The 72089-nt window shown below is 34.1% G+C and overlaps 1 protein-coding gene across 4 annotated transcripts; it reads left to right on the top strand.

Annotated features, from left to right (window-relative positions):
- The first annotated feature begins 5512 nt into the window (after positions 1-5512).
- abd-A (abdominal A) lies at positions 5513-52539 on the top strand. Of its 4 annotated transcripts, none has more exons than XM_076120047.1 (3): positions 5513-6597; positions 13612-13659; positions 48051-52539. In XM_076120047.1, the coding sequence occupies exons 1-3, from the start codon at positions 5997-5999 to the stop codon at positions 48446-48448; spliced, it is 1047 nt and encodes a 348-aa protein (XP_075976162.1). In that variant the 5' UTR covers positions 5513-5996; the 3' UTR covers positions 48449-52539. The 4 variants fall into 4 exon arrangements, with proteins under 4 accessions (XP_075976162.1, XP_075976164.1, XP_075976163.1 ...); XM_076120049.1 differs by having other exon boundaries at positions 13627-13659; XM_076120048.1 differs by having other exon boundaries at positions 5519-6597; positions 13627-13671.
- Positions 52540-72089: the final 19550 nt, after the last annotated feature.

The following is a 72089-nucleotide window of genomic DNA, read 5'->3' on the forward strand; positions in this document are numbered from 1 at the left end:
CCTATTAACGACTGGAGCATTTCACCCACACCCCGGAATTTGGCTTTAACTATGAAAAACCTTTTGCCTTTTGCCATGTACAAGTAAATAACATTATTGATTACAACAGCAATTCGTAGTTTCTAAGGATTAGTGCCAAGTGTCGTTCTCTGGTGCCTGCCTATCCCCATATGAAATAGGCGTGATTTAGTATTTATGTCTTTACGTATTCGTATTAACAAAAATAAAGACTTACTATTTTTTTATTTTTCTAGGACGTCAGCTAGTTAAGATCAATGATCATTGTTATCAATTATGAAAAAAATAAAATTCCTATAAATATCTTGTACCATCACAATTTTTTTCTAGACTTACCAAACAAATAATCCAACGAGAACTCCGTGGAACATCCACACAAAACCAACGATGCTGCGATGGGAGCCCTCGTTCTTTTTCTTGTAGCAAATTTCGCAACAATCTCACTTATTATGCCACACAAATTTCTGCTCCCCGCCCAACTCCAGACGTGAAATTAAAATTTCCTACTTACCCCCCTTTTTGTATACGATACGAGCCGAATAGCTAAATAAATATTGCTACTTAAGAACCTTTAGTACGCCGACTACGTTATCTTTTTATGAATATTTGTACTTATTAGTTTCGACTTGAGATATTCTTGGTGGCTTTGAGATGCTCTCCCTTCTCTTTATAGAAGAGTAATTTTATGTCGATTATTTATGAATTCAATGACTACATAAACATCACACATAAACTCATTAAAAAACACGAAAATTATGAGCAGACAAACGAATAAAATAGTTGTATGATTTTTTTCGATCTAGCTAGCAAGCTATAATTAAACTGTTTAGCTATCGACAGAGCCTAAGTGACCACTAACCTCCCAAAAACAAAACTAATCTAAACCTATATAGCCCCTTAAAAATTTTCATTAACATAAAACGTTATCATTTAGAATAGAGAATCAGCGATACAACAACAGTAATACCAACAATGAGCAAATGACAAAACCTTATTACATAGTAAGAGTGGTTAAAAGATACTGTGTGCTTTGAGGAAAACGAAGGCTGCCCATTCTTGTAGTCGATAGACCTTCTACTAATTTCCCAGAAAGCGTGGCTTACTCACTTTTAACCTACTTATTAAGAACTTGCATTTACATTAATTATGCAACTTGATCGTTTATATCGTTCCTTCTACACTTCTTCTTCTACTTCTTCATACACAGAAGGAATAACTGATGTGTCACTTTAATCTATACTTATATTAAATCTGTAGAGAGGTAAATTGCATATATTGTATTAGTTCTGTATATTACATAAATTTAAAAAATCTTTATTTAGACTAATTATTTCAAAATTTTATATTTATTTTATTACTGTAATCCGATTTTATTTATAATCTTGATACAATCAAATATTGGACAGTAAAAGTTATTAATTTAAAATATTTTTTTTTTCAAACGCCTTAGAGCTTGTATATAAATGTTTTAAGTAAGATTTCTACTTACTATTATAATAATAAAGCTAGCTTGATAGTGTTAGGAAATCTTTCCACAAGCATATTTTTCTAGTACAAGTCGAAAAGATCATATTTCCACTCTTTCAAGAATAGCAGTTTTAAAATTCTCTACCTGTCATCAGTTGCAAAAAATATAATTTTCGAGCAGGTCACGCTTCATTATGTTAGACATGGGATCAAATGATAAATGTTATATAATATACAGGTATGACAGGTGTATTATTAGTGATGGTCAAAACCTGATGGATTCTTTACCTTCTCCCCTTGATATATACCGAGATATGGGACGCTATTGTGCCATGAAAATCACACGACCAAAAAACATGTAGAGATGATTTATTGGAGAACGAACTACGAGTAGAAATGAAAAATATTTCTGTAGACTATTGAACTATAATATTATATTTAGACATTAAAACTAGTATCTGCTGTTTGAGGACTGATCTCGTTTATTTTTTATTTATTTATGAAATTATTGTGTTTATTCGTTAGTAAATTTAATTTTTACTTGTTTCAGGTGAATTTGGCTGCCTTCTGGGTGAGTGTTTTATCTCATTAGATGATATAATTATCTAAAGCTTCGGTAATAATCACCTGGATGCAAGAAAGGTCACCACACTTGATCTATACTGACAGAAAGCATGACGTGTATTTGGTACTTTTGCCTAATTTACTAGACCGTGTTTAACAAAAACTGATAACTGTATAAAAACCTGAAGCAAAACATGGGTGAATTTAATAATGTTCGTCTAAAAATTACAAGGAAAGCTCATATTAATATTTATACGCATACAGATGCATTCCTACTCTCATTTTAACCCATGTCATATGTTTACTTACGAGACATCAAAAAACGAAATCCCTGTTAAAATACGTTCCACGCAACCATAATATAAACAGAGACACAGTTGATAGTTTTGACAACTCGGCAACTCGGACTGAAATCCTGCTCATAAAATCATTGGACATACGAAATTCGCACTTTAATGTAACTCGTAAAGTGTCATAAACAAATGACCTGCAGAAAGAAGCAAGTGCGGTCAAGAAGAAATATGTACCACTGGAACGCGTAAAAAACTGATAGCCGTTTAACATAAAACATGGAAGACAATTACACGTAACATCGTAAGTGGTGCATTTGTCACATTGATGGCTGTTTCATTGAGACAAAGCAAGTTTATATCGAATTTAAAAGCGTTGGATCTATAAACTGGTCGTTAAATCTCGCTGCGATAGTTGTAAATTTTCCAAAGACTCGAAACACTTTTACGATGGACGGTTGCCCCGCCCACCGGCGACTTTGCGGCTTGCAAGATAGTGGTTCCCGTACATCGATACCACTATAAAATGAGGGGTGATTGCTCTACGCTCGTGCGTTCCTTTTAGGGAACTCGGCTTATTGGAACATAGCCCATATAAGTGCGAATTTCGACCACTTGGAACCCGGTCTGTGTAAGTGCGAATTTCGAAGGTTTCGAACATGTTCCATTAACAATTTTGTAGGTAGTAGGTACTATAAGAACATGTCTTGTTTTTTTTCCAGTTGTGCCTACTAAGAATAAAAAAATCTGGTTATGTTAATATAATGTTGATACTTAGCAATATGTTTACTAGATTTTTATCAGTTTTATATTTGTATAAAAAGTTCTGAATATAACTTAAGATATTGTATTTCCTTTTAAGTCGCCTATAGCAATTATAAGTAGGAAATTATACTTTACTGTCACCTTAAATCCTGTTTTTATCTGTGTATAAAATAATGTGCCAATTATTTGTTTTGTATTTCACAAAATATAGTGTCAAGTATTTATACTTATTATTATCAAAAAATATAGCGAAACGATACTATAAACTTATTTTTATTTCCTGTATTTATTTTACTGTGTTGATTTTAATGCAAAATATTTAATAAAAGATGGCTTTTTATTCTAGCGTTATTGATATACCTTTCTATAATAAATATTATGAACGAAAGTATGTTTTTTCTTATTGAACTCTTGTTTAGAAATAAGCTCTACCTGGACCTATATTCTACAAGCAAAGACACATTTTTATACTAAAAATTGTACAAAAACTTTTCAATATATACCTACCTATTCTAATAGGAAACATTTCCCATTGGTAAGTATAAATTTGGCTCTACGTAGAGTCTTATTAGAATTGGCGATATGTAAGCCGAGCTTTATACGGAGATCTCATTTAAAATGTGTGACTTTTATGTAGTTGCTATACCTATTATAAACTGGTAGAGTTAACTCTACAATATTCATATTATGTATGAGTAATCACGTAACAATACTAAAAATAACTATGTCATACTAGCAATGACAAACAAATAAATCTAACTAGTTATAAAACGTATGAAATATTGTTCATTATGAACAGGTCATTCCACAAATAAATTAACGAGTTTTTTACTATTTACTACTAACAAAGCTCTACCTAATTTGGCAAGAGAAAAAGTCACTAAAAATATTCAAAATCCAACAAAATTTAATTCAGTGTGTATTTTTAAAAAACTGTTTTCCACCTCTACTGTTTGGTAGAGTTTAAACTAAATTCATTTTGCAGAATGCCTTCACAAAATGTTTTCAGTGGTAATAAACATTTTTATAAAAATAAAAAAGAATTTAACAACTTGTTTCATTTCGAACAAGTGATGTTATTATAATGATTGCCCGTTTTCTTACATGTTATACGAATTGTATGGAAAGTTTGAGCAAACTAGAAATGGCTGTCTATCTCCCATACACCCATCAAAGAAATTGCGACCATGAATCTTTTTTTATTTATTGTCTTTTTGCAATATTTATACGCTTCATACGCTCTTCATATTTGAAATATTATTCATGGCCTTTTAAAATATGGTCCAGTCGTCGTTTACAAGTCTACGTACTAGAATAGTTTTTATTTCAAACAAGCGATTCAGAAACAATATCTAGCCGCCATAACAAATTATCTGCGCAAAATTTAACGGTCTATCGAGTTTTCTCGTAAGGAGCGGTACATTAAACTTCCATTAACCTCATTAAAAATCAATAAAAAAAATGATCATATCACGAAATAAACGGCTTTAACTGGCCATATCATGCATTCCATACGTTTACGGCGAAAACATCACAATAACAACATAAAACCTATACTTATGCAATGTTCTACTGCCTCACAGTCGTACCACCGACCTGATAAAGCTGAAAAGGCAACTTAAGCCTATAAAAACCATGCACTAAACACGCTTACATTCAAAAGTGTAACAAATAAATAAACTTCTCAGGCAATAAACGGTTTTATTTTAATAGTCGTAAAGTTTGTTATTGCACATGTGCTCGGTGTTGTTACGACCTGTGAGTATGAATGAAACGTGCGACAGAGAAAGGGACATTCAAACAAACGAGATGGATAGTACTCGTCCGTCCACGTGGTCGGTATAACGCAATTTGGAGCAATTCTTGTTTTAAATATTTTTATTTTATAGGTCGATAATAATCATTTCTTTGTTTGTTTTATATATTAACCTAATTTTTTATTGCAATGCAGTTTTGTTTAAGCCTTTCCTGTGAAATTAACTTAATATTTTTTCTTCGACCATTTATACAAACTCTGTTATACTTAGGTTTATGGAATAAATGTAAAAAATACCAACCGATGTCGTTCATTTTTAACACAACAGACAAATGTAAATTTAACTATCAGTTAAGATTAATTCAGAATTAAGATTTGCTGTTATGTAAACTATTTTTAAAATGACGTCATTAATAAAATATTACTTGAGCAAACTTCAACTTCCTAATGTATTAATTTAAAGGATATCATGTAAAACGGAAAATATTTCAAGGCTAGATAACTTCATAAAATTATGAAATATTTTGTCTTTCTACGGTCGTTGCAATAAGCATTATCGTTAAGATTTTCAATAAATATTACAAAATTCACTGTAAGATTTTATTAAGTTCAAAATAATTACGAAAAAATTCTTCTGAATATTAAAAGTAATGTTGCAATTCTGTTTAAAACCATTCAATTTGACAGCTAGAAGTGCCGGAATGGTTTGTGATTGGCGGTGAATGTTCTGCACCGGATCACTATTGGTGTAGACGAGGAAGGCGCGGGGGTGCGCGGGGCCCGGCGCCATTACGAACAATGGCCGTCGGAATGGTCGTTAGCGAATAGCTTTTATCTCTTTCTAATATAAGCCACGCAGGTAGGAATTAATGAGACAGAGAGGGTTCCGCGGGGTCGCCTTCGTTTATCGCTGCGTCTCGCTCGCACGCACGTGGCGCGTTTCGCCGTCTCGAGCGCGGCGCGCGGCAGCGGTAACGCTCGCCACGACGGGGAATTCGGAGTCGTAGAGCCTCATACGCGGGTCATAAACGATCCGCGGCCATAGTAGAGGTGCACGCGCGAGAATCGATCCGAATCGCCGGCGATAAACGCATCTCCCGCGAGGCGATCGTCGCGCGCCGCGTCGCCGCCGAGCGATGAGTTCCAAGTTCATCATCGATAGCATGCTCCCGAAGTACCACCAGCAGTTCCACCACCAGAATTTGTTCGCGGGTGCTGGGGCGTCGCCTATAGAGGCGTCGCTGTCATCTTCGCTGTCGTCGTCTCTGTCGACGTCGCTGTCGAGTTCGCTGTCAGGCGGACTGGGAGCGGCAGCGCTGGGGGCAGGCTCGCCGGGCGCCGGCAGCCCGCAGCGATCATCGTCCTCGTCCTCGGCATCGCCGGGAGCTCCGGCGAGGATGTATCCTTACGTGTCGCACCACCAGCAGTTCGGGGGCTCGGTGCCGTTCTCTGCCGGTGGCGGGCTCTCTGCGGCTGACGACAAGAGTTGCCGATACCCCACGGCTGTGGGAGCTGATCCAATGGTGAATTACGCACTCGGCCAGCACAACGGTGGAGCGGCCGTGTCTGCCGCCTCAGCCAGCATGGCGGCCGCGGCTCAGTTCTACCACCAGGCTGCGGCCTCTGCGGCCTCTGCTGCTTCCGCCGCCACCGTGGACGCCATGGGAGCGGCTTGCTCGCAGCCATCAGCTCAGCCTCTCCCTGACATACCGCGGTACCCCTGGATGTCCATCACTGGTAAATGTTTTACTCCTTCACTGCATGGTTTGAGTTTACGATGTTGCCGCCATTATTTTTGTCTGAAAAAAATAGTTCAAATTGGATTTTGTTTGCTTATAAAAAGGTACATTAAAGAGCATCTTTAAATATATAGATAAAAAGTGCTATATGATCGTTATGTGCTTAGTACCTTAGTACATTTTATGTGGCATTTTTGTTATCGTTTTTGTGTAGAGATGTTTTTTGTTTTTAATTTCTCTGTGTACAGTCTACCTAGTCTTATTTTTTACCCTTATATACTTTGACGACATGAAAGATTATTCGCTTATGAAAAAAATACTTAGTCGAAACGAAATAATTTGTTTAATATTCAATAATAATTAACCGAATAGCTGCTTAAAAAAATAAGCAGATAAAAATGACACCGGAGGAAAATAAAATTAAATATTCTAATAAGAATTGCATTATTCACCTATTTATTACAGATTACAGTCATTCTAATACGACTCTATCACATAACAATAAAATATTTCATACAGTGCAATATAAATGCAATAAAATCGGCCATTATTACTTTTATTGTCGATGAATCATTACGATTATAAAATAACAATTTGGGGAAAAAGCGAATACTTTTAATAGGTTTATGTGCAATTAGTTTACTTGGAAAATTAATATAAATAAGTAAATTAGGAAGTTATAAGGGTGTTTTTGTTATAAACAGGTAATAAAACAATGAGTAGAGGTCGTAAATGTTAGCGTCGGGTGTGTTCGCGCGTATTCGGCCGTCGCTCGGCCCGCCCCGTCCGCCGACGGAGCAAGACCCGCCCATGTTATGTTAAACAACTATCAAACTAATCACATAAACTACCTTTATATACAATAAAATTTTAAACACATTCAGAAGCTTAAAAATTTAATAAATCTTCTCATATTAATATAATAAAACTAAATTTATAAATAATCCCAATTAACTGCTTTTTTAATGACACCAATCAATCAATTATTTGAAATCGGATTAAATAAGTGTCAATTTAAATTAAATTTTAGAAATTAATGTCAAGCAAAACTTCTTAAATAATTTAATTATTTTACAGTTAGGTTATTGACAATTTTAAATAATAAATAACATAAAATATATTATAAAATCCCAAAAGAAATAAATTAAGAAGCTATCAATTAATTACAAAACACAAAATATAACAGAACCCGAAATAAACATAATATTTCTTTTTCAAACATTAAAAATATCAAATTTACGATTTTGAAAATTTCTAATAAATTAAAAACAAATTAAATCACTAGAACGGGGTCAATATGGTGTACATTTGGGTCAATTTTGATTTTTAAATGTGTGCGTCTGTGAGGTCCACTTAGTACTCAAAAAAGGCGAACCATTATATAGCTAAAGTGCCTGTTCGTTTTGCATACAATAGTACAATTCTTTTTATTGAACCGTTTATTAGCTAGTGTACTCTTCCGTATTACAAGACGCTCTATCGGAACACGCTATAAAATATCCCATTAAAATATTTATTTGTAACTTAACAATTATTAAATTGCACGATAGTTTTATTATTTATTACAATAATAAGACTTTTCTTGTAACTACTTATTATTTAATAAAATTATTATAATTATAACTCAAATAAATATATCTGAAATATATTTATTTAAATAAACAAATTAAGTATAATTAACAAGGGTAAAATAAACATTCGTATTGAATTAAAAATATCCGCTGAATATAAGACTCTAGTACTCACATAAACAATTAGTATATAACAAAAAAAACTCACTTTATCTACCAAAGCAGCTACATTAAAGTAGTAAATATAGTTAAATGTATCTTATATAGGCTCAACAAAACTTTCAATACGGATAATAAAAACCTATCGTTAGTAGCCTATAATTATAACATAAACGCATAAAAATCATTAAAATTACAATACATAAATAATATATATTATAAATGAATATATAGTCACTTTTTACGCTATATATTCAACATAACTTAAAGCGAACTAACCAAGCATTATAAATGCAGGTAAATAACGACAATAATACACAAAAGCTATAAAAAAAATAACTGCTTTAGCACCAATAAATAATTCTAACGTTATTTTATAACGTTACAAGAAACGTTATAGCGCATTTCAATCGCTTTATAGCAGTTATTATTTAAACAATGGATTTAGTTAACAAACGTTGCAATAAGTCAATTATTATTCAATAAAAACGCTTCTTTGTAAAGAGAGCCTACTAATTAACAATTATATTCAGCTCCATAGCTACTTAGCACTTAATTAGTGTCAAATCGTAATTATACCACGAAAAAATGTACCGTATAACTCGGTCAAGTGCGAAAGTATTTTTATACTGAAGGTTCTGTTCTGATTTACTTGGAGATGTAAACAAAATTTTGTTATTTATTGCACAGATTTACGTTTGATATATCAAATAATGTATTATTTATTCGTTGGAATAAAATATATAATAACATTCTTATGAAATTTCACAAAAATGACAATTATTCAATAAATTAATGAGATTTAATAACTTTTAAGATGCCTAAAAATTATATTATCAAGATAAATATGTGTTAAAGACGTAATAAACTTATTTTATCCATGTTGAAGTAAATAATAATGATCTTAATGAATATTTAATGTACTATGTAATAAATAATAATAAAAAAATCAAAAATCTACCCATTAATTATCTATGTAGACACAAATAAATAATAAAAATACCTAATAATATAAAAGGTACAAAACTCAGAAACAGACATATTAATTAATACATTAATTATAATTCCTAATGAATGTCACATTGACATAATAATATTATTTCGTACCAAACGGAAAATATTTTTTTATGTAAAAATAACTCCCTTTTCCGTCGTTATATACATAATCACTATCATCATCATCATTGGCCTGTGTCCATCTATTGCTATAATCACTATATAATATATCTAATAGCAATATAAAAATAAGTCACCACGCGCCGCGCCGCCTCTTTTTGTCTGTCTGCTATAAACTCGAAATCTACTGAATAGATTTTCATGAGATTTGTACCATTAGATAGAGCAATTACGGATAAAAGTCTCAATGTATAATTTGTTAAGGTTTTGTGTAAAATAATTGATTTAAAACCAACGGTCGGGCAGCTAGTACATAATATACCTAATACATAAATTCCATCGTCCTATTTATGGAACATCAATTACCTAATTCATATCCATGAGCCTATTAATATGTATTTATTGTCGGTTTTATTATAGAAAAACATATAACGACCTTTATTTAATGCAGAATTGACTGTATATAAATCAATAAGGTACATCAGTCTACATTTTATATGCCTTTGTATCACCTATTTACATAATTTTGTTGGCTGGTTTTGAACTATGTAGATGATGGCGTGAAACCGTTTAAGGCTTTTCAGATGTTCACAAAAATGTAGGCTTATTTGATTATATGAAGGTTATTTATTAGGTAAAGTTAGGTTAGTGTTTATTAGGGAAGAGTTTTAGTAGGTATATAAAGGTTTTAGAATTCCCAGATCTTATAAAATACAATATACACTTTAAGGATAATTTGTTATATGGTAGTAGGTACTATTACAATGTAAATGTAAAGGTACAATGCAAGAAAAAATAAGTACAATACACGAACATATCTTCATTTTTCTTGCTCTATAATTTTTGTTAATATTGAGATTATAGATTAAAATTTACATAGCGTTGGTGAAGTCAAAATCACTCCTAAAATGATATTCGTATAGGTATTTTCAATGTTAAGCTTTTGGAAAAACCAGAGTGCTAAGATAAAATTATAGTAAATAACCAATTTAATTAAATATAATATGTGTATTCAAAATATTTACTAAGTAATGGATGTCTATATACTCATTACATGCTATCTATAATAAATATGACCCACATGATTCAAAATGATAATTCAAAACTATAACAAACAATTTAAACATAATAATAAGTCTTAAAAGCGAGAGATAAGTGCGGCGCAATCATATTTAGAACCGAATCGATGCTCTTGGCACAATTCATTGACGCATAGGTACCGTCGTCATGCAAAAAAAAGCTCATCAAAGCCGCAATGTACAGTCATAACAGCATCGTACATCAGCAAAATTATATAAAATAGCCTATAATCATCTTGTTTTTGTTTAGGAATGGACTATTTTCGTGATTTGTCGGCAATGTTGGCGTATAAAAATGTCTGGACTGATGTAGGTGAAAATTTGTCTCAGCGATACAAAAATAGCGCGGCAGGTGCTTGGACGCGCGCGCATACAAAATTAAAATGGCGGATTTGTCAGTAGCCGACAGTTATTCGTCGTAACGCCCAACATTCTACAACAATTTGACAGTGTTACAGCGTTATACGTTCAAACACTACTCTCGTGATAGTTTGAATGAACTTTACTGTGATTCAATGTTTTACTAAGTATATTTCTTTACGGTCGTTTTACTATTAAAATAAATGCATCGATAAAATAACTTGTAAGGTTTTTGTTTTGATTTAAAACGCAAAAGATAATTTGAGACTACTTTCAATGTAGATTTAATACGATTAGATAGGTATCTACATTTTAGGAACATAAGCAGCTATCTACTTAACTTTTAATTAGAAATACATAAAGAAATAATAATTAATTTAGTTATTTAAACCTAACAAGATCCTAATTAAACTTTTAAACAATATCATTCAAAATAAATCTGCAAATAAAACAACACAATTTCATAGTAAAAGTCATTATAAAGTGTAGTCACAACTCGTGCTTGACAGTAAACATTGTGTACCGCGGAAAAGAAGAGCACCAGTCACATGTGTGCAGCGCTCAGAGCGCATGCGCCGAACAAATATGGCCGGCCACCGCAGCCAATCGCAGCCCGCCGTGTGCAATCGGAACCCACATGCCATCAAAAGCCCTTTATACTATTGATTGCTATTTGTAGCACGTTATTAATTAAATCGTTTAAGCTGCATTGTTTACATTAACTACTATTACAAAATTACACAACATATTTAGTCTCAAAAACAATAGGATAATTAAAATTTCCAAAATTAAAAGTATTCTAATTCACTTACGCACATATTTACGGCCTCTACTCTTGCAGCGTCTCCAAAAAAACAATAAAATACTCTTAACTTGAAAAATAACATCATTATCTTTCCTGAATGAAATGTGGGACTGATACAGAACTCTTAACCTTTTCCATTTTAGGGTTACACCGCCTTTCGAAAGTTTCGACGGTCGATTTTTTTAAATTCCCGATTGCCGACCGAAAGCCTGTTGTTATCAGCTCGAATGAATTGTGAATTTTCGAGTATCAATATGTCGCGTACCATTCGTATAATCGAATTTTTTTATGCACTCGCCGTGTAATTAACGATTGCACTCAATCGAGACAATTTAAATGTTTCCGATCGGTAAAACTCGTTAAATTTAAACGTTGCTAAAGAACCGGAGTAGCTCAACATGCGTTCTTAATTGGACGTAAATTTATTTGTGAGTCATTATATTTGCGATGTTGATAGCTATGAGAGTTTTTTAATAGAATGTTTTTTGTCTACTGCTTTTTTTCTTCAGATTCTCAGTCACCAATAACTCTTTTTGTTTTGATTAAATGCCAGAAAATTTTAATAAGTCTGATCAGTCGCGGGTTTCGCCTGCCTTTAAACAGGCGAATGTAAATAATTATAGGCTAAATAGAATACTTTAGGTAATATAATCTATCTAAGTATTCTCAGAACTGAAATGAATATGATTCTTTTTATCGAATAAAAATTAAATTAATTTGTACTCAAAGCAAAAGCTTATTAACCTTGGTGAATAAATATCACAGTTTATATTCAATTCTCGGTTTGCTTCCGTTCTCGCGAGCCTATAATGATTTTTTTCGTACATTAACACGTTTTATTCTGTAATAATGTACTTTTATTTTATATTTCGGCGAGATATAATTGACATTTTCAATTGTAAATTACATTTTGCTGTGAATAATGAGTGTTAAAAATGGTTTTGCTCGTTTGAACTTAGATAACGGAATATAAACATTTTTTAGATAAGTTTCGTAGGTATTATAATTTAAAACATTTTTTTAAGCATCAAATTTTATTTAATAGTATAAAAATTCAAGCGTGAAATTATTTATTATTATATGTTCATCTCTTAGACTATATAATAGAATTTTATACAATTTTGTGCCGTCAGCTCCCGAACTACACCGATTACAATGTTAACTAGCATTGTTGATCGTAGAACACAGTAAAAACCAAATAATAGTTTTAATTGATAAAACGCAATTAAAAATGTTTTACTCGCAATTTAGATTCACGATAAAATGTAATTAATTGTTGATTGTTCTACCGTAGTTAGTTTCACATGTGCCGTGCCCATGGAAACTACTTTGTAATACATTTTACGACTGTAGTCAATCTATCGAATTTTATTATTATTTACACTAATTAAAAGTAACAGTCGGTGTTAATTCAGTCACGCCTTATTTAATCTCCCGTTATTTTCCTAAGAGTACCTATTTTGCCCAGATTTATTCCACTTTTGCACTATAGTATTATACTAATATAACTCCCGTTTCTATTCAAATTACGCACAGTTGTGTACTTTCAGGTTTTCGACGCAAATATTATCATTTTGCTCGAAATGTGGAAACAAACGTTCCTATTACGGGGAACTTGAGAGCTGTTACCGTTTTGGCTCTATTTTATTTACTGTCTAATTCAAAATATTATTATAATAAGTACATTATGTACGCTGTTGTATCCTAATTTATACATTCTTATACTACATTGGTATCTTTTTATAAACGTGTATATTTCGCTTCTCAACAATATTTTAAGACCGATTTACAATTATTTTTCATTCATTTAAAATTCTGTACACATTGTATTTACTTATTGTTTTTTTTTTTATATTTGTAGGCTTTACATGTTGTGCATGCTACTGGCCGAAACAAAGAACTTTCAATACGATTGATAATAGATTTTCCATTTCCAGATTGGATGAGCCCCTTCGACCGGGTGGTCTGCGGTGAGTTCAATGGTATTTATCGTTTCAAATTTATTTTCTTTTAGTTTTAAGTATATTTAGTTTAAGGAATCTTAACACACGCGACTAAACAACGCTCCTAATGGCACGGTATTCTTAATTTTGTAACTAAAATATTTAATGGGCTTAATGGCGGAACTTTTTAAATCAATAGTAAATAACACGCCATTAATGCAGAATATTTGAAATTAGCTTTGTGAAAATTAGCCATTTAAAACTATCAGTGAAAAAATGTTTCGACTAAAAGGCATTTGAAATAACATTGTTGAAGGTTTTTGGATTTGAATGTTTTAACGAAAGTGGGTCGAGTGGTAGACATAACATTATGAGAATAGTTTTTAAACATTCGACCATACAAGGCATTATTTCACTAAAAAGAAAACAGTAGCTAAAAGTTGTTATAAATAGTCGCAGAGTTTCCTTAAGCGTTCGGTCGCGTGTGTGAAGCTTTTGATTGAAAAATCCTTCAAAGGCTGTCGTAAACTTATTTTGCAATTATTCATTTAAAATCGCTTTGTGGAATTATTGCAATCAACTAACCTTTTTGATTAAAAACAAGAATGTTGTACTCTTTTTATTTTGTATTGAAGGTTTTAAAGTTGAATGACTGTTTCAATCTTAAGTTATTTTTTTACTTTTTGAAGACTAAAATATCTTTTAGTTAACATCAAAGAGGTAAAGAATAACCCGAAAATGCTACCTGTCTTTTGTATCACGTATCACGTTTTATTGCGACGTTTTTGTGCAAAATTTCTCTTCGACATTGTTGTACTTTTTACTATTGTACATCACAACTATTGCAAATCTTATTGTTCTTTCGCAAAAAAGTGACGAAAAGGGTTTAAAAGGTCCGTAACAAACAAACTTTCCCCGAGAACAAAAAGCTAAATAGTGGGTCAATTTTATGCAACCGAACATTAAGGTAACAAAAATGGTCAAGGACTCTCAATTTTAGATGAGGCTGTTCCGTATAGATAAGATGGATTTACCAATACTTCTTTGGCCGTTTCTTACCATATTTATGGCAAGCGCGTTCTTTGAACTAAAAACATTGTAGACACCCAGCAAAATATAAATCCTGTGTCTTCATTCTATGACTGCAATATTAATATATTTTACAACACGGAATGCTGGTCCTTCAAACGCGCTCATCTCAAAGAGCGTGTTTGTAAACGATTTACATTTTTGCTTACGGAGTAACAACACTACAATAGTTTACGTACCTCAGTATATCTGTAAGTTTATGTTAGACGTACTGCAATTCTAACGCTGCCGCCGTGCTGAACCATAAAAATTGATGCCGACAGACAAGCTACTTTCACCAATTTGTGCGAATTTATCAGAAAAAACTAAACAAAGGGTTCACGGCAATAGGGTTGTGCAAATTCTCGTTTTTGTTGTAAACAGAGATCCTTTGTGCTTACAAGATGTTTACAAATAAGGTATAAGTCAAAGGGTTTTAAATCACAGCGTCGAAAGCTTTTAAAACAAGCTTAGAAAGGGGTCCATTGTTTTGTTGGCACGCCCGCAAATTGCTTTATTACGGACCGTTTGCGGCTGTTGTGCGAAAGTCGATATCGCCAAATTCGTAGTCAAAACATCGTTTGTTATCATACGGTGTTCACAGAGCAGCAGAAAGGGCCGACTCTGCACTCGCCTCAATAAACATATCCGTATGACGTTTGCTCGCGTTTATCTTGCATGCATGGCGGAATATTATATTCCGTTTTATACATAAATCTATCACTTAAGAAATTCACTTACACGTTTTTATTCAGCTGTGAAAGTACGCCTTTAACATTTTTATCATCGGTAGGTAATACACAAACAGTATACCAACGCTTAAAAATGGATAATCATAACACTTTGGGAGTATATAAAACGGAATTTTATAGTGCCATAACAATTAAGGCTTAATCACTGTCAATCGTAACTTCACCGTTATAAAGTGATTGACGCTAGTGCTGTAAAAAAAGTTTGTCCGCGAACAATAACTGTTGAGAATTGACCATAAAGTGGCGACCTTGTGGCAATAAAAATTTAACGAGCCAAGCCCGTGGCGTAGTGTAGTACAAACACATTGTCAGATTCAGAACGTGACTGTCATAGAAACAGCTGGTGCCACATCTGTGTGCCGCCCAGACACACACCGAATAGCGTTTATAACTCATTAAAAAACTAAAGAGTTAGGGAAACACACGATTGATTTATGCACGCCATTTTATATCTTCTTCACGTAAACCCGTTTGGTAAAACCAATCGAAGATTTATTGTTTTAGTTTTTCTAATATTTGATTTAGAATCAACGTTGCATATTATATTTTAATGTCTTAACTTTTATAGCTTATTAATTACGTCTGAGGTAATTGAATACGATCGTTATAGATACGAATATTGAAATAAGCAGTGAACATTTATAGTCTGGAGGCGCCGGAGTATTTTAGACGGAAATTAATTTCCATAATGGTCTATTTGACCACCGCGTCGCGTTGTCGTGTTGAGAATTGCGAATGCGTAGATGCACGTCGCAAGGCTCGCCAAATAATTTAACCCTGTCCATGCATATTGTAGATATCAGAGCCTTATACTGCTTATCTCTGAGTTTACTCTACTGTACTGATATTTTAAGGTATGCTTTTTAACCTTTAACTAGTGACGTGTAGTCTCACAGGCGTCGCGTGTTTGGTAAATTCTCAGAATTGACAACTTCCCCCAGCTTGCCGCGACCCCGCGTCTCAGTAGCTTTTGTTTTAGTGCCAAAACGACCAAAGAAGGGAGAAGACGTGCCGTCGGTTATTAAACAACTTCGTAATTTCAATTATAAAATTGACTGTAGCCTGTGAGGCTACATGTCCTTAGTTGTCATACAAATATATTTTCGATTATTTCGATTATTCTACCGCATAGTGGACTTGAGCGGCGTGAATGCTCATATATTATATAATATGCATCAGCCCAAGAATATAGATAGAGGACATTTTTTAAAGTCATTAGCCCGTTCGCTAGTGCTACCCCCAAATGCAAAGACGTGTTGTGTGCAAGCTGTTACCAAGGGAGTTACGCCTTGTGATGAAACGAGTTCTGGCTGACGATATGGTTGAAGATGTCCAAAGTCCTGAAACCAGTCAAGGCAAACGAAGGGCATGCAGTATTTGTCCGCCTAATCTTCACAGAATGACTGTGTACACATGTGTCGGGTGTTGCAATCCCGTATGTTTGCAATGTTCTCGCCCCTTGTGTAAAAATTGCCAATGATTTATGCCAAATAGAGTATGTGTCAGAATTTTTATGTTTTGTTTTCAGAAGTAGCTTTTATGTTTTTTTTATTTTTATATTGTTTAAGTTTTCATAAAAGAAGTAAAATATGTCATATAATTTATGTAAGGTCTACTAAAATGTTAAAATAACGATCTCATGTCAATTAAGGCTGAAAAGTACAAGTAAATGTTTATTATTATTTGTGTTTAAAGTAATTATATAAACTGATTGAATTCATTTATATTTGTTTTATTACATTCCAACAAATAAATATCAACTCAGTCTTAATCATTAGAATGCAATTTTATGCCAAAATTTAACTTTAAAAGTAGTAGCCTGTGAGACTACACGTCCCTTATAGTGTAATCAATTTGTCACGTCCCTAGTTAAAGGTTAATGTTAAGATGTCTTATTTTGTACTTTACTTACTCGCGGTTCTTAAAAAGATATAAGGCATCGTTATTAAGCCGTGTAATAAATTACATGTTTGTACGCACGACTTATTTATCTTTTGGACTGCATTATTACGCATCTGGTTTGTTTGTTAAAGTAATTTAAGGCGTACACTGTTAAGTAGCATTTGTAAGAAAAACACGAAACTTAGTACAAACATTTACTTAGAAACATTGACCTTTTGATTATCACAACACACTGAACAAATTCTAATCTAACAAAAATGTTAGTAGCAAAGAATCGGATACAGTAAAATGAATTCAAGTTCGCAATGAATAATGTCAATGCCAGACACGGGCAACATGTCGTCGCTTACTCACAGTACCGAATGCCTATTCATTTAACACAAGACAATTGTGCCTATGCGCATTACGTCCTCAAGGCTGTTTCTGTTGTGTATGTTCTACATTACGCAACTGACTATTTTCGGTACTTCACATAGAGTTCAACAACCTCTATTTAAAGTTATATAAGCACCATCAACTACTTATTAACGCTGCATAGGGCTATTTCGCCTAATTTAAAAGCTTGTTAATGTGTTGATAAATGCTAATGTTGGTTTTTGATGGTGATTATAAAAGTGGGTCTATAGTGAAGGTGACGCTTCAAATATTTTTGATGGTTTCCATTTTTGTAGGTATATGATTTTTATGTCTATATGAGCCCACGCGGTGAATTAATAAACTACCTTTTTACTAATTACGAAGTTAACTGATAATAAAAAACACAGTAATATAATCTAAGCGTTAATTAATGCTGTTTTACATTTTAATCGTATATGTATGAAATATATATTTATAAGGTTCAGATAATTGGCGCAATAAATAGATTGAAAGTCCATACGTTGTTATATTATAAAGAAAGATGTTTGTTTAAAGCTTCCTGCAATTATCCAGTGAGCTACTTTATTCAGAAAATATAATAGTATCTAAGATTTAAGACACGATACAGCTTCCGCATTAAAGTCAATAACGTAAGTTCAGTCTCTACATAAATAATTTATATTCGATCTTGATAGATTTTAGTTTTAGACAGAGTAAAAACTTTGAATGACTTGATAAAATAGTTTTTTGAGTAGTTTTTTTAGTCAAAGGCAAGTTTGAAAAACAATTCTATTTATTAATATAAGTAGCGACAACCATAAAGACAGAATAATTCGAATAATAAAACACGAAGCCATAAATTCCTACAATAATTGCTAATTTATTAAATATATGAATATTCAACCGGAAAAAAACGTTTTAACTAATGGTTATAACCACAGTTGATAATAATATTGTGAAATCGAAATTCTGGTCGATTCAACATTGTTTTTGGTATATTTTTCACATAAATCTTTAGTTTGTGGGTCACCATTAAAGTTCCTGTTAAAAGATGTGTTGTATAAACAAACTATTATGAACGAAGATTGTAATGAATGCTTTGATTGTTATGAAATGGATATCAAAGGCAAAGTTGTTTAAGGAAATAATTTATCTTACGCAGATATCTTGCGTACGAGCGTATGTTTACTATAGTACTTTTCTATCGCACAGAAAATCTGTGGTGTAAAATTCTTAGGTCAATCACGGGTTCTAATAAACATTTGTATCTTAGTCTTTGAAAGCAGGCGTTATATTTGTATATCTTCTATCGCGGTATCCTTTAATCCTACCAAAAACTATATAGGTAGTGCATCAAAATAAGTATCTTAAAGTTGCCTTAGTCTTAGGAACAGTGTATAACATCCTTGCACGTTCAATAATGGTTAAAATGCACTATGCTAAGCCAGACATCGTAAACCTTTCCACAGAACACACATATCAATAGCATGACTACTTTACCATCAATTGCGAATATAAAACCCTTCGTTTATAATAATTCTATGGTATAATGTCGCCATTCGATTAGGTGATCCGTATGTACGTATCGTCACTCTCTCCCGAGCGACGTGCGACGATTTTTAAAGGATAACCGTCTGACTCTTTACCTACATAACGATAATATACTGTCTGTAATATTACTTGGAAAGAACAAAGAATCAGTTCTAGGTATTCACGGCGGCGTGGACGCTGTGACACATATATTTGTTTTGAGTTAGGACTATGCCACATTAATGATAAAAGTACCGGCGATTTTGCGACTGTTTTGAACGTCTATATTTTGGCAGTATTTGGCCGAACTATTGAGAAGCTCTATCATATCTCGGTACTACTACTAGATTCACTGATTTTAAAGCAGCTTAATTTAAAATCACGCATTTATAAGCGTTAATTGAGTCCGGGAGTGGCATTACCTGCCTAAAATCGTGCGTTTTAAAAACAACATCGATGTTACAGCATATAAAAGAATCATCGCCGTGACTGCAACGTGTATGTGTACCAATTGAAACGCCCGGACGTGACATTGAACTATCGAAGAGCTCGTAAATAGTCAACGTTAAACGTATCGAGTGTGCTACGGTCTTTACAGTGACTGTCTTGAATCACTTCATTCAACGTTTCAAAGCTCACAGCATCGATTTCACACTATAAAACATCGTAGAATACTAACTTTTTCTAGCTATAAAAACAAACAAACATTTTTTATTACACTTTATGAATGAAACTCGTTTTCCTAAATTATATAAACATTGGCGCACCGAATGTACTTGGCCTCTGCTACAAGATTTCAACAGCTTCTGGGAAACAAAACTAATGATTTTATTAATACTGCAAACTTACCACGTACTGTCGCAGGTTTTCGGTTCTTACCGGTTTCTTGGAAATTTATTTTTTTATAACATTTTGTGGAAAATGAAAATATTAAGTGTCTTTTTGCAACTGTAAGTCGCGAGTTGCATAAAAATGTCACAGGTGTTACAAGAGACGTGAGGTAAATTTGACATATAAATTAATAAAAAAATGTTTCGTTAAAATTATTGCCAACTTTCAAATCGTGTTTCACAGACTTCTTTGTGTCTCTGAATGTTACTATAGGAAATATATTAGAATTCATATATATTTACATAAATTATGCAACAAAAATATAGACACCAAAGTCTACGCTACAAACAAATCGTCTATCGCAATAACCTTGCTTTCCTATTTTGCATTAAATGCGGTTTTACTTCCTCTCTACGCTATTAACTTCACACGTTAAAAACATCGTGATGAACATATTTACTCAAAAGTGTTGAGGCTTTAAAATAACACTTTTTTCTGTTTTGCAATTTTAATCTGTATCCTGTTGGCATAAAACTGAAATTTTATTGCGGATCAGATGTGTTGTGTGAATTAAATTTATTGCGCTGGAGTTGTTTTATAGGCAAAGAAGATTGTACCTTCGCTTATTTCTTGTCTCGAGTATTGTTGATTGATTGACTGAGATTTCGATCAATGAATGGTATTTTCTTGCAATTTATATTATCACTACGTATATAAAACAACCACCGCGTCACTGTGTCTATGTTTAACTATAAAATATTGAAAAGGATTTTATTGAGTTTTCACTTTTTGTGTGGGAAATTACGATTGATTAAGATGCCACAGGCCTCGAGCTCTTGTAAAAAAAGTCCTAGGAAATAGCAAGATTATTATAATTAAAACCTTCATAGACTTTGGTTCATGGGAAAAGGGGGTGATTTTTGCATGTTTGTTTGTATGAAGATGTTTTTAGGTGGTTATAAATGTCTTTCACATTTTATTGCAGCAAAATAGTTTATAGTTGCAGCACAAAGTTCCACAAGGCCTTGGTTCTAGATTGACAATATTAACTACACGATCGACGTTGTTCATACTATACTAGTTAGAATCAGTTTGCACTCACACTGTTCGGTTCAGATCGGCTAAACTTATTTAACCTTAGGGACAAGGCAAGAAATACTCAAGTATCAACACTATCTCGTCGCGTTATAATAATCAGTATCACGATAGCACTGTTTTGATACTTTCAAGTGTTTGAGCTATCGACGTTAGACTATTGACGTAGCTTTATATTTAATTAAAATAAATAGTTCTTCTAAATACAATTGATAATATATAATTAAACAGTCTATTGTTATAGTTGGCTCAATAGTGGTTAATACTTGTTCTTGTAATTGAGATATTTTTTTTCAATTTTCGTCGAATAGATAGACTCTACGACACAAATATTAAAAGCACAAGTCATTTGACTTAACTATATCTTCTAAAGCTACTTTCTACTCTTTTCTAATATTCACGTTTAGAAAGAGATGCAACATATTCTGGTTAACATAGAAGCAAGTGCCGTTATGTAAATCGCGTAGGGTCTGCAAGTGATGCATTCAAATCGTGATGTGTATCCACGACTGTTCGCTAGTTATTTATCTAGCGGCCCCCCACGAGCCGCCAGCGATACTTGGGTAGACTGCGTTAATCTGTTTACCATTCACACAGTTGACAGAGACTAGGTGGATGTTCCTTATTTAATGGATATGGCATATCGAAATAGAGCAAATTTTAGCGCACAAGCCGAGAGATTTGATGATTGATTTTATCTTCTCCAAATAAATTTCGAGTAGCTTAACGAGTAGATTTTTTTCTGATTATTTCATAGCCGTAACGACACTTTAGCTTTCAAATAGTAAAATAATAGGTATTAATTAAAAGTCCAACTTACGTGTATTAAATTTTATGTGTTCTAATATAGATAAAAAATATATCTCTCTGTTCCTGAAGTAACACAGTAAAGAACTGTATTCGTCAAAATGTTAGAATGTTTCAGCCAAAGATATTTCCAGTTGTAATAATTTTCAATGATTCTCTTAACTAAATACATTTGCAGTATACATTAAACCTTTGGAGCATCTATAATGAATAGGCAATACAGATCTTAATTAATCCAACATTGTAAGAAACATGATTCGATATGCCGCCTCTACATTGAAATTAATAAGTAGATTTAGGTTATACCGCTGTCCTATAAACTTATCTGATTTATATTTCGCTACAGTAAAATATTGGCGACTACGGTTCATAAACACGCGCCATCCATCTTTCTTTTAATATAACGATTTCTAGTCCAGTCACACACCGATTTATGAAATGCAAACACTATAAATCGTGTTCGCGTATTGTCATGTAAATATGCCCATTTTGTTCATTCATACATCGATATTCTCTACTATAGTTTAATTGGAAACTGTATTTAATTAATATGTATCGATTGTACGCAATGAATAATGAATACCAACGTTCCCATGTTCCTTGTACGATACATTGCCAAGATTACGTCGACGTTCCTAATAGATGAATGACTCTACTCTGAGGAAATGAAATTATATGACGTGATATGAATCACATCGACGGAGTTTCTAAGCAAAAATGGTTATAAATACGACATTAAAATTCGCAAAATCCTACTTTGTTGAATATTTAATTCAATTCACAAGTTACTTCAACAAGGACAGGGTAAAAAACTCTAGTTATTAGGTACTTCTCTTACATATTCAAGAAGTATTTTTTCTTGGTAATCCATTACTCGGTAGAATTAATAGCGCTGCGTAGCGATTACTGATTAACTTAGGATTTCATGTTTATTATGAAAGAGCTAATTTTTATTCCGCAACATGGGGTTACAATGTTCGCCGCGCCAGTTAGGCGCAGTATATACGTTATACAGCGTGTTATTAGTACATAGCGCACAAAGACGTGACTCAATAGCTACAAGAATGTGAGCGGAGGCATTGTTCAACAGTCCGTCGAACTTTCTGAAAGCTGCTTGCTCCGTTTATGCCAACTACGTTATGCTAATATTGATACGATGTCGTCTGCCAGTTCGCTGCTGCAAATTTATTTTATTCGTCTGCTATGACTCGAAATTTAGGTACCAACTAATGCTAATGTTACTTTCTAGACAGTTTATTGGATATTTCAAATTTGACGCTGTCATTAGTTCGAACGTATGATGCTGCGAATAAATTGCTAACTCTATTTATGCTACTACTGACGAAATATGTTGGTTTAGGATCCGTTAGAGTAAACCCCGAGAGTTTGATCTGACCTTTGGTGTAATACAAAAAGGGACTAAGTCGAGAGTCCACATGGCTGCGACGAAGTATGGACGTAACGCGTCTGCTTCGGCCGATAACGCGGCGTTTCGTAACGCTATAGGCGTCGATTACCCTCAAAGGGATTAAACGGAATGCGTACAATTTATATCTCTATTAACGTTGAGTATTGTTTACACACGTCTGACCGCGGCCTCGGAGGCCAAACGCAGACGCTTGTGAAAACATTTGCTTCGAGATTAAAGGTAGACCTGCCCACCAGCACCGACTAACGTAGAGCTTCCACGGGCCGCCGAAATTGTTACGCGATGTACCAGCGAGGAGGTCAGTGTATAATGGTCACGTTTAAGTTTGTTTACAGCGGGCTCAGCGTTTCCGACCAGTTTGCATAACTCGGGGGTAGTCTCAATAAAAACAAATTGGCTCGCTGACCAGAGTTGCGCATTACACACGTACGAGGAAGCGGGGCGACATGCCCGGAGGTGATTTACTGACATTTCATGCCACTAAGCTTGTACGGTTATGGAAAATAGATGTAAACTACGATAAAGCTCCCAAACATTTCTTTATAAACGATTTCAGTGGTTTATTTTATGGGAATGAGTCGATAATAGACATAAAATACAAAGTCTTCAACACACGCACATTTTGTTCAAACACGTATTTATCCAATTCCGAGCTATATAAGTCATCCATATTAAAAGCTATTTACAATCTAATAATGTACATACATAACTAATACCTAGTTAATTAAATAATGTCTACATTCATTTGATAATTGTAATTTGATAAGTATAATGGGTAATTAAACACGTCGTGATATCTCGAGGGATCAAAATTCCATATCAACAGGGAACAGTAAATAAGGTGTAGAAAGAAACAGAAGGTAATGTTACCTACAGGCAGTTAGGCGAGCGCGACACTCTTGCGCATTAATCTGGGAGATACAATCGCGGTCACAGCGCGCTCCGTAAATCTCAGATACGGATCTTGATATATGGAGGGGGAGAGTGGGGGTACGTTTCACCTTTGTGAGGTCTTTGCGGAATGGGGCGACACCTCGATACGGGTTCGGCATTGTTCGGATCGTATCGTATTAGGTACCTCGTTTCTTTACGACTCGGACAAACGAAACCATGGAGCGGTATCCTCGATTTTAACGTTACTAAGTACTTTTTTAGATAAAAAAGGAAATATAAAATATATTTCCTTTTTAAAACACGCATTAAGTAATCTTTGTCTTAAATTTTAAATGTCCATTATCCATTACAATAAATATGTAACAACATTAAGCTCTAACGAAAAAGGAAATGTACGATGATCGTCTTTCATCGGGAATTCCCTTTTGGAAACTGTAGGCGTTATGACCTGGCCTGATATATTACGTGTAATATAAACTCAGAATCTAAAAAAACATCACATTATTATTGCCCGAAAGCAACATAAATCTACTAAAGCTCGGTAGTCGATAGTGGATATGCCACTAGATTCATTCACTTATGAAATACACCATAGCTGTCTCACACATTATTTTTACTTCGCTCCTATGCTATAAATAAACAACTTTTTTTTGTTTTCATGTTACGTCCTCCTAGAAAGCCCAATAAAAATTAATGCGAACATTTTGTTGAGATTTATGTGAAAAGTTTAGTAAAATCAAACAGATGCGTTGATATGCATGTTAAAGTATTATGAAACTATATACAACAACTTTTATGACGTTTTCACACCGTCAAATAGTCCACTTGCTCGTTACATATAACAAATGACGTCATAATTAACTAGATTTCGTGTGACCCAGAAATTTACATTCCCGCACAAACTAAAGAAGGAATTGGACATTTTGTTTTTTGTTTTGTAAGAGAAATGACTTTGCGTTTGTCCTGGCTGGAGAGTCAGCAACATTGGCTCGCTACGGCCAATTACGGTGACATTTAAAGTAATTTAATCGTCGCTAATAAGAAATTAAAATGTGATTTTATGGTAGAGAAGCTTAATTGTAAGACGTGGGGATTTTTGACGCGATTGCCTTTTAAGGTCGGCCGACTGCGGTCAGCCCTTTACTTGAATTAATAATTAAAACAATTTAATGACTTTATCTAGGCATATGGCATCTGCACCGTCATTCTCATGTTACTTTCATGTTGCGAACATGAATTATGGATTTAATCTAGGCCTTACTCGTATTGCCTATAGTTTATGGAAATGAGTCTCGGAAAACTGTAATCAAGAATTGTTAATTACAGCGGTTACCCACCCACGACTTGTAACTTATACCTATTATAATTATGTACTCGATATTATTTATAGAAAGAAAAAATTATTGAGTCTGGGCGGGTGAGAACTTAACGTATATTTATATGTATGGAGGCCATTATACATATAACTTGTAATACATAAGTTTATGTTGGCAGTTAACATAAGTTTCCGGTAGACTTAACTTGGATACTTTGAGAGATAACTTTATGTTGTTTTTTCTTCTGTTGAGAAAGAATATCTTCTCTCTTTGAATGTAGAGATAAAGCTGTTTCGTAAGATACGAACGAGTTAAACGAATATAATTGAAGTCAGCGTATTTCGCGAAATCTTTTCGCTCTAGTTTTGCTTGCATAAGATGAATTTACGTCAATATGTATACAGAAAAGAAGAAAAATCTATGAGATGTGTATGTGGGGTGTGGTTACACAAACATACAACGTATTTTCATCAAGAGCAGTCAAACATGATACGCGTGTTGCAGCTCAATCGTTCGGTATAAATAGTAATGCTTACATCTGTAATCTTAAAATACGCTCTGTTTGATAATCGATAATGTAAACGATTTTATACATCAATGGGGCATGCCTTAGCGTATGAGTTGCCAGCCCTTTGGCGTAATTACGACGATATATCTATATTTTTAATAATGCGGCTGTTTAGCAAGTTTCTTAGTATTCACCGACCGGATACTGAGTTGCGATAAATTCCTTGTTTACATTACGATATGTATATATGTTATGGAGGACAAGATTTCAATGAGTCCGTAGATAAAAACTACTTCGTTGTGGGGGAGAACGGTCCAGGGGGAAATTAGAATAACCCTTGCATCGCTCATGATGTACGAGGTGTCGAATCTGAAATTGTAATTTGACAATAAAATCCTTGCAATTGATATAATTTTATACAGCCGTTAGCATTCGAGTGGTGTTGTGTAATGTATGTCGGAGGGATGCGAAGGGGCATCCGTGGGGTTTAGGGGATCAGGGGACAGGCGCAGGGTGCGTCTGACATTGAAGAAGTGCCAATAACAGAGGTATAAATAGCGGGGGCCGGCGGCGGAGGGCGTTACTTCGCTACGAGATCAGAATATTTTGTTAGTACGCTCCGTATAGTGTCCTAAACAACGGATTACAATGCGGGAAGGCGACTACTGAACGATAGCGATCTCTATCTACTTGATAAATTGTAAAGTTGATACAAATTTATGTGTTTTACGTGTTACTTGACACTTAATTTAAAACATTTACGTATGAATACTTAACATTTAAACGAGCGGTAAGCTTTATAATTGTTTCTGTTTCACACGAAGGTACTTGTTTTAAACCCGTCCGTGATACCTACTTGTTTTGTTTTACAACTACATTTACAAAAAACAACCGTGTTAAGGTTTTCGAAACATTTCGTCACTTTATAAATAAAATTAAAATGTTTTTATTTGAGTTGTGAGAACTTGAAACGAGCGTAACGTTGACAGAAGCTTTGTGGTTCATAATTTAGTGCGCACTTATAATTCCTAGAAGGGTTTCGGCTCTACCTGAGCCTATATTACACCTACATACATTTTGCCGGTTATGTTAGGTCTCATCTTATGTACTAAACGTATGTAAATGAGGGTGAACCAATAAACAACCTAGCTTATACATTTACTGAAGAACACATAGCACAATATTCTCTAAAATTATGTGAATTACTCTGTTGATACAGGATACCCATACTTATCAACTTAAGCATGTTGTTTGTAGCGTCTCCTTAAATCATTCGGATTATTCAATTCAATAGTTCACAATATTCGGAGCAGGTTTTTGTAAACATTATTTGTTCCCGTGTAGGTCAGCTACAGATGCTAGTTCAAGGTGGCATTAGCCCCAAAAAAGTCATAATAAAACTCATAAATTCTCCCCTAAAAATTGGTCACCCTCGAAGTAGACAAAAATGACCAGAATAAATTGGAATGGTAGTGGCAGCCGATAAAACATTCAGTTTATGGGGTGTCATATTTACATTCGGGAAGATATCGACGTGGGAATACAGATAAGTACTTATTTTCGTGAAGGCAGTCCTCACAATATGTTACTATTCTTCTCCGTATAAAGGTTTGTTTGAGTAATATAAATCTCCTAATACAAACAAGATAAAGTGGGCTCGGGGATAAAAAGACCACATTAGGTACGCGCTGGTTGAAGTTTTACCGAGCGAGATGTTCATAGTAGGTACATTTACCTTTTCATTCATTACTTACGGAAGCAGTAAGGGCTGTATGGAGCCTGTTAATCCAATCACGGTAGCACTCCAATTAAACAAAGCCCTCTGGCTTGTGCTAATCGATTGCCAATAAATTGGGATTCGAGCGCTGAACGCATAATTTCTTGCACCCTGCGGCTGTAACGTGATGTAACCTTAGGGTGTAAATGCATGGAAATGCTGTGGATTATGGTCCCCCGCCTGCGAACAGATAACATATAATCGCATTAGGAATTAGCTTTTTGGCAGGTTGTGTGGTCCCTTTGGAAAGAGATTCCTATCATTGTAATATGTGACGAGGATGTTTACAAAGTAATGTGGAACGAGCTGCTGCTATCAACCGTCAAAACGAAGCATCTGTGTAAATCAAAATAAAAATCTGAATACAGTTACTGATGAATAAACTGGGCGTGATTTAAGGCTCTGTGCAAAATTCTAACAGAAAAATAGCTTATACAAGTGATTCTGCCATTAAACATAACAAAATACTACAAACACAGGAGCTATGTATCCCTCTAAAAATAAAATATATTAGGTCCGTTACGCACCTACATCTCGTTAAAGCCCCATGCGAACGCGTGTAATCTCCAGCCATATTTATACGAAAAACGCGCGAAACACCCCTTAAATGGTAGCTCAAGATTAGTCGGCGCCATTCCAACACGTTACGTGAATAGCGATGCTACCAAATAAAATGTTTAGGGTCATTTTGACCGACAACGAGCGCGGCTAGCTCACCCAAATGCCAATAGGTCTATTTTACCCCCACGTCCAAGGGGAGCTATACGGCCATCATAAATTGTCCGCCGCAAATTTGCAATCCTATCTTTTTTGGCCCGGTGAGGGAGGTCCGACATTAACATAACTGTATGTTGGGTAATTCCACGTGTAGCTTTATGAACATAACAGCTTACCCCGGCGCGTATGTGTGCTCCAAACTCTCCGTTAAGGGCCTTATATCACGACGCCGTAATGTAAGTAAAGGTGCGCCTTAAATAACTCCAGAAATTTGAATTTCTCTATCATTTTTGCATATTTTGGCCATACAATAAATAAAAGTAGATAACCTGGAGGAATCTTAAGCAGTTCTTCGGTCGAGGGGCTCACTTATATACCTGAGAACATAGCCAAGTAGATATCCATTAAGAAGATCCCAAAACACATTTTCATTCATATTAATGCGTTGATTTAGAACCCAGAATTTTACAAAGAAGAATTTTAATGAAAGTTCATGAATCTGGATTAATTTTTAATTATAATTGCGGCATTGCAAATGGCGGGCGGGAGTCGCTAGAATGCGTGAGAGGCTCGATTTAATCACTCGTCTTATAACGAGGGGTGGGGCCGAGGGGGGAAATATTAAGCGCGTTCTTGAGTTATTAAAGCCCCTTAATTGCGCTTAGATATTTTCTGGTTCATTAAATACTTAAGATTTATACTGAGATACTTGAATGAACGAGATAAGTAGCGTGACGGGAATGAGGTATCTTATGGGGTGATTAATATCAACGGCGAGCAGCCTTCTGTATTATCTGAGCTTTCCATCGACTTTAATGTGAGCTGAGAAAAATGTTTACATAGAATTACTTTATTTATTCTGTCGTGTTGTTGAGATGTAAACGTCTCATCTCTAGTCCTAACTTCGGTACTGAAAGTATAACGTAGGTGAATTATTTTACACGATGAGCTAAGTACTAATAAAGGCTTAAATTATAGCCTATTATAATTAACTGTGTAAACGCAGTGACTGTTTAACACAGTAATACAAACACGAAACTGGCCCTTTTAAGCGGCAACATGCGTGGAACGTGGCCCTATCATAGTTTACAAGCACATAAGGGAGGGCTCCGTCGTTGAGCGCTTAAGGGCGCATTACACCCTTGGAATAGCGACTCCGTAATTAAAACGCTTTAAACTGACAATTACGAAGTACCTATGAAAATAACACGGTAGCCTCGACGAGCCTTTCAACGACTTAGAGATGCTGAAATAATTGCAATGAAATTTCATCGCAGCGAAACCGCCTAGCAAGGAATCCTTATAGCGATAGACGCAATGGAAGTAATGAAAGATAATGGCTCCTAAGTTTTCAGTTATTGGTATATTAAATGAAATTGGTTCCCACCAGTATTTGAAAGCTTTCGTTTATTCGTAACACGTTAACAATAGTGACTTACGCATGGATAAACGTAAATGTGTAGAGCTGTAGGCGCTGTAGCGTATGACAATCGCGCCGATTAAATTTCGACTGTATTTGATAGACATTAAGATTCGTATTACATTGGTTTATGGACTCGTGAGATCATATCGATTCTTTGTTTGTCTAGATTTAAAGCTTGCGTACAAAGCTGTCACGATATTTCTTACGTATTTGTATAGTATCTATGCTCTTATTATTATTCTTTAGTATTTTGATGTCTTTTAATGATTAGGTATATCTTCTATATTTCTTTGGAGTTACTAAATGTATCTGTTGTATCCTCATCTTGATCTATCTATTGTTTTCATTGAAATTGCATAAATCTTCTTAATTTACGGGTTCTATAGATAAGAGGATTATACTCTCCCTTAATTAAAAACAGTAGATATCTACCATTGCGCATCTATGCCTCCATATATCGCCCGCATTAAGTTTCAATTAAAACAATTTATGCGCCCAGCACGCACATTGTTCCGACGTTGAAAATTGTATCGCCATAAATTATACAGTTGAATTAATAAGTGTACAATAGAGGAACTAACGAGCTCCGTCGGCGTCGACCGCCTGTGTTGCATACGAGCAAATTAAATTTGCATGTTTGCAACCCCATAACACCCCTTCGCCCCGCCCTGTCCGTGCGGGAGTTATTAGCAACAGCCGCCATTTTTGGCCAGTCTGACCGTGGGGTGAACCACTGGGGGATAATGCGGTTTGCAAGCAATTTGTTTTCGGATTTAGTTTTGTAATTGGGAGAGTTTTACACTCGCGTATTCGGGCATCAACGCGTATCAAATAGGTACATAAACGTATTTCACTACTCGATATTATAATATATTATTCTGTTATTATGCCAAAATAGTGTATAAACGTCCGTCCCCATTTCTGATCACTTGGTAACTCGAGACACAAGCAGATAAAATAGTACCTCCTTCACTCAAAGAGAGGAGCTATTAAATAGTCGTATTCCGCAACACTATCAGACGAAACAACAATTTTTGCAGAGATAAAAGCAGTCGTTTTTGTGCGAAAGCTCTCTACCTAGACGTTTGGTACATTAGGGGGTCTATTCTAAAAAACATTTGCGCTTCTCGCCACGGGAGGGGCGGAGCTCAAATTATAAAATGTAACAGCATTTCTCCCTTTGTTTTTTAAAGGTATCGTACCTATCTGATGGGGCGCGAGCATCCATGCGGTATTCAAATTTGGTAGCTCGGCAGGGGTAAACTAATTCGTTTTAAATTACGTTACGATATTGCGTTTCGACTTAAAATATAGCTGATATAAATAAGAAGGAGAGGGTTCGAATAAAATATTAGAAGGCACTCAGGTTCGCGTAATTAGATTACCTATTAGATACGCACTCGCATATCGCAATTGCTGCCAGAATACATGAAAGTAAATTTATTTATAAATATATTCTCATGAATCGCAATATCTATACGTAATTTTAAATTTATTGAGCATCGATATTTATGTGTGTGTGCGTACGTTTATAACGAGATACTTACCAACAATAATTAGTCAATTAACATTTTAATAATGTGTTGTAATTGTATGTAATAAAGAAATTGTTATTGTTAGCTGATTACAAAGAAGCCGAGTTACGCAATATAAAACAATGATGCAGTTAGATAATAAAACTTTATGATATGAATAATTTTGTTTACGTTTCCTTTTTAACGTTTCGTTTAACATATATGGGTTGGTTCGGTAACTGGAATCTTACTGTAACGTTACTTCAAATAATATATTAGGGTCTAATGCGGCTATTATCATTCATCTTGAGGGAGCTCTTGTATATCTGTTTTGAAAGACTTGAAATAAAAAGATATGGCTTTAAAATGAACGTAATACTAATAGCATGTAATAAACTCGTTGTTTGCTATCAGCCAACAAACATTTCTCTTTCTTGTTGAAAGGTAAAACTGACGCGCGGAGACACTTTGTAAGACATGATCCAAAATCGGGACTTTAGAATTCCAAGTTATCCACCCACCTCCATAATTTATAACCGCGAGAGTGGAGCCCTGTTATCACAACACGTTCGCACTGATATTTATTAGACAGGTGCATATTTTATTAGCTTTCGAGCATAAAACAACACATAAAAACTATCAGTCTGACGCTCACCGAACGAGTCCGGAACACAAATCTTATTCGCTATAAACGAGACGAAACGAAACGCGAACGTTAATAAAGATATAATAATAAATATTCGGAGAAAAACCTTTCGGGATTCGAATTAAACTAAGGGTAGGAAAATTGCGAGAGTCCCCAAGGAGGAGGAGCGACAGCTGCGAGCCTAATGTCCTTTCTATTTATCTGTGATCGGGGAAACGCTGTATAGATATATACTACGTCATAACAGTAAAATATGTGATATCCCCGATACGAACCGACGACGCCCGCGCGCGGTCCAAATTCGACAGATGTGTCGATATAAAATAGAAGCGATTAATAACGTAATCGACGCCCTTCTCTATGACAACCTAAGACGAGTGGTCTCTTAGAAATCGTGCCAATTTTGAGCCAACTGACTACTAAATATTCATTGAAACATATCCGGTGCAGATGATTTACAGTCAATAAAAACTATTCGGCAAACAAAAAGGAATTAATACGACATGATCGTCTATTCGCACTGATATTGCGTAAGTCGCGATGACAATCTCTGTTTTATGGTGTAGACCTCGTAAATGTCTATTAATATGAATGGGCTCCAATTACTTTTACGATTCGCGTTTTGTCGAGAGACGTTCTAAAAAACTTTACGATCCTGTGCGCCCCTGGTCTGTTTGACTTTATGTCTAGCCGGGGGTGTGAGGCCATTCAGATCGGATCGAAGCGTGGACAATCGGCGTAGACGGCAGATGGCGCACGGAGAGCATCACCTGTCCCGGCGCGAGCCTTGACTTTGAGAGCTGTGCCTATAAGCAGATCTGTTAATCGCTACCAAGTGTCGTCAAACGGATCGTTTACCTCTCCGATCTGCCGTCAAATTTTGGCGTAGACATTGACATTAACGCTGGGAAACTTCAAAGACGCTTCCGTTATTTCACCGCACATACTGAATGAATGAGCGGATATCAGTAGATATTCAGAGCATATGAATGGTTCATTTATGTATGTTTCTCAAACGCGACGATGAAGCAATTACGATGCAACATGCGCCCTGTGAAGTGGCGAACGATTTTATTACAATTTAAATTTCATGTTTATTTACTTCTTTGAATTATTTTATAAGCTTTGTAATTTGCTTTAAATGCTTGACTTCTTTCTTGAATAAATACCTTGTAAAATGAATATGTAATTCATTTAAGGTGCGAAACTTATCGCGTGTGCTGTTTCACGTTGTGAGTCATAACTGTTGAATTATAAAGGACATTAGACTCGGATATGAGTTTTCAAACGCATAAGACAAACAAAAGCAACATCGGAACATTTGAAAAGTACAATGATGGCCATTGAATGAATTGAAATGCGTCAAATTCAATGGGTATAGGCCAATAACGTAGTGCCAACTTCCTCTAGCTGGTGTGTGCCAGCGTGCCGGGCCGGGACGTCTATCACATCATATGACCCGCTGAATGCGTCTTATTACACTTTTATCGGTCGTATCAGTCATAAAATGCTAATGAACGAGCGTTTCGGACCAAACATCCGAGCGAGAGATTCAAATGACGGTATAAAACGTAACCCGAAGTCGACACTTCGTTGGAAACGTAATCGTAATCGGTCTATGCGCTTTCAAAACAACGCGTAACACGAGCGTCTGTATGGCCGCCGAGATACCACACGATGTTTTTAAAAGCTCTTTTATTGTGCGACCGATATACCTAATACAATAACGTACGCTCGGACTGTGCTCTCGTATTCTGTGCTCAGTTATGTCAACGATAAAAACGATGTTCGCTCGGAAAAATGTCACTCGATCAGGCGCTACCTACATGCGTCACAATGATTCATAACGTCTTTCGGATTTTAACAACGTTCAATGGCATTTACGTGCTCATATTTCTTAATATATGCGACGATAATATTTTTAATTACAATAAACCACTGTTGTATAAACTGTAATTGGTTATAACACTTTGGTTTATTGTGTGCGCTCTCGGGCTTTGTTTTCCTTATTACTGGCCTATTAGAATCTGTTCATGCTATTCTTATGCTAATAAACTCTCTTTCTTTTGCTGTTTATCTTCAATAGCGATTCCCGTTTCAGCGATTCTAAGACTGGTTTAAACCGATTTGAATCGATATCGTTGATTTTGTCAAGATGAATGGTACTTTACGAGCACATCAAATAACATTGAAATCCAAAATATAAATGTGTGGTCGCTCAAAAAGCAGGAAATAGCGTTATTTGACGCGAATAGCTGAGAGTTTTATAAGTTCTATCACATAGAAATGTAATGAATAATGACGCTTCCTATAGCATAAATCAATTACGCAGCATTCCAACACATTAAACTGAGTATAAGTGTCCTAACGTCACAGAAATATCCAGCAAACTCCTCTGAACAATATTTAGTTACTACAAAATTGTACGTGACACATAATACGAAGCATTACAGTTTTTTTGTGACGCCCCAGGAGCGTTATCTGTGACTGATGGAGTCATTTTCAAAAATAAAACGGCCCTCTCCTCTTGCGATGAGAATATACGGCCACTTCACATTAATATATTATCAAAATAACGCTTTCTGAGCCGCGAGTGTTCACGGCTTATCTACAAACACGAATACTCACAAATAATATCTAATAGGAAATGAAGTATGTACTTAGCGGAGCAATTCCGTGTTTCAAACATCCGGTAATAGTGTTAACACGTGGGCCCCTAATATAAATAATGACGACGAAAAAATTAAAGCAGTGTAAGCCAATTGTTTCCGGGACTTATATTTCAAACATTCGGGCCTTTAAGTTCAGATTAAACAATTCTTTGAACTCGTTAATTACCTGGCCGTAGGTACAGAACTACAGATAGATATGGCTGGCTGACTCAATAGTGGGAGAATGCAAAAAGAACTTAATTAAAACATCACAGGCAAAGCGAATTAATCCCTCCATTGCGGTGGGCGGCAGACTGCACCTATTTTATTTGTGTCGCTAACGTATATTTCAGACGTAGCTTAAAGGGGGAAATCCTCGCTGAAAATTCGCTATAGTATTTTACAGTAGAAAAACAAACCTTAAACTAACAGAATAGAGGTTCAAATCGCGTGTGTATGGGTGGAAGTTTGGACTTTAGTCAGGTGAGGGGCCATCCTGTGCAGACTTTGTATAATTACGTTCTGTGGGATTTGGCGTTTGGAGGCAATGTAATTATAACTTGCATACACATGCAACAACAACTTGGGCTTTTTTGTCTGAACTTTGCAGCCAGACAGCGTTCGTGCAATTAGAACTATCTCCGTTACGATAATAATAAAATACTTACTTAAGGTAATTAACGCAAAGTTTATACTTGACGTGCTTCTAGTTTGCATTAAAAACTATGTGAAATGCTATTGTTGTACGCTTCAAGTTAATCTAATTGTCAAGTTAATTATCAGGTTAAGGAAAATTTACTTGACTTCCCTTACTGTTTTTAGAGATTTGGTATTTACCGCAGGTTTCGAAGAAACGAAAAAGTTGATAATCAGATAATGCAGGCTGTGTGAATGTCATCAAGATAAAAGTGATTCATTATTTTCTGTGAAGAAGAATCACGGGTATTATGTTACGTATAGGTCGTGTGACCTACGACAACATTTTACACAGATTTTGAAACTAGACTCAAAGACTAAAAGAAAAGCTACTACTAACGTCGAAAAAAATCACTTAACTTTGTCCAAACTATATAATTTTCGTCACGAAAACCTCCATCATACGTATAATTGTTCGCGTATTCCTCTATCGTGTTGTTCATTGGTCATTCTGCATACGTTACGAGACGCACCACTTCACATACAAACTCGTTCGGACGCTACCGAGAACACGTTTTATGAGCTCCGACAATGATCTATGCTTTCTGAGATAACTTTCAGTTAAAAGTAAAACGCTTTTAACTCCCTACACTGTGATATAGCTTGTTGAGTTCCAACGACTTTGTTGAGCAATGTCGCTCAATATATTGTACTTGTTTCGCAACTAATGGAAGACTCACACTATTATAAGAACCTTTTAGAAGCGTTTATTGTGAATTGTGACTTTTGAGATTAGATTGAAGTTGTATTTTGTACCCTTTGGGAAGTAGAATTAAATTTATGTTAAGTTTAAGCAACGATGTAATGTAGAGTCGGTGGAAAATAAATCTATCTGTAGCGCAATTTTCTAAAGTCGGTAGTATCGAGAATCAATTGTTAGATTGTATCCTAAACAAATGAATGCAATACTACAAATACTATTACACTTTTTAGGCAGGTTCTCTTATTCTTACTTTCATAGACGAATTACGCATACTACAGTAGGCAAGTGAATGTTGTTGAATATTTTTAAGCCGATTTTGAGGTCACTGACTCCAAAAATCTAGGTTTATTTTTTCAAGGACGCACGTTTTTTGGAACTAGTCTTTACACATTTAGGCACTATTTTGTTGTGCGTATTTTTTGACAAATTATGTTTAACGTCATAAAATTTCAAACTCCTTTTCGTAAACTCGATACTACAGTTTATATGCTAGTTAGTTTCATATACTTAAGTGTTTTTCGTAAAAACAAAGAGTAAACTTAAAGATTTCTATTATAATAATCAATAAAAATAATCTCTGTGCAGACTACCCAACTTTTTCTTACCTACGTCGAAGTGTCTATGAGATCGTAAGCTCAAAGAGATTACAAATCTATTTCTACGTTCCTCGTTGATACAATTTTAATCCCATAGATACATACGTACATAAAATAAAGTATTAAACCATCATATATATTTTCCTTTCTCCTGACACTTGCAATAAATCGAAGCAATGGCAGCTGTTCTCATACAAAGTATGTTTACCCTTTCATTCTTGAGAGAAATTAAAAGTATTATTCTTTACTTAACTCCTTTTTATTTATGAGCGTAAAGGTATCTTATCTTTTTTATACAGATATTATTACGAAGCAATCCCCGAAACTTATGACTTGGTCTTTAAGAGAGCAAGTCAACTTAAAATGTTTTTAGTTGTGCAATTACAGTAAAAATCCATACTAAATAAATGTTTAACTATATGAGAAAAGCTCAAGCAACTAGTTTGTTACGATTTCTCGGCAAAACGGTTGAACAAAGATGAAGTTTTGTAAATATTATACCTCTTCATAGGATACGGGTTATTAAAAATGCCCAAGCAAGTATGCCGCAGTTCTGCAACAATTATAATAAAATATCATAATCATGTTTTTTATTTATGTTCTCTTTATACATTTACCGAAGAGTGCAAATGGCTCTGACTCTTAATAAAATGAATAGTTAAGCATTAATGTAGCCATTTTCCTTTTCTAGCCAACCAGCCGTCCGAGACATACTTAACAAGTCTTTAATTGGTTTTCTATTATAATTTATGATTGCAAATCATAACTGTCAAAACGACTTGATGATACAACGCTGCCTAAGAACCTGTTTATTGAAAAATAAGATAAAATTTTATGTAACTGTTGGTAAATGCTGTGCTCACTGTGTACCAAGCTTTCTTTTGAAATAGTGAACACCTGTTTAACTGTTTACCAAAGTGGAAAGACTTGATCTCTCATAGAAATCTCTTCATAGTAGTAGATACTCAGTACATTTTAAAAAGTCAGGGCTTTTTGAATTTTCCTTCTTATTAAAGTAAAAAATACGTACATTTAAATATAAACAATGATTACTATTTGGTTTGTTCATTGATATTATTTGCTTTCAAAACAATCAATACACGACCTTCATTTTCTTAATTCCAAGGCTCAGTATCATTAATTAAAGTATACAAACGTATACTTGTATAGGTAACTCGATAATGGAAACATTCAGGCTAATTAAATCGAACATTATATGTCGTTGATGATACCATCTGACCCATTTATCTTGAATATGGTCATACATTTCAATAATACCATCGTAATGCTCACAATGTATGACCGTTTATACCAAGTACTAGTTGACTCACGCGGCTCTACCCGCGTACAAACTTACAACCCGTATTTAAACTCCTTTAACCCGTATTTAAACCCCTACAGAGAAGACCTTTTTGAATAAAACTAGCCTATATTGTACCTTAAGTCTTTGATAATACCCATGCAAAGTTTTATCAAAATCGGGTCAGAGGTTTAGCAGTTATAGTGTGACTAACAGACAGACTTATACATTTATAATACTTACAAGTATGGATGTATAGATACATATATTTTGCAATCTGACTGTACTGTTCTGTTGTACATAATTGAGTCATTGATGATTCGTTTTTATTGTTTATTTACTTGGCTTTATTGATATTACTGTAGTTATGTGACTTTGTAGTTAAATAGTGATACTGTGTAAATTATTGTCATTGGTTCAATTTTGTGCATACGATAGAGGGTTTCAACACATATATTTATACCTTTTTAAGCTCTGGTCTTGGCTAAAGACTTTGGTATCTTAACTTACTATAATTATAATACATAGAGTTATTTTATTTATCTCATACAAAACATTCTATAAAGGCGGAACTAATGCCAATATCTACTTAGTACCTTCATTTTTGCTGGATCGGCGCAATTTCCACTCTAATTGAGTAAGCTTGTGACTATTTTTTCATAACAGTTTTAAATAAAAACATTAGTTTATACATTTATCAATACATTTTAGGAGACAAAAAGATTTTCTTAACATTATCGATTACTGATTGAGAACCACGTAATGTTTAATATTCATTTAAATAATAATAAACGTTAACCTATACAGAAGTCGGAGGTTAACTTTTATCTTAACGATAATTACATTCGCTTGTCAATTCATGAGCTTATTACCTGACTACTAACTTTTAACACGTTACTGAATGCTTATACCTACGCGATTCACGTAATAATATATAACGCTAATATCCTAGACATTATTGCACTTTATAGTTGTTTCTTCCAAACAGTTAATCGCTTAAATTATCCCAAAGCACATTGTTTATAAGACTACGAGTTCAAATATAATAATAATGTTTAGTTTTCTTTGCGAATTTGTAAAGAAGGCGAGGCGAAAATAAACTATTTCGAACATATTTTATCGTATCGCCTAAGTTGAAAAACATATCGATACAAACAGCGGAAAAAGCAATTTAATCAATTGCTAAATTTGTTTGTAGGTTACTTTAAAAATCAGCTTTACAAAAAATACTGTATGAGAAATTGCAAAGGCATTCATAATAATCATTTACTTATTAGCGTATTTCTGTCTAATTATCGCAGATACAGTTAAATAATTAGTACATTACGCCAGTTATTAAATTTATAGCAACATGCAGTATTCGCGAGGCTAGCAAACGATCAGAGAAAATTTATAACACGAACTGTATAATTTTACTCGCGTAAAATAGAAACTGATTCATTTCGTATGAAATGAAGAATGTCGTCTGAGGAATAAATTCTTTACGTTTTATTTAAAACAATTTAACTGACGTTTTCTGAAATAGACTTTTCTAGGTCTCCACAGACTAGACGCACTTTCTCATAACTGCGACAAGCTTTAATGGAATCAATAACTTCATATAATTCATTATGATAAATATTGACGTTGACATAAATGAACTAGTTTTCGTTTTGTATCTACATAAGTAAATCCTATTTTATTGAAACTTTCACTGATAAGTTAGTTCTGATTTATCTAAGTAGTAATCGATTCACACTCAAACGTTTGACAAACACACTCATGTTCCAACATTTGACAAACATGGTTGATCGCGCGCAGGTCTTAAGTGGAGAGAGCAAGGGCATCGACCCGCCTGCCTTAAATCAGGTTGTCTGCGGTTGTTAGTTCGTTTGTGCGTGTGTCTGCAAGACGCAGCTGCACTTAACTCTCTTATGTATCCTCGTTATATTATACACAACACAACAAAACGTCATCGTGGATTCATGGACCCTTCTTGCCCCAAGAGATCGTTTCAAATTCTTTTCAAACATTAAGAAAAGAATTCTGCAGTTCGTTAACAAAATTAAGCTAAAAAAATAATGATTAACCTGGGAATATTTTACATTTTTGTTGCTAAAACATTTTCCATCTTAACGCTTACGAGCTTCCGTAACAGTTTCAAAATAAACTTTTTCATAAAAAAATATTGGCTGAATCATAAAGCGTTATCTATGAGGTGATACAAAACAATACTGTCAATTACTTTACCGAAAATGCGAAGCACTTTCAGCTCTATGTGAAGCGTGGAGAGACCATAATCGCGCATACTTGTGCCAAAAATTGTTTCCATACTAACCTATGTATGTATAAAATTACGCTCAGGCAGTTCGGAGCCCTTGCTTATATTTCGTGATGTCTCACAAGGGACGAGTCAATACATAAGAAACCGGTCATGTGTGAATCGGGATTACGAGAAGTCCCATATGTTGTAAATATTTTTGATACAATCATTTAGTACTGAGTGAAAGGAGATAGGCCCGAAATACGAATGACAAAAGTAGCACAAAAACTTGTTGTATTATGTCCAAAATCAACTACTGGCTTGTATGAAGAACGTGTTTAAATATAATGTATTTTTCAAAATCGTTCAAAGCAAAAAGATTTAATAATTCTTCAATGCACCATACATGCATGTATTCTTTGCTAATAACATGCCTATAAATGTATGTTTTTATGATTACTTGATGACAGTTCATGAGTTCTTAATAAAGCTTATCAATAAATGCATGTTTTATCTATGCAATGATTGTTAGGTAGACACTAATTACATATTCATTCGGCGGCCTGCGCTTAACATATTATCGGTTCATATAAACCTGTGTAAAGTTTAATTTACTGCAAATGCAATCTCATATTGAGTTGAGAAATAAATAGTAATAAATACTTCCATAAAGTCAAATTTAAAGCAAATTTTGTGATAAATTGGTAAGTACTAAAATATCTTATTCAGTTTTCGTAAATAACCTGTTATATTTAGTACCTAGAATAATATTAAATTTTATAAAAATAACTGAAATAATATTTGATGTAGGATTACTCTGTCTATTACACTATAAATACGTTTACATTCAACATATTCTTTTTAATAAATCGTACCTTTCAACTCGAGCAACAACAGGCTATTTCTCTAATATAAGCTCTCACAATATTTGTTCAGAATATCCATATTTCACAAGATCAAAGACATATAAACAAACGGAAGGAAAACCAAATACCGCGTCCTACTTTAGTAGCTGTGTGTGAGTTGAACATTGTTGCAAATGAATACATTATCTAAGTAATTCAACGTTTATAATTATGTAAATACGTGCCTACTGGTCTGACGAGTACCTGATCGGTTGCACCATAACAATATAATATCAAAGAGCATATGTACATACAACATACTCATTTTATTTTAACTACTTACAGCTAATTCTAGCTCACTGGCTATCGTAAACGCCTTTACTGGGATGTATAAACTAGTTAAATGGACACGTTTCATTCACTCACTTACTTCTATTTGTTTTAGGAATCTTCAATTAAAATAAATAAGTGAAATAATGAAATGATCTAAAGCTTAGATAGTTCAGTTTAAAGCGAAGTGTAAAAAGCAAGCAACGTTAAAATAGTCCGTTAAGAGACCCCACAGGAATGTGGTTACTTGTAACAATAGACTCTGTAATGTGGTTGAAGTATTGACTTGCTGTTGTTCCACTACAATTCTAAGCGTTGTTCCTTTCTCAGCTTTACAATAATATTACACTGAAATACCTTAAACAATATACTATACTCGAATATGTGTTGATAGTATATTATACAAATAGTTCAATGAAATGGAAAGGCAAAAAGAAAGCCCGCATCGTTATGGTAATTAGCATATGACATTTGTTTATTTATCGGAGTTTTCTCTCTTTCCAGTTTTCCGTAAATTCCAATTCTGTTTGACTAATATCATGATAAACATCATGAAATATTTTGATAAAAAGAAACCGGCAAATGGTTACGAAGAAATGTTTTTTATTGATTTATAAAAATGATCATGAACATTGTCGCTTTAAAAACTAACTCATACTCATCACTCGTATTGTTCGAATTTACATTGCCAAAAACGGCATTAGCCCTCTTTAAAATCACTGAATCAAATTTCAAAATGCAATAAATATCACAGCATTCTCAGACAACCTACCCAATTTTCCAACAAATCTTTCTTTTGTAAATTCGTCAGGACGTCACATTTATCTTGGCAACATATAAAATTAGTGTAAGAACATTTCTGTGATCTTGACAGTAAAATGCTGGCAACAAAAGTACGCTTCTTGCAATGTTTTATATTCTCGCATGAATTATTTTCTTGCGACGTATAAATCGTCTGTGGCACTAATTATAAGCCGTATGTATCGTTAGCATTCAATCAAACTTGACATGGTGTTTGAGTACCCAATGAAATTGACAATTGGCTTCTGTTCACTCAATACCCTTGTGTAACATCGATATATTGATATTGTTTATTAATGAACTTTGCTTTTATAGAAACATTTCCATTGTTAGGTACATGATAGTAGGACTTCGCAGGGTAAAATCATAGGACCGGTTTTATAAATTTGTTGATTTTGTACAATATTCTAGTTACTTCAACCTGATATTTATCATACTTATAATTTGTTATCTGATAACATTTATGATTAATAAATCTACACGTTATCGTTTAACGAGTATTAAAACACCTCTAGCATATTTAGTTTAACTTAAAATGACTATTGTGTACAATTTGTGTCCCATTCTCTTCGTGCTTTATCAAACGATCTCCCCTACATACACTCGGACCTACATAATGTATGTTTTTTAGTACTTAGTTAACAGTCAGTTATTCGGGATGAATAAATCGTGACGTCAGCAAGGCGCGCCGCCCCTGGATCAAAGATCGTTTCGCTTCAACACACCACTGTGCGTGCGCACAACGGGTATAGGGACGTCGCTAAACGTCAAAAGCGAATACGTAAAAAGGAAATCGAAAAAACAGGGAGTGGCATTGTAATTATATCCTTTCAGCGATATAATACGATACCTAATTTTAAAACCATGTTTTGATCGCTGCGTAGTTGCGTACGATTGGATTCAATTTGATCTTCATTTGCGTACAGTTCAAACGATTTGCGGAAACATGTATAGGTACAGACATTGTCACCTGCGTTTTCAGCTGCCTTTCAATTCATGTTTTTTTAATCGCTTCCTTTAATAAATGTCTAATAAAACATCGTGTTTCCTTCTATCTTATCCTTTAGTTTTTCTTTATTTATTTTATAGCCGCTAATTACCATATTTGGCCATATTCCAAGTATCAACGACAAATGCAGGTCTGCAACTTTTTGTGTTTACTTCAACACATACAATATAGCGTTATCCGGTACATAAGGTTAATATTCAGAGTTGTGAACTGTACGGCTCTATCAGAATAAACGCGGATGTCAAAGACAAGGACAAACTTTCTTGAATGGGGTTAGAAATTGGGAGAATATGCTCGTGTTTCCCCCTTCATGTCTTGTGTCCTCATTTTCGTGAATTCGGGAACTTACTACTTGACTAGAACGATGTCGTCTACATAAATAAATATTCAAATATTATATTTTTATGCCCAACTGACATAATTTTATCATCTCGACGAATGTTTGTTAAATATTTATCTTGGAAATTTTCTTCGTATTATACAGGTAGGAGCCGGGGCAAAGGGCACTTGGTTTCTTCTCGTGTGATGCGTAACTAGATAGTGGGACCCGTCCACGTTTCTGTGACACATGCCACGCATAGCATATTTACAACGCATACCATCTACCTATCTGTTCAAATTTAAAATACTTATCAGTATTTATAAGTGGAACATATTAAAATTCTTGTCACGGGTTTTAGCGGACGTTACTTGGTTGCCTTATGTGGAAGTTTCGGACAGCCCTACGTTCGAGGCAATGTCCTACGGAGCACACAGAACAACATTGTGATGATTTAACAGGCTCACAATGAGCAAAAATAGTTCTTTCCGACACGACCACGCATGATATGTAGGTACACTAACACATTCGTGTGCTACGGGCTGTAAATTACTTACAACGTTGCTTTATTTATTTAAGTGGATGCGCGCCTATTGGCTTTCATCAAAGAAAGCACTTCGCGTTTGTATGTCCTAATCAAGTCTATTTATGTCAAAATCAGATATTCTTCAATTGAAATAATTAATGAAAATTGTGGTGATGTCAACGTAGGCGCCATTTAACTGTCTATTAGAAGGTATCATCTAAATTCAAATACGTAAATGATAAATTAATTGGGCTTACAGCTACATCTCCGTGACCTCTCCCTGTAGACACTGTACGATTTATACCGAGACAAAACAATTTTAATAGGCGTCATAGAAATTTTGTCTTCACCGTGATCGTGCGTATCTCGTCATAATTTTGTTATAGGATCATCGTCTAACACTAATTGTATGAAAAATGCCAATAATATCGTTACTTAGATACGGTTTGGTAGTAACAAAAGAACCAAGTAAATCGATTGCTACGCATAGTTATATAACCAATTTAATGTTATCTCGCATCAAGCAGCATGCAATGTGAATAAGTACGCTAGGAATGTTATTTTGACCGTAAAAGTTTGGGCAAACACGACATAATAGTTATTCGTGCAGTGCACAAATATTCACTTTCAAAGTCAGAGAGTTAATTCAAGTCACGATCAACTAAATATAACGCTATGACTCAATCTAATAACTAAAAATAGATAGGATGATTCTGCAATCTAAATTGTATTCAAAACAGCGCCAGTAATAGCTGTGTGGAACTTAAAAGCGCAGGAAATGCCACATCACGGAACGTCAAACATCGATCCGTAACAATAGGAGAGAGTCTGCATTTGAATTTTGAACACGAACTATTTTAAGATGGCGTCCCGAACGCGCACGAGAGTTTACGACGATTCGCGAATTACGAGCCAATAAAGTGCGGTGTCGCCGACACGCCGCTACAGTCCTTAAAGCTTTTAATGTACATTTAATTGATATAAGCTATACTTAATAATGCTATCGATTTCTTTTACTGGCGGCTTTATGGCCAACAGTTAATTATACAATCCAATTTTATCTCACTTTGCACATACTTGTACCACCCGAAATGCGTTATAAAGCATAATTTTCTTCTCAAAACAATGCATTGAGAGATTCATTGTGCCGATAATATATTGATCTGTAAACAAATATTCCCGGCTTCAGCTAAGTGCCCATCTCCCACAAATCAGAGACAGTGACCAGGGCTTACCCGTTCCATAAATAATCCTCTTACTGGACAAAATTTCTGTTATAATTCACAATCAGACCTTTAATATCCCGATCCGACGGGTAGGCATTAATCAAATACATGGAACGGGTTTGTACAAAGGCGGGCAAGTTAAATAAAATAATAAATAAGCGGCATTCCGTGAGATTTATTTCGAAGAAAAAAGCGAGGCAGGGTAAGAGCCGGGTCATGTCGCAGTATGTTTATTGTCCATGCCGGTGTCGGCCCACAATGTACTCCTCTAATTAATGCTATATCTCGCTCTCAGAGATATATCGCGTCCGTGCCTGTGTCTTTTACACTCGTGATACTCTTTTTCTAATCTCCAGATTAGGTACCAACAATTTATTATGTCGATTCACAAATAAAACATTAAACATCCTTTTATTCGAAAATAATGTTATCAGATCAGACGCCAATTACCAAAAAACCTTAAAAACAATGCAAATGAGGTTGACGTCCTGAGCAGTAGTTGAGGCGATTGTTATCTCATATCTATGGGAAACATTCGATGGTTCCCATTAAAAAATATGAGCTCTTACAGGTACAATACGGCGATAGTTAAACCTCTTCGCGACAACAATACTGTAGAGAATAATGGAGGCCAGCTGACGGGAGGTGCCTTAACGTCCGTTGTCATGGCGACCGTACGAAGGGTGAACCTGCCTAACGTATCACCGGCCCCAACAAAAAACGGCCGCACTAACCCTCCTGATATCAGATTTTGAACTCTACCCCATAAAGCACAAGGATCTTTTGACGCGTCATCGGACATCACTTACGACCTTTCACTTTAATCGCATTATTGGGATACGTGTATTGTGTTTTGGGTTCCATCTTTGCTTTTTAAAATTAGAATGTCTATCGCCGTCTCGCTCTGTCGTACGCGCGTTATCTATTCGCACTCGTCTAACCGCGCTTGTATAATTATTCCATTGTCTGTTTATGACATTTTAAACAGTTTTTAAGTTTTTGTTGAAATAAGAACGAACCATAAATGTTATTGCGGCCGTAAAAATGCAGTTTCGGTAATTTATAGCTCATGTAAACGTGGTATCAGAGTTTCGGGCGAGTCACATGATTTATGTAGTTGCTGCATATTTTTTACTTTGTAATAACCAAGTTAAAAAGTGGGTACGATATTTTAAACTTTTATTTACATAAATTCACATTCTTACATAAAATATTGGGTTACTACACGCTCTCGTTAAGTATTAAATATTTAAAAGGCGATTATTTTCATTCAAGCTCACTACGAATCAATTCGAAATTTACATTTTAATTAAACGATTCGTTTGTATTTGATTAAGAAAATACTCATATTATCGTCACTGGACTCGAAGAACACCAACACACTAAATTGTGTGCATTTGAATAAGTTATAGTTCATGTTTTAGAAATTATAATGTGGGAATGTAGCTACGCGCGACGCGAACAACATGAATAAATCTCAGCTAATTCCACATACCTACCAATAAAAAAAATATCAAGCTATTTTCAAATTCTTTACCGATTGATTAACGGCTATTTTCCAATTATAACTAATTAAGTTACTTTTTAAAGAAAATACTTCTTTATTCAACACGCTACAATTTAAAGTGCGTGTATACCAATTAAAATAACCCATTAGCGGTATCGTATCTATATTCTTTTAACGTGGTCAGGTAAGGTCCAGCCTACACGGCCGGGCATTCCGAGACACTGTTGGTCCGCTATCAATTTTATACACGGTGGGAAGGCTATTTATCTTACCTTATTTATTGGCTGACTCGAAAACCAGTTCCGAGACCCGATCGCTTTGTGGAGCTCGGTATTTACCCGTCTATGTATACTCGACTTTACGATGTATGGGTGAATGTGTGAATTCACCGCTCGTGAATTTGTAGGTATGATAATTATCAAAGTTAAATGAACCGTTAAACTTAAAAGTGTTACGTACAAAATTTTTACGACGCTAAAGGGTAAACTTTCACAAATTCTAAGAAAACATCCTCTACAGGAACAAAATAAAGGGACACCTTACAAAGCATTAGAAAGTTGCGCAACCCTTCTTTACGCATCCCTGACTTTTTTGTAGCGATTTCTTTTTAGAGAGGACACTATTGTTCGCGGACCGTTTGCTCCTAACCCTTTCCGTTACTTTTTTGCTTCGGCGATATTGTTTTTACTTATTTTTATTGTAAGCACAATCTTACGGGACGAAAGCAGAAATCAGTACGAGCGATATTCGAAAGGGCCGGCCGCTTCGACTCTAGGAGTGATTAATTCTCATCGATGTCGGGCTCAGTAGCGGATAACTCTAAAATTAACTTTAGTGCGCTATAAAATATTAATGAGCCATTAAAATCTAAAATGGTATAAAAGTGAAATTTAATGGTTTCTCTCCGAAGCCTTTGCGAATCGTAGCTGTTGGAACGTGATATATGATGCTATAAATCGGTTTTTTTTTAACTTTTATTCAACTGTAACTTATAATTTATTTAGGATTAATTTTATTTTTATGGAGCAAATATTGCAAATGTGTAATCAATTTACATGATTATAACGGAATTCATAATAACATTTATCTTTTTGTTTCCAGGTCCAAATGGTTGCCCACGAAGGCGAGGTCGACAGACATACACAAGGTTCCAGACCTTAGAACTAGAAAAGGAATTCCACTTCAATCATTACCTGACACGCCGGCGCAGGATAGAGATCGCACACGCCCTGTGCCTCACAGAGAGACAGATCAAAATCTGGTTCCAGAATCGACGCATGAAGTTAAAGAAGGAGCTGCGAGCCGTGAAAGAGATCAACGAGCAGGCTCGCAGAGACAGAGAGGAGCAGGAGAGAATGAAGCAGCAACAGCAGGAGAAGCAAGCCAAGCTGGAGAACCAGCACCACGGCCACCACGTGACCCACCATCACGATCCCATGAAGATGCCCATCGACAAGGGCTCCAGCGACCTACTCAAAGTGAACAAGGTCCCTACGTAAGGTGTCCGCGACGCCGTATAGGAAATCTTGACTGATTCTGTATCATATAGTGTGAGAGCAAGTGTTACGTCCATACGGACCTGCGGGCGTTAGTCGATTCGTATCCACTAGTTTTATGTTTTCGCGTCAGGGCGCGGCTCCTCGTTGTGGAGGAGGCCGGCTCGTATCGTTTATGTAATGATGTTCCTTTATAAGTGCGAAGGACTTGCCTCGGTGTCGTTCGCTGGGTGGACAGGCTGGTGATGTGCTTTAAGCATTTATTTTGTTGCCATAACCACACCTTGTATTGCAATAATATTTTACTAAAATATACAAAAAATGCGTTAGAATCGCTCTAAGGTTTACATAGGAGCCCGAGTGAATTTCGGTATTGTTAGTTAAGATTTTAAATCTGTGAATCTCATAGTATTTATTGCTACCACTTACTCTTAATCCATTATGTTATATTTTTTATTAATAGATATTATATTATGTACATTTTGATGTATATTTTATTATTTGTCCGCTGTTAGCGGACTGGTTATGTTTTGACGGTCACATTTTTTTTATGATTGTAAAATTTGTTGTATTTTATCAGTTGATTTGGAAAGAGTTACTCCTTTATTTTCTTTTTGACCAGATTGTGATTCACTTCAGTAGTTTAAGTCCATAAATTGTTGTTTTTGGTTTTGAACGATTGATTTCGATAGTATAATATTATCGACAAAATATTAATTAAAATACCTGCGTAGCTAATTCCATAAGAACTTAAAATGTGTATATTTATAACAAAATACGTATGGAAGTACAATTGCAAATAGGTCTTTGTCACGACGAACGTTGTGTTTTATATTTTACGTCTTCACTTATAATGAATATTTAAATGTAGACGGTATTTTTTGATAATTCTAGTTGAAAATACCATGTCCATGAAATAGCAAATGAACAAACGAACAAAGATTATGGATCGGTACTGCATACGGCGTGTTGTCCATGAATCCCCAGTCATCTGATGTTCAAAATTATATACGTAACGATGATACATATAATAAATTACAATAATGTGACTAAATATAAATTTTACACGTAATATTAAAAGTTGAGTAGTTTAAGTGTATTATACATAGGTAAATAGGTTCGACTTTGTATGAAGTATTGCTAAGACTAGGTACCTACAACATAAACCAATGTACGGCGGAATATCCAGTGGTCGCACTTTATCATGGCCGAAAGTCGATGACATTTAGTTCCTTATTTCCAACGAAAGTTAAAAGATGCCGTTTGCGGGTACGAAACGGCGGCGGAATTATGTTTCTTGCAATTTTACGTAGCCATATGCACATTTGAATTTTCCAGCTCAGTAATTTCATACATAAAATGCCTACAAACGGTGTTACAAAACGGAGCTTGGATAAAACTGGAAAAATATTCGCGGTTTTTTTCACGAAAACGCGAGCTTCTTAAACATTGTATGGTTTTAAACGTTTCCACTCACCAAATTCGCTTTCAATTCCACGTTGTGCCAAATAATTAAAATAATTTATTAACACGTACATTGCAAAATATGTTCCGCGTCCAAAAAACCTGTTTCTATAAGTTTATTTTCAACTCTATACGTAATAATTAAAATTTAGTATTGATAGTCACCATTATACGTAAATTAATGTCAGGGTAGAATTAAAAAGATAAATTAATAGATAACTGTATTAAAATTGGAGTCTTCGCTTAATTTTTATAAAATCACCCTCTCAATATCTGTCCACTGTGTTATTCGGATTTGTATATCTATAGCTGTGTAAAGGTAAAATGAAAATTTAATGTCGTGATATCATTAGGAAAGTTTTAAGTCGTCGGTAGATTATAAACATCAAAACTCATAATAGATGTTCTTTCACGTTTCATAACTTAATATTATAATAAACTTCATAAATGGAAATTTTTAAACAAATATCTACATTGGGGCGAAAACAAGTTTTAATTAAATATGCAACTTCATGTCATCATTGATAGATTCGCCATTTAAATGTGGTGATAAAAATACATATTAAACATACATATTTAGCGTTTTACTTGTTTGATAACGCCATTAGATTCAAATGAAAATAGATTATAAATTATAAAATAACGGCCAATAAAACCGATAATATTCATAAAATCGCTACTAATAATATAAACGAGCAATGATCATCTAAATAGAGATATTTTTCAAATCGGTCCAATCTCGACGACTTCTATACACTGTTTGTTTATAGCTTATACATCTATTTTAATATCAAGCATGTAAGCAATGGATACGTAAATAGATTACGATATCCTATGTTAATTTCCATTAAAATTACCCTAGTACATGTGCAATACATTCAACCCACATTATTTCATTAAACCCGTAGTCCCCTTAAGATTACGTACATATAATAAGGTTGTCGTTAGTAATATAACTTTATCCCATCTTATTTTTAAATATATATAAAAAATCGAGAATGAAAATCGAACAAAATGTACTTAAGTAACTTCGAGTTAAGTAGGCTTTATAAATTATAAAACGCATAGTTATTAAAAATATCGTAGACACTTGTAATAAAACTTAAGCGTAAATCCGATGGTTAGTAATTGAATTTAAAAACGCTTAAAATTATTTAGTATCGTTCGTAGATGGTCATTTGAATGCGAATGGAAGAAGCTTTTTGAACCTGGGACGTACACACTACAAACTGGGTCCTCGAGGCTATGACGCTAAAAACATTATCAGTGCAAAATTGCGTTTTGTTATCTCCTACAAAACGCTTTTCTATCACATTTTGCACATACGTGATAACATGCAATAACCGCGTCAAATAACGTTATACGCTTATTGTATAACACGTTATTGTAACGTAGTTTTTGGTGTCATAGCACATAACCCGAATATGCTGTTGAACTTGATTATTACACACTGTGTGTATACGAATTAAATTGTTATTTCTGCATTTGAAAACTTAGATAGTTGTTTTATCGGTTTACGAATATTGTTTTGGGACTGTGCAAAATTACAAATAGGCTACAGTTTTGGTGTTTTCGATGTGCGAGCAGCTTCCCTTTAAGTACCGATTAAGTTTCGCATGTAACAATAGGTAAATACTGTAACATAGTAAAGATTCTTGTAGGTATGTACGTCCGATGATTTATGTCAGGTACACCTTTATTGTTTCTGCCTCGTAAAGAACTGTAATCCACAGTGAAACAATGAGCAATTTGCTAAATAGATTATATATGTCCTCCATCCGTAATGCTGTCTTGCCATATTGCTAGTGTTTTGTAGACTGTAGGTATTAATTTACCTAACCGAACATATGTATATCAATATTAATATTAATTATAATAATTTTCACTTTAATTTATAGCGTCCTTCCCCAGTTATTCCAACATTCTCAACTTAAATACTTTGTTTGGACATTTCTGTTTTATTAAGTTTAATATTTGTTGCGTTGTCCAGGTTATAGTATTTCTTATTTCAATGTTTCTTTTAACATTATTATTGATAACAAGACTTCCGTTCTATTAGTTTTATATCCTAAAGAAGCGATCAATTTTTATCTTTAATATAAATGTAGCTATGTATCTATGTACCTATATCTATATTTTTGAATATAGTAATTAAAATCGTCTTACAAGTTAAGTAATTGTAAATAGTCGTGAAAGTTTTATGTGGCGCATTATTTTTTGTTTTATATTTTTTTTGTTTTATGTTATGTATTTATGTATTGAGATGTTTCGTATGCCTGTGCAATTTGACCACGTTAAGAGGAGCCCTGATACGTAATGAGCACTATGTGTGCTTGGTTCAAGTTTATTTGGTCTTTCGACATTGGTTGTGAATCGTACGCAGCTGCTACGGAAAGGTCAGGTTAAAATGGACGGTGTGTTAATTAAATACTGTCCGATATAACTTGAGCTATCTTTGAGTACACTGGTGAACCTTTAACGTGGTCAAGTGAGATCTGAAGGTACGATTCAAAGTGACTGTGTCGTGTTATATACCTAAGCAAATAGTTGGGTGATTGTATATGAAGCCCGCATTCAATATTGTAATATTAATTTCAAAAATTCAAGAGAATAAAGAGTTAATAAAATGATGGCTTTTTGATTTTTGTTATTTTAAACTCCCCGTGAACTGTTTTACCTATTTTGGTAAATGAAATTTAATTACTTTTAAATTAGGTTAAGGCCAATTTGCGATTGAAAAGGCGTGGAAAATAATTACATTATCTCGTAATTTTAACAACACTACAGTGAAAGAATTCTCTACATTTCTGAAAGCATAATATCGCATCCAGGTGATTATCATTCTATTTAGACTTAAGTTTTTTTAACTTTGGGATGAAACTTGCTGCTGTAAAAATAGGTTTTGAATTATAAAATTGGAACGACCATTCTCATCAAAACAATATTCATGAAACTAAGCTTTAAGCCCGGTTTCACTCCTTCTGGACAACTATCGAAATTTCGACAGCAGTTTTCATACATTTGCCATTACGTAAACTAGCAAGAAGGTTATCTGACACTTATTCTTAAGCTGTGAAACGGGCCTTAAATCGTTCAAATTAGATGTTAGAACATTTATTCTACAGGCATCTGAATGACACGACATGACACCGATACATCTTTCTTTTATCAATCCCTCTTTACTGATAATCGTAGTTCCTGAATGTACGTCAGGCTGGCCCGGCCCCATGGAATTTAATAATGAGATTGTTATCAATCCAATGTACCCGGGTATACTAATATATGTAACACCTTCATTTTCAATGTAACTCTTTTTAAAAGAAATTACGTGCACTTCTCAGTGGCCGGGCCAGCCTGACGTTTTCAGCCCGGCCACCTTGTTTCCCACTAATCTACAAAAAATACTGGCAATATTGTGCTACAGATGAAATGTACCCTATAATTTATGCATGCGTAACACAAAATCGAATCCTAAAATGCAATAGCATACGAAATATTAGCGGTTGCAGGTGGCCGGGCTGAAATTATTTCGTTAATATAAAACAGTAAAACGCCAACACCTACCAAAAACTAATACCAGTACATAATGAGATATAGAGATATAGAATACATGTAACGCTTTCATTTTAAATTATAATACATATTTAGAAAGAATAATCACTTGAAATTATATTTCAGCCCGGCCACCTAAAAGCGGTAATATTCCCTAAAATCTTATGCCAATTTGTACAGTAAAACCTGATACAGCTATGAAATGAAAGTTACATTCGTTTCGTTTTAGTCGTATACCTTTAAGCCTTCTGTTTGACTAGATTATCAAAATCTGAGAAACTTGCCGAAGAGTGACTATCATTTATTAACTAATTTCAGGACATTTGGTTTGTTGAGTGAAACAAAATTGGTAATTGTCATATTTTTTTAATAATCATTTTTGAAATTAGTTAGACAACATTTGTACTTATATTAATTAGGTACTATAACAATTGTTAATTATAAATAATGTAAAAAAAGGTTACACATTGATAATAACACAGTTATCAAAAAATTATAGTAATATCAATATTACCTTAACATCGAACATTCATTCATTCAGAATATTAGAAGATAATTTTTGGTTATTATTACATTTTTACATTCCTTGACGTACATTTTAGCTTGATTAAATAACATAATCAAGTGATTAGTACGTTTTTAACGATTCTAATAAGCAATATATTTAAATTTGAATTAGTCAAGCAATGATTATTATATTAGCATACGTTTAATTATACAAGTTAACATTGTGATTTTCAGCTGTGATTTTAACCCTAGAAAGATAACCATATTTTGACTGCCACAAAAGATAACCATGCGCTTTAGAGGCGTACGATATATTAATATTTTTTTTTTTAATGAACTAACTTAACTACAACTAACTAAAAAGCTAACTGAAAACGACAGGTAGATACGCGCGCTCATTAGAAAGAGACAGCAATTTCAAACGGACGCGGGCGCCTCTGAGGCGTAGGTTATCTTTCTAGGGTTAATATTATGTTAATTATATATACTACATAGCTATATTTCCATTAGCTGCCACTGAAAGAACTATGGTTCTCTCTTTATTTAAGAATTGTTGTAATAATTATATTAGCATAATTTTAATTGAATGTTTTCAAAACTTTAAATTCAAAGTTGATGTAAAAATCATTATGAAAATCTGTGATTTTTTACCAAGGTATAATAAGTATTTAACCAAAAATTATCTTCTAATATTCTGAATGAATGAATGTTCGATGTTAAGGTAATATTGATATTACTATAATTTTTTGATAACTGTGTTATTATCAATGTGTAACCTTTTTTTACATTATTTATAATTAACAATTGTTATAGTACCTAATTAATATAAGTACAAATGTTGTCTAACTAATTTCAAAAATGATTGTTAAAAAAATATGACAATTACCAATTTTGTTTCACTCAACAAACCAAATGTCCTGAAATTAGTTAATAAATGATAGTCACTCTTCGGCAAGTTTCTCAGATTTTGATAATCTAGTCAAACAGAAGGCTTAAAGGTATACGACTAAAACGAAACGAATGTAACTTTCATTTCATAGCTGTATCAGGTTTTACTGTACAAATTGGCATAAGATTTTAGGGAATATTACCGCTTTTAGGTGGCCGGGCTGAAATATAATTTCAAGTGATTATTCTTTCTAAATATGTATTACAATTTAAAATGAAAGCGTTACATGTATTCTATATCTCTATATCTCATTATGTACTGGTATTAGTTTTTGGTAGGTGTTGGCGTTTTACTGTTTTATATTAACGAAATAATTTCAGCCCGGCCACCTGCAACCGCTAATATTTCGTATGCTATTGCATTTTAGGATTCGATTTTGTGTTACATATGCATAAATTATAGGGTACATTTCATCTGTAGCACAATATTGCCAGTATTTTTTGTAGATTAGTGGGAAACAAGGTGGCCGGGCTGAAAACGCCAGGCTGGCCCGGCCACTAAGAAGTGCACGTAATTTCTTTTAAAAAGAGTTACATTGAAAATGAAGGTGTTACATATATTAGTATACCCGGGTACATTGGATTGATAACAATCTCATTATTAAATTCCATGGGGCCGGGCCAGCCTGACGTACATGTTCCTGAAACCTTTTAAAATAATCATCTGTCTTCATCGATTCCGGTCCGATACATAGACTCATTCGAAATACCTTCGCACGTAAGTACGAATCCCAAGTATCTATAAATATTAATATCTAATTATAATATAGTTAAACACGGATATTCAAAAGATCCGTGACTATCTATCGAGAACCTTGAGGATATGCATTCACAATTAAATGAATATCTTAATTAACTCGCTACTGCACCGTTGAGACAATCCAATTTATTTAAAATAACGTTATATTCTATTAACTTTTTTCTATAATAGAAAAACTGAACGTGGGAAGTATTTTTTGTTACTGGTACCTAGGTAACTCTAAGAGTATAACAGTAGTATAAATCGTTTTGATTGTATAGGATATATTCAACAGTGTTATATATCTAAAGGATCAATCAAAATATTATGCTGGGGTCTTTAATTATATTAGGTAAGGCAAGTATCAGTAAAATTCACATTTATCTAATAAATTATCCTTTAAAATACGGGGTTAAATTGACAATATTTGTGTACGGCGAAAGGAAAGCAAACTAACATATTCACGACTACAACAGAAGTAAATAAAAGTAGCTTTTAAATAACAATTTTAAAACTAAATGTGGAAACCTATGAGAGTTCAGGAATAAGTCTGTTTATTTAACGAAAAAGCTCTTTATTAATAGAAAAATCGAGTAGAACAAATATATATGAATAAATAATATAATATAAATAAATATAAATGCAATACATTGTAACAGATGTGATCAAGCAATATTCATAGATCGAACCCCACCACCTGACTTCCGTATCCCGCATGAATTCAAGTTCTATACGTTTTTACCTGTACCCGTTTCCACCAACTGTCTTCAACAGATAAAATCTATTTGAGACATTAAATATTGTACTAGAAATTTAGACAAATGTAACGCTTCAACAAAAGATCTTAAAGATTAACCTCTAGTTTTAAAAACATTTATAATTGAAAATACACTCAACCGAAACTTTAACTTTAACCGATGCAAAAAATCATTATTTAACACGCATTCATATAGACTTAAAAACATTTGTACACAAATATACAAAGTAGAGACTTCTACTTAACACTAATTGATATTGAAAAATCCAGCGTTAAAAAAATATTAGCCCGTATAGACATAGAAAGATTTGTACACAAACTATAGGCTTGTAACAGGCATATAGTGGTATTTTCCTTCACTTCACAAATACCTTCACACTAAAGCATCTTTATCTACGTCGAGTCGCCACCGCGATCGATTTTCCAGGCATTTCCACACGTTCCCATATAAAGCAGCCTACACATTCCAATTACGTCTCAAACCCTCTTAATGTTTAATCAAGTGCCAGATATATTGGTCCGCATAGCTTATCCATCATTTACTACCCACGGTAGGAGAATACGTTTTCAATACATGCTAAGGTAGATTAGAAAACTTTGCAGAAATGAATTTGTGACGAAAATAACGAAAACTTCTAAGTAATTGTTTTAGAAAATTGCATTGAAAAGTATTTGTTGGGATGAGAATTTCCTTGTAAGGTTTTAAGTTACGATTGATTATTATACAAGTAGATCGCTTTCATGCTACGTCTTGTCATGAGCTAAACCAAAAAGTATTCCATCGCGCAGAAATGAAAAGCAATGAAGGAACTGGGTTTTCTTTCTCTAGATGGACTGTCTAAAGTGAATTTTCTCTGACTTACCTACGCTGTACGGAAATTCGTCTGGAGTCCGTAGAAAGAAAAGGAAACGGACATTCTAGCTGACATTTATAACATAAGTCTATTACATAGTTTGTAAATAGGTTAACTGTTGTACCCTGTAAGTAACAATATAGACAAACAACGTATTGTATTCTAATATTTAAACATGTTAATTTCTCTTAGGAACAAGCAACTAAAGGAAAACAAATAGGTAGATGTGAATAAATGATTAATGACTAAGCAATAATTCTTTTATTCTGCAATGAGTATTGAATAAATGGAAATCCCCTCGTGTAATAGTTCTGTAGGTACCGGCACGGTAAGCATCGTCCACGCGCAAATATATGTTGGTAGATATAGTCTGAATTAAGTTGCTAAATGTATTAATAACACAATTCGTAAAAAGTACCTTAATTTTTTTTATCTCTTCAATAAATTTCTCGATAAGACTAACCAATTAAAAACCAATATCCTTGTATCCTACTGAATGTGTGTGTCCAAAAGTAGTCACAAGTCGCAACACTTAAAACAATATTAATTCCCACCGTAACTAACGAGCCCACTGTCGGCTCCTCCATGCAATATTCACTGTCTCATATATCAATAACGAAGAAAAAACATTACCCCTAATAGTCAAATGTCCCTAAATACCAATAACGTTTGTCGGATCCCCGCCAAAAACAAACCATGAGTTATGTCCATAATGTATTCTACCATTCCGCCATTTTCCATTCTCCACAGACACTGGGGCTGTCAAATAAATTTCAGACCTACGGAATTCACAATAGGTGGGACCCACACACCTTAGATCCATAATCGCGAAGCAAACAATCCTAGACTTAATACAAGATGTACCAACGAGCCCGCGGAAGTGCAAGCAATTTTCATCTCAACATACTAAACAATTTTTTTACACCGACCTTTCATCTGATACTTCGCCTTTATAGTTTTTGTTGATAGTTTTTTGGAGTGCTATCTCCGACATTACCTTTATGGCGCCTAATATCGGATGGAGCGATCGTGGCAAATTCTAATGGCTATTAAAATTCGCTAAAAGAGCAAGTTACTACCAAAACAAATTTAGTTGCTGTTATGTTAAGTTTTATGAGGTCTTAGGTAACCTTTTAAGCAGTAAGTAGATCGATTGATAGCGAGGAAATTGTCGGTTGAGGTAATGTTACAATGTAATACAATGTACGAAATGAGATTGTACCAAGGTAGCTAAAGTATAACAAGGGGAACCGGTAATAATGAATGCGGATTGATGAAAATCGCTCTTAAGTACAACGCAGTGAATAATTTTACTGTACTGATTAATGTTGGTTAGATAATGAACTTGAGAGATTGTAGAACATTTTGTAGTAAAATGAAGACGAAAAATTTTAAAGAATTAGAACATGGTTATATAAATGTAGAGCAAAGTAAGTGAACATGTTTACTTCCCCATTCCTTTGACATTTAAGAAATACATACATCTCTCTTGTAGCGTACAACTAATAAAGTGTAAAGTTAGTTCACTACGAAATGAAACGAGACAACACTGTCTCAGCTAAAAACATTCAATTTACCGTGATATATGGAATCGCGAAGCTTTCACACAAAATGCAGTACTTGTACAGAATCAACTTTCACCCGAAATTGCTTTTACTTTAATTAAACCGGCAGACAGGAACAATAAATATGTATCAATTCGGTTATTTACTGTATTGGTTGAAATCCTATCGACTGGTCGCGCATTAAACGTCAATGCGTGGTGCTGATGGCATAGACCGGGCCAATTTCATGGTCTAACGCTCCCACCCTGCATCAAAATCGCTTATTACGTGTATGTAATTGCAAGTGCTATGGAAATTGATGAAAACTAACTCAGAATTTATATGCATTTGTGACACTTTGATGGATTTTTTCATGGATGTATTTTCTAAGCCTTGTAGTATACAAGTTTAAGGTGGTTGCTGAATCAAACCAGCTGCGGCTATGGTACACTTCGTGAGTAATACAATTTTGTTGCAAACCCTAATTATTAGCATAATATTATTTAGTTCCACTAAATGTCCCCTCTTAATATTGACAATAAGTACAAGGCCTTATCCGTTCTAATTTAACAACAATAAATAAACGAACAAAATCATTTATTTCCTAATATACTTGCACATTAATTTTGTGCCGCTCACTTCACAAAAGACCGTAAAATCTTAAAGTCAAATTAAATGTTATGATGTATCGTAAAATGTTATTGAGATTTGATTGCAGATAGTATTGCTATGGCTAACTGCATACGTAACAAGTGCCTATTTGAATTGAACGTGGCGACTGCGATCCGCTTGCAAAACTATTCCGGATGCGATAGAAAACTCCATCCTTTTATTTTATTCGCTTTTTCTGTTTTATTCTATTGGGAAAATTGTTTCGTTTCGCTACTAGATTTACGTAAAGTTTTTCAATAGCTTTTACAAAATCACTGGCTTTGTTTTATGATTTATTGAGTTTTCTTTCGTGAAATACGTGTCACTTTGATTTTATTTAACAGAAGGTAAACTAAAACAAACATTAATATAACACTTTATTAAGTAGTCAAAAGATACACTTTTGATAACACAAATTTTAATATTATTCGCTGTTCCGTATGAACAGCTAATAGCAATATAAAGCAAAACATTTCCTTCGGCACTTTTCTCACACAAAATCTTCTAATTTTCTACCTGCTATTGTCAAAAGTGGGCGTTCATTAGCCATTTACATGACCAAAGGCGCCGTATGATAGATGGTAGGCGTACCACCAAAATTACATGAGGGAACAAAGGACGAAATGCAAACCGTAACAAATGTCACAGACAATTTTTTTATTAGAAATATTATATTCTTAAGCTGAGATCCTTACCACCACCCTTTTTGAAGAGAATCATTGTGCACAAATAATAATTATAAATAGTTTCAATAACACGTTTGAAAATACTCAAAATAAAATCTTTATCGAACAGCTATTGTTTAGAAAGTTAATCATAGTGTTCAATATATTCGAACTTAATTAATATTATTATTTTTGACGTTTAAATTCACTCTTACATAAGATTTCTAGACAATAAAACATCCAGAAAGATTTTTTTTTTTCAAATTCTGCTTGTTAGAGCTTACAGTCTAGTTTAATATTTTCATGAATCCAATGCAACAGAGCTCCAAAATATAAGTAAACGGGATTCTAGCTTCTTTTAAATGGAAATAAATGGATATGCGAGCCTATCACGAAAATTTTATAAATTTCGGAGTATTTTCAAACAGGAGCTAGTAATTAACAATAAACACCTTTATATTCTAAATGATGAACCAAAAGAAACCGACCAATGATCACAGAAGACAATAATTAAGACACGTTTCTTCCTTCCTCATATTATCTTGCACAAAAACTACGTTATCTTAACATTCCTTATTAGATAATACACATTCTGTCCGCAACGTTGGCTATTATTTTTATTATATTTCCCGTTAATAACGTTAACCCCCGGCAATTTTGTTAATGAGAAAATTTCCTCCTTTCTTTTGTTAATCTTTTTGTATCTGCTTAGCTTTATTGGAAGTGACACAATATTTTTTCCAACTGCCGAGTTTTTGTGTTCGGTACTGTGTTTGACAACAGAGCTAAAAGAAATAATGACAAGAAAGATGATAATGCAAAGAAATATTCTTTATACACTGTGTATAATCTTAACTACTATTACTAAAGCAGGTATTGTTGTGATCTGTAACATTGGTCACACGATACAATTTGGGTAATATTGACACTCGGCCGGTTTTACTAATACTATTGTTAAGTAACGTAATAAAAATAATAAAAAATTAAATAGGTAACAAAAATAAAATGCTAAAAAGCCAATTCATATCTTAAAAAATATTTTTATTTCTACAGGCATTACTTATTGAATAATTACTAAGTACATCATATTATTACAATAAATATTGTAATAAATACCAGACAATAATTTTAAACTAAAGAAACAAACAGTTATAAACAATTTTGAGAAAAATATAAGCGTTATCAACTTGTTATCAACATATATTTTACACCTTCCGTTCTAATTACCACTGACCAACTTTAAAACTGAATCTCACGTAAGATTCTTTATTTTTATTGCCATTCCTTATTTTATTGGTATGGGAAAAAAATATACTTTTTCGGAAAGTAGGTAGAACTTTTCCCATGCTCTGAGAATTTTTGGATCAGAATCGAAGAACTACTGCATATCATCCTACAGTTTTGGTTTCTATGTGGCATCTCCTAACTATCATACAAGTTCCTATATTGTCTTTTTGTCTAATAATCTACTAAATTCTGCTCGCAACTTGGTCCTAGTAAAATGAATTCCCGAAATAAAAAGTATCACTTGTTAATTCAGGTTATGTATAACTTAGATAGCGTGATTGTGTAACAAATATTAAACGAAGAGAGAGAATTTCCTAATATTTTCTCACCAGCCCAGTAGCATACTAGACTGGTTGTACTTGTGCCTGATTTTAAAAAAGGTGAATAATAAAGAACACCCAAGAAGATACTCATACAACGCAGTTTTTAGCAAGTGAAGACAGTGAAGAGAGCGACTACAAAAGCATACAAGAGATGGACTGAGCTTACAAATTCAAAATTCTTTGCGAGACCCTTCCTTACTATCGATATTTATTTAAAATTAAGTATTTACATTTAAAAATTCCCAACAGTATCCAGACAAGGAGGAAAGGAATCTGGTAACAGCATGATGCCGTTGTATTGAATCTGCAAAGCTAAATAAACGACACTGCATTATCGTGGTCTATCAGACACGTCTAATTAAATGAGGCTAATCGAATGCGTCATACATTAACTAAGCATACTATACAGACATCACGATGATTTTTAATTAGGTAGATTTTTTAAAAAGAAACATGTTGAATGCGCCAAAGAGATAAAGGAAAATATACATCTTTAACCTAACATTCTATAGTAATTAGTATAGAATGTTAAGTTGTTAAGTTAAAAATCTCCAACTATACAGTTTGTTTCAAAATAATAATGTTGTAAGCGCCACAAAAGATAAAAGAAAACATATTTTTGTCACCCCAATCACGCTACAAAATAAATTTATGACAAAAAAAATACATTCAATTTTAATCTCTGGAAAATGATGCTCTTTAGAAAACTTTATTACGGAAGTACTGTACCTAGTCGTTGCTAGATTACATTAATAAGTTAACTTTTTCAATCTTTGAATGCTCGTAATAGCACCCTCAAAATATTAGCGTAACCATAAGAGGGATATACCTAATGCATCTAAGTGTAATCACCATGTTTCCAATTAGTGACCCTCGTTTGACCTTATTCGTACAAGGAAAAGTTTCACAAATAAATATTAATCTATTTTTAAATCATAGACGTCAAACATATTTTTCTTAGTATTAAAAGGTTTCTCGTGACGTCATAGAAAAAACCAGAGCGAAAACAACAATTCTCTCATCAATCATTGTATGTAATATCATAAAGGAAAAGTTTTTCTTATTCTTTGTGTTTTACGAAAACAGTTTTACCAATTATCGGAATAAGGTTCAATTAGCAAATTGATAATTTCAATTATACTTAGTTGTTCTTATTTGAAAACATTTCAATAACCATTGTTAGACAAGCAAAAGTACCTACATGTGAATTGTCTGCTTGGAAAGTAGTAATTCCTGTTAAATAATCTATTGGAGAGAGTAAATAGATTTCGATGATTCCTATAATTACTCAAAAGATTGAGTCCTTTTTAGTATTTTAGAGAATAATTATATCCCTTCTTATATAAAAAGGACTTTTTGTAGCTCTTAAACTTAAAATAACATAACTATAAATCTACAGAAGGAAGCAAGCAGTCCGAAGCTTGTTCTCAATTGTGTAAAGTTTATTTGAACTTTGAAGAAAGAGATATTATACAAATGCAGCTACCGAGAAAATACATAATATTGTGTATCTATACTTCGAAGGTGATTTCAACTCCATGGATGCTACCAAAACAATAACTTAATAAAATAAACTAATTAATTCTTATTCCGTCGTAAACCCAGGAGAAACGCCATCTTGTTCGGTCTATACATCTTTCAACACACTATTAAAATATACCGTGTTAGTTATTTTTTGCTAGCAAACCATTTAGCAGTTAAAATATTAGGTACTTGAGTAAAACAGCCACTATCTTGAGACACGAAAGATATTATTACACTGTTAGAGAAGGGTAAGAACTTTTTTGTTGAATACGCAAAAGATTCTATTAGTTGTGGTCGAGAAAAACATAGTTTTCGACCAGTGTTTTGCGGGGAGTCGATCTGTTCAGTAGTTTTCAAGTTATTCGCTTTTTTATTGTAATATTTCTGCAGCTAAGATCTTTATACAAGACAACCAAGTAAGTAAAATATGTCTATTTATACAATTTACTGATAATAAATAAACTTAATCACATTACTTACTGCTTATTTTCAGTAACATATAAAATAAAAATAGCATCAGGTTATTTGCCATGCAATTCCAATTAAATTAGTTAAGCTAAAAGTTAAGTAAAATGTTCAATTAGAATTTATTTTAAAATTGCAATTCCTTACTTGAATTGCAGTAAGTGAACATAATATAATTAATTGCAATATCTGTTCAGTGCTTAGTCCAAAACATTTTACAGTTTTCACAAATCACCAAACCTATCTCAATAACGGTTTCCACCCCTATAAACATACAAAATCCGTTCCTTAAAAATACATACAAACGTACATCGAAACGTTAAAAGAGACAACTTAAAAATAAGGCAGCATTTGAACTGGCACGTTTGGAGCAAACAACGGTGTGCAGTATCGATTTAAGCATCGTTTATCGTTTCACATCCCTCCGGGTGTTGCCAACTTAACTATAGTAGGTATAGATATACTGTAGTTAGATGGGAAGGTAAGGTCTTATTTACAAATGTTCTGGGTAGTGTTAATGCGTTTTGGGCTTATGGTCTTGTAGTTAGTTTGCTGAATGTTAGTAAGAATTATTAAAATTATCTTGAAATTTCGCTCAAAATGAATGAACGATTACTTATGCTATAATATAATTGTAATTATAATTGATGATTAATAGTAATAAAATTAACGTCAGTTACATAGCATGTTTTATCATATTATTCAATATTGATGAATGATGAGCTTAATATAAGCCCGACAAAAACGCTTATTTAAAATTTTCACTTTAAAAAAAATGACAAATAAAATAGTATTTAATCTTAATTCATGTTCGTTTATAACAACAATTGTTGTAAGTAATTGCACTTAAAAAAATAAAAACAAGCTTATCAATCACACCGTAACTTGCAAAATTTAAGCTACTAGGTACATTTATTGATCAGTTGCAACCCTCAATAGATATGAACTACTTAAACTTGATTTTAAAACCACTACTACATACGAGTTCAAGAATATTCAACTTTATAATAAAATTAATAAAAGGCTACCATGATTCTCAATAAAAACAATCAAAATCATCTCAGAGTATATCAAAACTCCATTTGCGAGTTCATTATGTTAATACATGTCAAACATTTGCCTTATAACAAAAGCGTATATTATTCTAACCGTTGACATCCAATAAATTAGTCCTAACATTGCTTTAATTCATTTATGTAAATTAAATCCAATGAATTTGTACAGCGTTATATTACGTTTAATTTGTAAAACAATAGCGCTATTTGTTAAATAAATAATGTTATGCAAACAAAGTAAATAGAACTAAACATTTCACCGTCGAGCGCAGAGTAAAAGGAGGAACTTTGCACATATTTTTTCAAAACAAAAAGAGAAGATTCTATACTGTGTTGTAGGTACGAATATTAGCATTTTTATCGGTGAACACGCCGTGTCGTGCGTAGCAGGTACGTTATTATTATTGGTATTATCATCTTATGCTAAATTTAGTAGGTGACACACTTAATCTAATAAAATAAACAATTTACACCAAAATATGAGAAATATATTCAATAATCAATCTTTTTTACGAAATAAAAAGCCCAAAGTTGAAAGCTTCAACGAATGTTATTTTAAACAGTAGCATCTGCATAGAAAGTCGGTCCGAGCGGCTGTAACTTCTGACCGGTAGCGTTCCGTGAACGTTTTGCGACTGCGCGAAAACTTGCTAATAGCCACATTGATTTTGCAGATAGAAGCCAGGTCGGAGCGTACAATCCTACCTCTCGTTCCAGGAATGGAGCGCCCATTCACCGCATAGCTGCAATTGTCGTCTATCGAACTCATAGTACGCAGTTTAATCGCGACGACTCCTTGTACGCACGCAATGTAAGTCGTAAAACTCGAAACGGTTGATGTGACTGCACGGAATCGGTGCTCCTGATACGAGGCTTAGGTTAAGGGAAGGTATAACAATAACTATATTATTATTACCTATGTTCGTTTCGACTGAAGCCACCGTTCGTTCTTACTTTACGTCCAATAACGACGAATTGCCATTGGGAAGGAAAATCGTTATTATATAACAAAATGTAATATTACTGTCCTCGGTCGATTACGTTTTCCGAGGGAAAATACAGGAATATTGAAAGAAACGGTCGAAATGTCCTTTTCCTATTGAGATGGTTGTAATAATTTGAGGACTCCTAGCAATTTTATGCACTGTCGGCTAGAGTTAAGTTCATTGATATAAAGAGGAAATATGAAAGGGTATAAAACGTAGGTACACTTTGGGTCTAAGTTACATAAAAGAAAAATCATTTAGGTGTTCGCTTTTATTTTCAATTTCACATAAAACCGATACAATTCCGAGCTTTGTGATGTTTAAATGGGAACATTCTTAACATCGTTTCTATAAATCGGTCGTAGAACAAGTCGGTCCCGATCCGTGACCGTATCAAACAATGTATCGATTACAAAACGTTCAAACGATTACACGGTCGTTTATTAAAACAAACGAAATTAAGGAGACCTGAGGCGCGTAGTGTACACACATAAATTCGTGGCTATTTAATTGGATCGTATTACGTGGTGGATGGTGTAGTCCGGAGCCGCGGGCGCAATATAGGACGTTATTCGTACACTTAACTATCTGGCGAGAGTTACGACCAGCTAGCTCGTTTTTGTTGTGCCACTCGCTTTGTGTGTGTACGACTACGCTAGGAGCGTTGTAGTCCACTCGCAACTAAATACACGCCAGTGAGACGAATAAGAACATCGGAGACATTTGAATCTGAATAACTGAGTATAAACTCAAGTAATTGATCGTAAATTATCAAGTGTTGACGTAATTTTCTTAGTGTACAGTGAGTCAGTAACTTGCATGATAATGCTAGTTCTCTCGCTTAAATTATTCTAAAACTGGGTGACAAATTACTAAATCAGTGATGAAATATATTCGAGTAAATTTATTCCATCTTTGATATTGAATCAGTTGTATTTCATACACTTTATTGTCCGACGTTGTGTGACTCATGGCGTATAAATCCTTTAAATTGAGTTCACAGACAGTTTAAATGCTTTAGATTATTTAATAATAGAGTGAAACTTAGTTTTGTAATGCGCTCACAATAGACTGCCGATTTCAATAAGAAAATACTCCAAAGTTTGTTGTTCCTTAATTGCTTTACGTAGTTTTTATTTAAAGGAAATAGTGATTTAATCATAGTTTTATGTTTTTTTGGTAGCACCTCGTTATATTCATACTCAACATATTCGACTTCTTTATTGTTATAATGATTGGTCAAAGCAATTCTAAACTAATTCCTTCAGATTTATTACCAACAAAAACGGTTCTTGGACGCTTCAATAACTTATAAGAGAAAGTATTCTAGTTTCGAGTAAATTGTAAATAATGGTTGGAAAGTATTTTATGAGCTTTTAGTCTGATTCTTATAAGACTTAAATTAATAGATTTCTTTTATGAATGGTATTGACTATCAACTTCCGAAATATTGATTAAATGTTTTATATTTTTGTATTTTGTCAACACCTAGCTTTCGTGTTTATTTACTACTGGTAAAATTAACTTGTGTAGTAGTTAAGCAACACGCTTTTCCAATTTTTTGGATAGTTCCCAAATTCACTTATGAATACGTCCTAGGTAATTTTTTCTCAATAAAAATATTCAGGAAAAAATTGCAAACAGAAACACAGCATAAAGCATTTTTTTTCACTAGTATACCTAAAAAGAGAATTTAAACAAAAATAAAACTCATCCATTTGGAGGCAAGTAGCTAGAATCAATAAAGGCACCTTCACCTACCACCTTGCAACAATCCACTATAACAAGAACCCTGATGAAACACGTCAATTCATTTCACTCGTCTATTTTAAAATTCACTGAGACGGGTGAGGGAGCTCTTTGTATTCTGGTAATGGGTGTTTGTATGTGTGCGTGGGGTGCAATAGTATAACAGGTGGGATTGCGTTTGTGTGCGTGTGGTGCAACGCCGCGTAGAACAATGGTTTCATGGCAAAATCATTACGATGCACCCTAAATGCATACATTTAATACAGGATTATAAAGCCCAGTTTTCGATCTGAATAAGTTCCAGTTAGGTTAGTTATAGGTGGTATTTTGACATTTGTTTTCTCATATAAGCTGTGAAACGGGTAATTACCATTTTCCAGTTGTTGTCAATGTAGAGATTATATTCTTATGTTAAATAAAGCCTGTCATGAGTCATGGAGAGTGGTCAGTAGTGTTATTAAGAAATCAATTAATAATACTCGGACGTTTTAAAAGAACTATTTGCACAACTTAACGTGCATCCAAGAGATTTTCAACAACAAGTACTTAATATAAATTATTTCCAGTATTGCAACGCTTGCTCAAAACGAACTGTAAGAGAAGATGCTGTTTCGTCTCATCCTATCGTATTTTAAAAACAGCTTAGTCGTATACAAATCCAAGTTTCAAAAAAGCTCTACTCTTATTCTAAAACGTGTAACAAATACAAAGGAACGATCCAAACTCCATTTAAAAGTCACCTGCTACATTTATTTTGTTTTCCGATTTTTCCTACTTCAAAGTTATCGCTGCGGAATACAATATGTGATACTTCTCGATACGATTGTACTAGACGAGAGGGTCCGTTCATCGAACGAGTTCCCCACTCAACACCAAAACGTCGTATAACAATCCTACATACGCCAAACAAACGCCATTTCACCCTCCTAAAATACCCAATTCCTCTTCACACACAAACGTCTCAACTCGCTTTTAGTGCTCTCTCACTTACGTCCTTCCTCTCCTAAACACCTAGAAAATGCCCCAACTCAAAAGCGGAAAGTCGTAAGTAACTACTCTCCCCGCACTCATACGACATTTCAAAATAGAATGTGTACAGTCTTATCTCGCCCGTAGCAAGGTGATTTACTATAATTAGAAAGATAGCGGTAGATGCCTTTTGTTATAATTTTCCAGGCTGGCTCACGAACGTTTTCCCGCGCAAACTCATGAAAATGGCGGCCATTTTGTAATGTGCCTTGTTTTTTGATAAGGGTATTAAAATAATGGCGCGTTCGGACGGTTCTTTAGTCTACTGTGGAAGGTATTTGTGTAGGCGCCTAGGTACGTGATCGCACATTTTGAATGCAAATTGGAAGAGTTGCTAATGAAATTTAAGGAAATTAATTGTTAGAGATACCTCGTTTCTGTTGTTTTGTATGCATGAATATATAGTAAGGAGATAAACGTTAAGTTGGATTCATTTCACGTTAGGACCTTTAGTAAAATTACTTAGAAATGTATTAGAAAGGCACTTGGGAGAACAATTTATAAATTCGTAAATATTTTATAACGCATAAAAGAGTGGACACTAGAGTATCTGACATAAAGCTTTTATATCAATCGGATAAACCGTAAACCCTTAACATACAATCACAACTTTTATCATATATTCTCTTTTACGTAAACGCGTCTAATATTTGGGTGAAAACGACTCTACTTTACTGAAGTTTTCGTTGAGTTTTCACAATGTTCTTGTTAATATGGCGGTAGACGGCGTAGGGCATTACTTAAATTAATTACTATTTGTTACAAAAGTAGACCCTAAATCTACTCGCAACAACTGTTTTTCCCTCTTTTATTTGTGTTGTATGTAGTCTATTCCCGTGTCTCTATGTCATGTTTTATCAAACATCATTGTGATGGAACACTACCATTAATGAGTATATATTTGCTAGGAATTACAAAAGGCATTTCACCTGTCGACTGATTTTAAGTAATATACTTTACGACCCTTAAATAATTATCTTACTACTCATCTTTGAAATGAAATTATAACCTAATAACGTATAATCACGTACAAGAGTTCTTCTACGAATAGAATCATAGAGCCTACTACGTCTAGTAAGAAAATTTGATATCATAAACATCAAATATCACTAAGCACTTTCATACTAAAAACAAGGTTCACTTAAACATATTAGAATAAAACATAAAAAGCTTTTATCAACACTTAATTCGATTCCTTTCTTCTTTAGTAGCTCTCTAATTGGAAAAAAATATCAGTAAGGGTTTTTCCCTCGAATTAAATTGCTTGAAAATACCAAAGCTGGCTTTTGCGAGGCTCATTGTTCGCTGATCGCCTCCAATGGGCTGAATGGATAAGCTCCCGAATACAGTATGAAATCGTAAGATATTTTTACGAACGATAATTCCGAGTCTATATATCAGAGGTTTATAAGTCAGCTTGGAAGTAAATAGGAATCAGACGTAGAGAGAATTAGTTGGTTCAATTATATTGCGAATCTATACTAATATTATAAAGCTGAAGAGTTTGTTTGTTGGTTTGTTTGTTTGTTTGAATGCGCTAATCTCAGGAAGTACTGGTCCGATTTGAAATTCTTTCAATGTTAGATAGTCCATTTATCGAGGACGGTCATAGGCTATATATCATCACGCTACTACCAATAGGAACAGAGTACCAGTGAAAAATGTTACAAAAACGGGGAAAATTTTGACCCATTCTCTTTTATGTGACGCAAGCGAAGTTGCGCGGGTCAGCTAGTGTACTATACTATTACTAATAATGGGCCTAATCGATGCGGATCAAATGTACATATTGTGAATGATAGACGTGTTTAATATAGATACTCGTTTTAAAGGTTGAGGTTTTTATCTAGCTATTTATAGAACTGACGTTTTATTTATTTTCGGTTAGTTGTTTCTACTATACGTAGGTACCTTGCAATACTTGCTTTGCAATCATAGAATTTGTCTGATTGGATATTTGTAATTAATTAACCCCGGTTTCTGAGGTACATTTACCGGTTGCTCATCTATTCAATATCGTTTAAGCTCATATAAACTTAACAGTTTAAATAGATAAACTATCGCTAAATGTGCCTCAGAAACCGGGCATAAGACATTATGTATTACTATCAATAATACATGAAATAAAAATATACTAAAGTATGTTGTATCAAAGTATATGTTCTGTAGAACATCAAAATTTTAATTTTGAATATACCTATTTCCTTCTTCTAAGGAACTATAAGTAAATTCAATACCAACGCTACACATATCTGTTTCATCTAATCTCGCGACATAACCTTAACATAAGTTTCATAGAATTGTTCCGCAATTCATGCACATATCGGAGCTTTTCCTCAAGGAAAATGCCTCACCTGGGCTTATCAATAGCTATCAATTCATACTATATCAATGCTCCTAGTCTGGTTGCACCTGACCTCGCACTGATCATGTTTGTAACCCTTTTACGTTACCCATTCCCACTAGGAATAGGAGTAAGGAAATAGAGAGTGTGCCCATGGCATGTGTACCCATGGCATGGGATGTATTGGGCACACATTTTGACATAACAAAAGTTTTGCAGCGTTGGCCAGTTTTGATGAAATTGGCTGCCATAGCCTTAGATATATCAGCTTGGAGGTTATTAAAATCATATCAATATATATCAAGTTTAAAATTCTCGATCTGTTTAGCTATTTAGCATTACCTATATCTCAATAGCCACAACAGAAGTATGGTGTTTTTATATAACCATAGTATTAATGCCGCGATAATGCAAATACGTTGGAGTACGGGCGTCGGGGCGCATAATGTCCGCCATTACTGAAAATTCGCCTCGTCCCACCTCCCCAACCGGCTTTAGTACAGTACACAGGCCGTATCAACTCCTTTTTGTATTAATTTTAATAAAATTTTACGATACGTTGGTGCGAAAACATCGAGCGTTTGAAATTTAACAAGTTGTGAGTGTGTGCGTTAATTATAGAGGGCTATGTTGTAAAATTGAATGGTTATTAAGTACTGTGAGTGTATGGAGTAAACTGTCCTGTCGTATTTACTGCTTTCTAATGACACCCGCAACTTTGTGCGCAGGATTATTAGACATTCCTTGATGCTCGTGCTCTAACACAATCTGTGTTCTAATGTTTAGTAGTTCTGGCTTCTGTTATAACTTCTTTACTCGTGTCTTGGGCTAATGTTTCGCAATTTTCGTATCGCTTTTGTTTAGTTATGTCAGTAATATTTTTAAATTATAAGTCACACTTTGCACAATTGCATTCTTCGAAAAGCATAACATTTTTTTCCAATTTACGGGACTTACCTTACTATACAATCGATGATCGGAGTGGTTCCTAGATAACTAAAGTCCGTATACATGCTTGTTATACCTGAAGGTGTAGTCAAAGGTGTATGAAATACTTGAACCCTCCTTTCGCCATTGATAATATTAGCCCCGTTCCCATGTAATAGCGCTTTATAAACCAATAAAAAAACAACTATACACGATTACTTCTGTAAGTATAAATGACAGATACTTGATAGGTAATAGTCAGACTTAAAACAAG

This window comes from Anticarsia gemmatalis, chromosome 11, assembly GCF_050436995.1.
Source record: "Anticarsia gemmatalis isolate Benzon Research Colony breed Stoneville strain chromosome 11, ilAntGemm2 primary, whole genome shotgun sequence".
In the NCBI taxonomy this organism is placed as follows: Eukaryota; Metazoa; Arthropoda; class Insecta; order Lepidoptera; family Erebidae; genus Anticarsia; species Anticarsia gemmatalis.

Excerpts from the sequence above, each read along its gene's own strand:
- abd-A (XM_076120046.1), top strand. The coding sequence starts at position 5,997 with ATGAGTTCCAAGTTCATCATCGATAGCATGCTCCCGAAGTACCACCAG. Across the intron at positions 6,598-13,611 it reads CCCCTGGATGTCCATCACTG|ATTTTCCATTTCCAGATTGG; the intron begins GTAAATGTTTTA and ends GATTGATAATAG. Across the intron at positions 13,672-48,050 it reads GGTCTGCGGTGAGTTCAATG|GTCCAAATGGTTGCCCACGA; the intron begins GTATTTATCGTT and ends TTTTGTTTCCAG.